The sequence below is a fragment of the Salmo trutta genome, chromosome 9 (assembly GCF_901001165.1).
Source record: "Salmo trutta chromosome 9, fSalTru1.1, whole genome shotgun sequence".
NCBI classification, from domain to species: Eukaryota; Metazoa; Chordata; class Actinopteri; order Salmoniformes; family Salmonidae; genus Salmo; species Salmo trutta.
In genome coordinates this window covers 18346100-18402332 of record NC_042965.1, presented here as the reverse complement: position 1 = coordinate 18402332, position 56233 = coordinate 18346100, and the positions used below count along the sequence as shown (strand labels likewise).

Sequence of the window (56233 nt, the reverse complement as noted above, 5' to 3'; positions counted from 1 at the left end):
CCATACCTGTTTAACTTCTATTTTTTTCTTCTGAAGTGGGCTCTCTAAAAGCAGAGTGCATCAATGCTTCCCGTTGGAGCCAATGTTTCTTAATGTATTAACTTTTTTTTATCCTTTAATTAAACTAGGAAAGTCTGTTAAGAACAAATTCTTATTTACAATGACAGCCCACCCCGGCCAAACCAGGACAACACTGGGCCAATTGTGCGCCGCCCTATCATGGCCAGTTGTGATATAGTGTGGAATCAACCCAGGGTCTGTAGTGACGCCTCTAGCAATGAGAAGCAGTGCCTTAGACCGCTGCGCCACTCGGGAGCTGCATTTCAAAGTCGCGTGTACAGTTTCAGGATAAACAATGCATGTGCTTTGAATTCATGGCGATTTGTATGAGTAAATACTATCGGCTACAACAACGTACACACGATTATTGATCATGCGGATAGCAGAGCAGAGAAGATAGTATGAGACAGATTTAGACATTGCATATCATTTAACAGTTCCATTTAACGTCACACTGTTCCTTACGGCTGGGAATTGCCAGGGACCTCACAATACGATAATATCATGATACTTATGTGCATATATATATATATATATATATATAGCGATTCTCACAATTCTATATGCACTGCGATTTGACGTTCCAAACATATTTCTAACTTTATCTCTGCCGGAGAGAGACGAGGGAGCAAGAGCAAATTAGTTTTGATCAGTCAGGGGGAAAAAAGTGCTGAACACATTTTGGCTCCAACTAGCGTTAGCTAACGCTGCGTTTATTATTTAAATATATTTTTACACTCTTTGTAGTCAAATATAAAATATGTATATATTGTGATATGTAATTGTATAGACTTTCCCCCATCACTTCTGTTCATATATCTCATTTATTTGTTTCTCACAATTGTTTATCCCAGGAAAAGGGGATGGGTTTGGGTGGGAAATCTTGGTAACCTGGTTCCTGCCAAAAGATCCTAGCTGATACAACATTTTATGGGTGCACACTCTATTGGTAAGTCTGTACAGTCCACTGTGTACAGTGCATTCGGAAAGTATTCAGACCCCTTGACTTTTTTCACATTTTGTTATGTAACAGCCTTATTCTAAAATTGATTCAATTGTTTTTTTTCCCTCAATCTACACACAATACCCCATAATGACAAAGCAAAAACAGGTTTTTACAAATTTAGAAAACTTAAATAATACATTTACATGAGTATTCAGACCCTTTACTCAGTACTTTGTTGAAGCATCTTTTGCAGTGATTACAGCCTCGAGTCTCTCCAGAAATGTTTGATCAAGTTCAAGTCTGGGTTCTGGCTGTGCCACTCAAGTACATTCCTGCATTGTTTTGGCTGTGTGCTAAGTCGTTGTCCTCTTGGAAGGTGAACCTTCACCCCAGTCTGAGGTCCTGAGCACTCTGAAGGTTTATCAAGGATCTCTCTGTACTTTGCGCCGTTCATCTTTCCCTCGATCTTGACTAGTCTCCCGGTCCCTGCCGCTGAAAAACATCCCCACAGCATGATGTTGCCACCACTATACTTCACCGTAGGGATGGTGCCAGGTTTCCTCCAGATGTGATGCTTGGAATTCAGGCCAACGAGTTCAAACTTGGTTTCGTCAGACCAGAGAATCTTGTTTATCATGGTTTGAGTCCTTTTAGGTGCCTTTTGGCAAAATCCAAGCGGGATGTCATATGCCTTTTACTGAGGAGCGGCTTCCGTCTGGCCACTCTACCATAAAGGCCTGATTGGTGGAGAACTGCAGAGATGGTTGTCCTTCTGGAAGGTTCTCCCATCTCCACAGAGGAACTCTGGAGCTCTGTCAGAGTGACCATCCGGTTCTTGGTCACCTCCCTGACCAAGGCCCTTCTTCCCCGATTGCTCAGTTTGGCCGGGCGGCCAGCTCTAGGAAGAGTCTTGGTGGTTCCAAACTTCTTCCATTTAAGAATGATGGAGGCCACTGCAGAAATGTTTTGGTACCCTTCCCCAGATGTGTGCCTCGACACAATCCTGTCTCGGTTTTTGCTCTGACATGCATTGCCAACTGTGGGACCTTAGATCGACAGTTGTGTGCCTTTCCAAATCGTGTCCAATCAATTGAATTTACTACAGGTGGACTCCAATCAAGTTGTAGAAACATTTCAAGTATGATCAAGTGAAACCAGATGCACCTGAGCTCAATTTCGATTCTCATAGCAAAGGGTCTGAATACTTATGTAAATAAGGTATTTCTGATTTTATCTACAATAAATTTGCTAAGATGTTAACACTTTTTGCTTTGTCATTTATGGGGTATTGTGTGTAGATTTGTTGAGATTATTATAATTTTTTTGTAAGTACGTTTTAGATTTTAGCATGTAAATCATGGTGGGGCAAACCATTTTTTCTTCTTCGGAAAGCCACTACACAACAGTAAACAATACATTCATTTATAATGGCGACAAACGATGCCAGCAAACTGTTAGGGCCTACATAAAGCTGTCCCAACAGCAGAGCTTTCTTTCCAGCACAATGGAGTGAATCCTTACCACCGCTACACTTGGCTATCAGCGGAGCCTTGTCTGGCAGCGAAACAATTCATTCAGCCTTTACTGCCTTTTTAAAAAACATATGCCTGACCATATCTCCTTGGCATATTACATCATTTATGCAGCAGCATATAAAACATTTTTGGACTCGTTGTGCGCGCTGGTCCTTTGTGGGCAAATTTTGTCATCAAAGAAAAATGTTTATAATTCTGTGTTGGTGACCATTCAAAACATATTTTCCCAGTCTGACTTCCCAATTGCAAGGCTTGCGGATAGCTACTGTCACCGATTCCTTCCAAACAACTCATTGTTGAATTTGCGATTTCCAAATTGTCGTGTAATGTATATCTCCAATGGCCAATGAGCACCGATATGTTTTATCTATATTTTCTCTTCATTATTAAAAAAGATTTGCCAGTAGACTTGATTCATGATGATGACTGCTAGCTAAGATTGTGAAAGTAAGATGTTGACATGATCAGTCCAAACAAAGCTACTGTACACATAACATGATTTGACTACATTTCTGTGGTCAATGACCTTGAGCCTTCTTGGAAGGGCACTTCTAATCTATGGCAGGACACCGGAGGGCTCACGTTCTTGATGTCTCCCCTTACTAAAGGCGGGTGACGTAGTGTGACAGAACACTGAACTCACCTGCCCTGAATGACGGGTCGCCTCTTGCTGTAACATAACAAAATGTGGGAAAAGTCAAGGGGTCTGAATACTTTTAATATCTTGAGTCTGAGGAGGTCAGACACAAGATATGCACAATAGGCTGACTGGTGATCTAATGTGGTTCATTTCAGTGGTTTCAGAGACCTGCAATAAGAGCTATGACGCTAATATTTGTGTAAACTCTTTGGATTTGTAATCTGTGGGTGTCACTGAGTAGGCTGATACCCCATTTCATGGGCGCACACTCCATAGGTAAGGCTGTACAGTGCATACATGTATGCCCCCAATGCAATTATGCAGTATAATACATCCAGAGGGATATTATTTTACTGTTTATTGTAAATGGTATTAATTATTGTATTTATTTGTAAGTTATGTAACACTCCAACCTTGTTTAGCATTGTCTAGTCCAAATATGGTATTATTCCACTATTTGTATCCGTTTGGATGTTTTAATTGCTAAATTATTTTGAAGGCGAACAAAATAGACGACAACAACACAAAATGTCACTATCTCAATACTTGGAGCTCACTGTATGTTTCGACAAGCCTACACCACCACCACCAGATGGCACTGAAATACAATGTGGAATGTTGGACTTTACAATCAGGATAGTCTCTTCCTACAGCTGCTGTGGAGTGCCATACTTTCTTCTGGCGAGCAAGACTACAAATGGGATGTTTCACTTTTCCGACATGCAGATGTATCATTCAGGCCATTATATTGGCAAATAATATAAGCCTACTTTGAGAAATTTAGAGGAGATTATTATTAACTCTAAGAACATTTTTCTTAAACTTGCTATATTAAGAGTCCAAATGGCATGGTTATGCTCTTACAGTCTGACTGACAGATTCAATTTACTTTACATAAGTTATTATTTCTACTCTTCACATTTTGTGTGGACCAATGAACTCAACCTGCTTTTCCTCTCAACCACCACATGTAATGAGATGGATACATGTTTTTCTTTAAGTAGAGGCACTAGAGCAGTTGGTACAGTAGGAGAGAATATCTGTATTCTATAGTGGACACCCTATTACAAATGTGCTAAACAAATCTCAATTAAGTACAGAGCTAATAGTCATGGTCAGAGAAGCAACAAGGAATTGTCACTTTAATAATGTTTACATATTTTTGCTATACTCATTTGTATATACTGTATCTATTTATCCACAATGGCGCCGGGGGAAGAATGTTGACGTTTTGTGTTTCTTTGTGTTGTTTGTAACTTCTTTTTTTACTTATTTCATACATAATGTTGCCGTTACCGTCTCTAATGACTGAAAAGATCTTCTGGACACGATTACTCACCACGAACTGGCAGAATCCTTTTTTTCCTTTAACAAGTCCAACAAGCCCGATGTGAATGACATACTGCTTTCCTGGAAACAGGCCCTGATCCCCGTCATTTGCGTGAAGAGAAGGCGGAGAAAAAAGGGCCAGAGGGGGGGCTGCCTTCTGAGAATTCGTAGGCGATCAAATAAACCCCCACTGCCTTCCATTCTGCTAGCAAACGTGCAATCTTTGGAAAATAAAATCGATGACCTACGCGGAAGATTAAACTACCAAAGGGACATTCAAAACTGTAATATCTTATGCTTCACGGAGTCGTGGCTGAACGACTACATTTTCAGCATACAGCTGTATTGGCAGGATAGAACAGCGGCGTCTGGTAAGACAAGGGGCGGGGACTATGTATTTTTGTAAATACCAACTGGTGCACGATATCTAAGGAAGTCTCGAGCTATTGCTCGCCTGAGGTAGAGTATCTCATGATAAGCTGTATCTTTTAGGTTGTGGCCAAGAGACTTTTACCTAGAGAGTGTATCTGTTTTTTTCGTAGCAGTCTGCATACCATTACAGACTGAAGCTGGCACTTAGACCGCACTCAATGAACTGTATTCCACCATAAGCTGTCACGCTGGTATGAATGATTCGGGAGACAGGCGCAGGAATGCGTAAACTTTTTTTTTTTTTATTATACCAAAATTACGGCGTGCCGTGTAAGGGGACGAAAACCAAACAAACACTACACAAAACACAGGGTTGAAACCCAAACAAAAGAGCGAGGAGTACCTCGAATAAATAACACAAGCGCACAATGAGTAACACACGGGACGAGACCCGTAATCATCCAAAACACACAGCACAGGTACTCACACGCACCAACGGACATGGGAACAATAATCGACTGGACAATGGTAAACCAAGGACACACTTATACAGTTACTAATCACTGGTATAGGGGCCAGGTGTGCGTAATGAAAGTTCGAGGGATCCGTGACAGTATATGATCCGGCATTCCTCCGATGGCATTGAGTACACCACATCAGTCATTGGCTTCGTCAATAAGTGCATCGATGATGTCGTCCCCACAGTCACCGTACGTACATACCCCAACTAGAAGCCATAGATTACAGGCAACATCATCACTGAGCTAAAGGCTAGAGCTGCTGCTTTCAAGGAGCGGGACTCGGGAAGCTGATAAGAAATCCCGCCATGCCCACCGACGAACCATCAAACATGCAAAACGTCAATACAGGACTAAGATCGAATCATACTACACCGGCTCTGATGCCTGTCAGATGTGGCAGGGCTTGCAAACCATTACAGACTACAAAGGAAAGCACAGCCAAGAGCTGCCCAGTGACACGAGCCTACCAGACGAGCTAAACTACTTGTCACGTCCTGACCAGCAGAGGGCATATTGCTTAGTCTAGGTCAGGATGTGGCAGGTGGTTTGTGTTTGTTTAATGTTGGATGATTGGGACTTCCAATTGAAGGCAGGTGTGTATAGTTGCCTTTGATTGGAAGTCCTATATAGGTGTGTGTGTTTGTCTTTGGGGTTGTGGGGGATTGTTGTGAGCACTGCTGTGTTTGGTATAGCCTGCCACACCGGCACATTGTGAGTACCGTTCATTGTTTTGTTTATTGGTTTTCAGTGGATGCTCTACTCCTTTTGTTTTCAACATTAAAAACATGAGTATCCACACTTCCGCTGCGCCTTGGTCCTCTTTCACTGAAGACAACTGTGACAGAATTCCCCACCTACAAAGGACCAAGCAGCGGAAGAAGGCTGGCGAGGTAAGGGAGACCGAGAGGCACCCCCAAGAATTTTTTAGGGGGGGGCACAAGAGGAGTGTTGCGGGGCAAGTATGGAGCCCCAGGCCAGCTCCCCGCACTAGCATGGAGGTGCGTGGTCACAATCGGGTACGCCCAGTACCAGCACCACGCACCAGGCTTCAAGTGCGTGAACCCAGCCTCGTCAGTCAACAGTCGTCAGTGCGGCCCGCCAGTCAACAGTCGACAGAGCTGCCCGCCAGTCAACAGTCGTCAGAGCTGCCCGCCAGTCAACAGTCGTCAGAGCTGCCCGCCAGTCAACCGTCACCAGAGCTGCCCGCCAGTCAACAGTCGTCAGAGCTGCCCGCCAGTCAACAGTCGTCAGAGCTGCCCGCCAGTCAACAGTCGTCAGAGCTGCCCGCCAGTCAACAGTCGTCAGAGCTGCCCGCCAGTCAACAGTCGTCAGAGCTGCCCGCCAGTCAACAGTCGTCAGAGCTGCCCGCCAGTCAACAGTCGTCAGAGCTGCCCGCCAGTCAACAGTCGTCAGAGCTGCCCGTCAGTCAACAGTCGCCAGAGAGGTCAGACTGCGCTGAACTGCCGGAGTGGCCAGACTGCGCTGAACTGCCGGAGTGGCCAGACTGCGCTGAACTGCCGGAGTGGCCAGACTGCGCTGAACTGCCGGAGTGGCCAGACTGCGCTGAACTGCCGGAGTGGCCAGACTGCGCTGAACTGCCGGAGTGGCCAGACTGCCCTGAACTGCCGGAGTGGCCAGACTGCCCTGAACTGCCGGAGTGGCCAGACTGCCCTGAACTGCCGGAGTGGCCAGACTGCCCTGAACTGCCGGAGTGGCCAGACTGCCCTGAACTGCCGGAGTGGCCAGACTGCCCTGACCTGCCGGAGTGGCCAGACTGCCCTGACCTGCCGGAGTGGCCAGACTGCCCTGACCTGCCGGAGTGGCCAGACTGCCCTGACCTGCCGGAGTGGCCAGACTGCCCTGAACTGCCGGAGTGGCCAGACTGCCCTGAACTGCCGGAGTGGCCAGACTGCCCTGAACTGCCGGAGTGGCCAGACTGCCCTGAACTGCCGGAGTGGCCAGACTGCGCTGAACTGCCGGAGTGGCCAGACTGCGCTGAACTGCCGGAGTGGCCAGACTGCCCTGACCTGCCGGAGTGGCCAGACTGCCCTGACCTGCCGGAGTGGCCAGACTGCCCTGACCTGCCGGAGTGGCCAGACTGCCCTGACCTGCCGGAGTGGCCAGACTGCCCTGACCTGCCGGAGTGGCCAGACTGCCCTGACCTGCCGGAGTGGCCAGACTGCCCTGACCTGCCGGAGTGGCCAGACTGCCCTGACCTGCCGGAGTGGCCAGACTGCCCTGACCTGCCGGAGTGGCCAGACTGCCCCGACCTGCCGGAGTGGCCAGACTGCCCCGACCGTCCCGAGCTGCCAGACTGCCCCGACCGTCCCGAGCTGCCAGACTGCCCCGACCGTCCCGAGCTGCCAGACTGCCCCGACCGTCCCGAGCTGCCAGACTGCCCCGACCGTCCCGAGCTGCCAGACTGCCCCGACCGTCCCGAGCTGCCAGACTGCCCCGACCGTCCCGAGCTGCCAGACTGTCCCGAGCTGCCAGACTGCCCCGACTGTCCCGAGCCGCCAGACTGGCCGGACTGCCTGGAACGGCCAGCACCTGAGCCACCTCCAGGATAGGTGGGTTGGGGAGGGAGGGTGTAGCACAGTGCCGTCGGTGACGGCAGCCACCCTCCCTTCCCTCCCTTTTTGTTTAGGGGGTATTGTTTGTTGGTTTTGTTGGGGTATTGGGGATTTTCTTGTGTTTTTCTTTTTTAGGTGCATCCCGGAGTCTGCACCTTGAGAGGGGGGTACTGTCACGTCCTGACCAGCAGAGGGCATATTGCTTAGTCTAGGTCAGGATGTGGCAGGTGGTTTGTGTTTGTTTAATGTTGGATGATTGGGACTTCCAATTGAAGGCAGGTGTGTATAGTTGCCTTTGATTGGAAGTCCTATATAGGTGTGTGTGTTTGTCTTTGGGGTTGTGGGGGATTGTTGTGAGCACTGCTGTGTTTGGTATAGCCTGCCACACCGGCACATTGTGAGTACCGTTCATTGTTTTGTTTATTGGTTTTCAGTGGATGCTCTACTCCTTTTGTTTTCAACATTAAAAACATGAGTATCCACACTTCCGCTGCGCCTTGGTCCTCTTTCACTGAAGACAACTGTGACACTACTTCAATACTCGGTTCGAGACATAACACTGAAACATGCATGAGAGCACCAGCTGTTCCGGACGACTGTGTGATCAGGCTCTCCGCAGACGATGTGAGTAAGACCTTTAAACAGGTCAACATTCACAAGGCCGCAGGGCCAGACGGAATACCAGGACGTGTACTGCGAGCATGCGCTGACCAACTGGCAAGTGTCTTCACTGACATTTTCAACCTCTCCCTGGGAGTCTGTAATGCCAACATGTTTCAAGCAGACCACCATAGTCCCTGTGCCCAAGAACACTAAGGTAACCTGCCTAAATGACTACCGACCCGTAGCACTCACGTCTGTAGCCATGAAGTGCTTTGAACGGCTGGTTATGGCTCACATCAACACCATTATCCCAGAAACCCTAGACCCACTCCAATTTGCATATTGCCCTCACATATCCACAGATGATTCAATCTATTGCACTCCACACTGCCCTTTCCCACCTGGACAAAAGGAACACCTATGTGAGAATGCTATTAATTGACTACAGCTCAGCGTTCAACACCATAGTGCCCTCAAAGCTTATCAATAAGCTAAGGAACCTGGGACTAAACACCTCCCTCTGCAACTGGATCCTGGACTTCCTGACGGGCCGCCCCCAGGTGGTAAGGGTAGGTAACAACACATCCGCCACACTGATCCTCAACACATGGGCCCTTCAGTGGTGCGTGCTCAGTCCCCTCCTGTACTCCCTGTTCACTCATGACTGCACGGCCAGGCACGACTCCAACACCATCAATAAGTTTGCCAATGACAACAGTGGTAGGCCTGATCACCGACAACGACGAGACAGCCCGTAGGGAGGAGGTCAGAAACCTGGCCATCTGGTACCAGGACAACAACCTCTCCCTCAACGTGATCAAAACAAAGGAGATGATTGTGGACTACAGGAAAGAGGACTGAGCATGCCCCCATTCTCATCGACGGGGCTGTAGTGGAGCAGGTTGAGAGCTTCAAGTTTCTTAGTGTCCACATCACCAACAAACTAACATGGTCCAAGCACACCAAGACAGTTATGAAGAGGGCACGACAAAACCTATTCCCCCTCAGGAAACTGAAAAGATTTGGCGTGGGTCCTCAGATCCTCAAGGTTTTACAGCAGCACTATCGAGAGCATCCTGACTGGTTGCATCACTGCCTGGTATGGCAACTGCTCGGCCTCCGACCGCAATACACTACAGAAGGTAGTGCGTACGACCCAGTACATCACTGGGGCCAAGCTTCCTGCCATCCAGGACCCATATACTAGGCGGTGTCAGAGGAAGGCCCTAAAAATGGTCAAAAACTCCAGCCACCCTGGACTGTTCTCTCTGCTACCCCACGGCAAGCGGTACTGGAGCGCCAAGTCTAGGTCCAAGAGGCTTCTAAACAGCTTCTACCTCCAAGCCATAAGACTCCTGAACGTCTAATCAAATGGCTACCGAGACTATTTTCATTGCACCCCCCTCTTTTACACCGCTGCTACTCTCTGTTATCATCTATGCATAGTCACTTTTTAATAACTCTACCTACGTACATGCACAGATTACCTCGACTAACCGGTGCCCCCACACATTGACTCTGTACCGGTACCCCCCTGTATATTGTCTCGCTATTGTTATTTTACTGCTGCTCTTTAATTACTTGTTACTCTTTATTTCATATATATATATATATATATATATATAACTGCATTGTTGTTTAGGGGCTCGTAAGTAAGCATTTCACTGTAAGGTTGTTGTACTGTTGTATTCGGCGCATGTGACTTGTAAGTGTTAGATATTACTGCAGTGTTGGAGCTAGAAACACAAGCATTTCACTACACCCGCAATAACATCTGTTAAACATGTATGTGTATAGTATGTGACCAATACATTTGATTTGATTTGAATTCTACAGCTGTGGAACGTGTGTTAGTTTGCCCATAGCTTCGGGAATTTAAAACAAAGTAAGAGTACATTCAGTTGCATTCATGCAAGACAATTGACAATGAGACAATGCGTGTAATATCCTGTTGACAACTGAATAGGTTGGTCATATTCTTATCTCCAATAAAAAAAAGACATTCAATGTGTCTCTGTCTGGCACCCTGCTCATACTACGCAAACACACAAACCAGATAATCACCCCTATGGGCTATCTTGTTGATGTAATTGAAAGTACCGGCATTGAACATACCCTGCACACTATGTGGAGTATTATCCTTTATGAAATAGATTTGATAAGGTATTAATGGGTACACAAATGTGTAAAACTAATCCACTTCTAAATATAAAACTATTGTATAAGATGAATACTGTTCACTTTCAATTTAACAAGACAATTGATCTCTCAGATTTACACAGATTGAATTCACTCAATCATCTTGACAATGAGCAACTTAATGTGTAAAATATCAAATGAAGATACAGAACAATGGTTTTAATAGATTTTGTAAACATGGGACAACCTTAGTGTGGGATACAGTTACAACACAATTATTATATTTCGGACTAATCTTGGACATTTCAGACTATAGGTTTAGTTGGATAGGGTCTTTCATGGTCTTTTTAGGGGATATGGAAAAGTAGAGCTGGCTGTAGCCAGAACTGACCTGCTCACACCCTCATCTCCAGCGCCTGCATCACTCTCCGCCACATGACCTCAAACTGCACCATTTTGTTTCTCTCCATTGCCCAGACACTTTTAACATGTTGGTGATAAAGCATTTGACCTTTCCATTGTGTTAATAATGGAGGATTGGTTGATTTCCAGTTAAGTACGTGTTTTTTCAAGATGATTGATGAGAAAAGTATCGTACAACAACCTCACTGCACCCTCATATGCCATGTCTTGAAATATGCAGACAGACAGATTAAAAGTAGCTTGTAGAACAGGTTTTCACACAGGCAGAAATGCCCTTGTCTGAGACTTCTCTTCTCAAAGGGCTTTCCTCAGTCTGTAACGTATATTATGCTGTTTTAACACCATCTACAGTGGGAGGATGTAACCTAGTCTAGATGAGACTAGCAACACAGTTTGTAAAATAACCTTGGCCTAGAAATAATGTATAGCTTTGAAACAACCAGACACTGTTAGAGGTGATTTCTGAAGGGACAAATATACCCTGCCTATTCCCCTCCCCAATATCCCAATTTGTGCCACACATGAAAAAGAAACCTACATGCCAAGTGTATATAGCATGTATTGTGTTCCCTACAGATTATAGATAATAGCAGAAGCGCTGAAGACCCCAGTCGTACCTACCTACCTACAGTCATGGCCGAAAATATTGTCACCCTTGACCTTTTTTCAAATAATGCACAATTTCTTTCAGAAAACTGCAAATTAAAAAATTATTTGGTATCCACATATGTATGTCTTTGGTTTGCTGAACAAAACAAAAAAAATCTGAGTAATTTACTAAATCTTAGCTTATTCCACACAGAAATCCTAAAATGGCCTAGACAATATTATCGGCACCTTTCGAAGTAGTTAGAAATAATTAGATTTCAAGCAGCTGATTGTCCTTTACTTTGGAATTGAACTCACGTGTGGTGGTTGCAGGTGCCTGCAATATGAAAATCACTCATTCAACCAGTTTGAATAGAGAAAAGGACTCATTCTCCTGTTTTGTGTACTGCAATGAGCATGGAGAAAAGAAAGAAACCCAGAGTATTATCTGAGGAGGTCAGACACAAGATTGTAGCCAAGCATGGACAATCTAAAGGCTACAAGTCAATCTCCAGAGACCTTGATGTTCTTGTTTCTACCATTCGTAATGTTATCAAGAAGTTTAAGGCCCATGCCACTGTAGCCAACCTCCCTGGATGTGGCCGCAAGAGAACACTTGATAGAAGATTGCAGCGAAGGATTGTTTGAATGGTGGAGAAAGCACCTTGATCATCTACCACACAGATTCAAGCTGACCTTCAGACACAAGGTACGACAGTTTCAACTCACACCATCCGTCGCCAACTCAATAAAAGGGGGTTATATGGTAGGAGACCCAGGAGGACCTCACTGCTGAGAGAGATACATAAGAAAGCCCGATTGCAATTTGCCAAAATACACCTGAACATTCCAAAATCCTTCTGGGAGAATGTCCTGTGGACCGATGAGACCAAATTATAGCTTTTTGGTAAAACACCTGTTTACAGAACTAAATGAAGCCTTCAAAGAAAAGAACACCTTCCCTACAGTCAAACATGGAGGAGGTTCAGTGATATTTTGGGTTGCTTTGCTGCCTCTGGCACTGGGTGCTTTGAACGTGTGCATGGCATCATGAAATCAGGAGAATACCAAGGCTTTTTGGAGCACAATGTCGAACCCAGTGTCAGAAAGCTTCGTCTCTGTCGAAGGTCATGGGTCTTCCAGCAGGACAATGACCCCAAACACACTTCAAAAAGCACACAGGAATGGTTCAAGACAAAACACTGGACTTTACTGAAGTGGCCAGCAATGAGTCCATATCTAAATCCCATTTAAAACTTGTGGAGAGATCTGAAAACCGCAGTTGGGAGAAAGCACCCTTCAAATATGGAAAAAACTGGAGCAGTTTGCACAAGAGGAGTGGGCCAAACTGCCAGTACAGAGGTGCAGGAAGCTCATTGATGGCTATAGGAAGAGCTTGATTGCAGTTATTTTGACCAAAGGCTGTACTACCAAATATTAAGTCTAGGGTGTCAATAATTTTGTCAATAGCATTTCTGTTTATTTACTGATTTTAAATTAATATATTTAAGTTCTGGATCAAAAACAAAGTTTCTAATATTAACAGTGAAATAATATATATATATATACACACACACACACACACACAGTATGTGGACACCCCTTCAAATGATTGGATTTATTATCTATTTCAGCCACACCTGTTTCTGACAGGTGTTTAAAATCGAGCACACAGCCATGCAATGTCCATAAAACATTGTCAGTAGAATGGCCTTACTGAAGAGCTCAGTGACTTTCATCGTGGCACCGTCATAGGATGCCACCTTTCCAACAAGTCAGTTCTTCAAATTTCTGCCCTGCTAGAGCTTCTCCAGTCAACTGTAAGTGCTGTTATTGTGAAGTGGAAATGTCTAGGAGCAACAACGGCTCAGCTGCAAAGTGGTAGGCCACACAAGCTCACAGAACGGGCCTGCCGAGTGCTGAAGCGCATAGCGTGTAAAAATAATCTGTTCTCGGTTGCAACACTCACTACCAAGTTCCAAACAGCCTCTGGAAGCAACGTCAGCACAATAACTGTTCGTCGGGAGCTTCATGAAATGGGTTTCCATGCCCTAGCAGTCGTACACAAGCCTAAGATCACCATGCGAATCTGCATTTTGGTGAATGCCAAGAGAACGCTACCTGCCCCAATGCACAGTGCCTACTGTAAAGTTTGTGGAGGAGGAATGGTAGCAAGTCCCTGCAGCAACGTTCCAACATCTAGTAGAAAGCCTTCCCTGAAGAATTGAGGCTGTTATTGGGGGAACCAACTCCATATTAATTTCCATGATTTTGGAATGAGATGTTCAATGAGCAGGTGTCCAAATACCTTTGGTCATGTAGTGTACTTTGGTCAATTTCAACTTATTTTTTGCGAAAATTGTGAGTTACTTGAAAAATATTTTTGGCCATGACTGTACCTACCTACAGATTTATGGACAATTTTACTCTTGTAGTATTTCTCCAGTAGGTTTCCTCAAGGAGAAAGCCTCCATAAACCATAAACACTATAGTAAATAATACAGGCACGTCTGCAAACCCTACAGTCCACAAAAACACTACTTGAATTACTACAGTATATATTTTTACATTTTAGTTACTCTTATCCAGAGTAACTTTCAGTAGAGAGTGCATACATTTATTTTCAGATTTGTTCATGCTGGTCCCCCATGGGAATCAAACCCACAACCCTGGTGTTGCAAGTGCAATGCTCTACCAACTGAGCCACATATGACTACATTTATTTTACTATAGTTAACTGTAAACACTACTTTACATATTACAGTATTCATTGTAGTGTTAAAAAAAACACACAGTGAATAAATACTACAGTGAATACTATATCTTTTTCATTTTGGGCCAGATCTAACAACTTGCAATTAATCACTTGTAAAACAAGCAATCTTGTAAATGTTCTATCCTAAATTGATAACATTGCGGGAGGATGAGCAGCATGATGCTTCTAGTCCTGATACCTTTTGTCAAGTCTTCAAGCTCAACAGAGAGAGATATGTGGTAGAACAGTGGAGGTACACAGATCACTGTCATCACTGGACTAGCTTTTCTGTCAAAGGGTCCAATGAGAGAGGAGGCAACAAGGCAACCCACTGGAAGCCTTGTGGGAGCAGTAACTAGGCAACCACAGCTACATTCCAAGGTCTATCTCTCAGTCCTACTCTCATGATCAAAGAGAGGGAAAGGTCAGATGGAGAGGCCACAGCTTAAATATAAAGGCAACCATGGACACTGCGCTTTACCAATACGATTAGATCACATTATGATAAGAGTCGTAATTCACCTGTTTCTTTTTATTTACTAGCTTCATGTATTATTTTTCATTATGCTGACTGCAAACTTTTTTTCCCTTGTAGATGGAGACATTATCAGTATACAAATATGTGTGTTGAAAGCACAGGTGGTACCCACTGCTGTTACCAGCAGGTGTTCTAGAGGAGCTGGAAACATCACCAATAGACAGCACCACATAAATTAATCAACAGGGTTGCACGGCACTGATGTTCATTTTAGGACCTCTTGGCAAAAAGCGTGGTAAATAATGCATGGTTTAATCTACCAGTTAAATTAGAAAATAGAATAAAGGTGAGAAAATAGCAGACCTATATAGACATAGTGGTGAGATGCTGTGGCACAGTGGTTGCTGGGTTTGGGGTGGGGATAAATGTCATAAAAAAATGTCATATGAGCCTTGTCACTTGAGCCACTGTGTTGTTTCTTACTTGGTATTCATTAGTAAAATTACAATAATGTACATCGTTATAGACGTGAGAATGTAGGCTGTGAAAATGGCATAAGAGAAAGTTACCACTTTTCTTTCTTTCCATGTTCAGTCTCCTTTTTGCAGGAGGTGGGTGATCATTGGATGGCTCAGTCATTCTTACCTGTGGAGATCCATAAATGAAGGCCAAGACTTGCTTTCACAGTCAAATGCCACCCCTGTGGGGAAATGAGACTCATCAAGTGGCAGCTGCAGCTTTCTAGAACAGCTCATTTCAACTGTCATTACCCCCAACAATACAACAACACAAAGAGACAAGACAATTTTGACTAATAGATTAGGTTTATTAAGATTTTGTGTTTGGGGAGATGTAGATGAGTCTTTCTGCTACCGCAGTCTTGAGATGAGTGTGATCTCAAATGATTTCTGTGGCAGATGGAAGGAAAGCAAAGGTTCTCTTACAAATGTCCCTGTGTTCCACTCATCATAAACTATCTATTGGACACACTCTTTCCCAAGCAACTAAAGCCATCAGAGCAGCCAGGGCATAAGGGCATCAGGAAATGCCTAATAAAAAGATATGGCATTAGGACAATTCAACAGCAAGACAGATTACCTGGTAAATATTGACTGAGCCAATATGCGAGTGTGACCCCAGGTAACTGTTTCCATGTTTCAATGCAGTCACACGTTTTTGCATGTATAATACCACGATTAGAATTCAAGAGGCAGAGCTGCTTTATGACCTCTTCAACTGCCAAAGACAAAGGAGAATACACTTCAAATACAGTACCTCTATTTTTCTTACACAGAAGTTAGGTTACACACAGGCCAATGTGACTTTACTATGTTACCACAGGAGATATTATTGAGAATTCATTAACATTTGAGATTAAGGCCTGTGACTGGAGGATCCCTGCTGTTTCAGACTTAAGGATGGGTGGGCTAGTGCAGGCCTCCTACATCCCATTCCTCGTGCGTTTATGTATTTCTCATGCTGGGTACCTGCTTCAAAAAGGAAAACGGACAGTGTGGTTTTGTTTCATCACTTTACTTGGTTTCAAAATACCCACATAACCTTGTCATTTAACATACACACACTTGCCATAACTATCCTTGACAGTCCATACAAAACGTCTTCACCTCAGCAAACTGTTTACAGGGCAATGCAGATCAGGCTAATTTGGTAAGTATCCATAGTGGCCCCAACAGGATAAGTGATAAGAAAAACAATCCCAAAAATGTATAAAGATTTCTATTTCTGGGACTCTTGAAAAAGAATGTCGAACTGAACTCTGTAATCATATATCACTGAAGAGCACAGAATGTGGCTGCTTTCTCATCTGTGAATTATGAATAACTTATGAATAATCTTAAAAGCATATGTTGTCTCATGAGAATTGTTTAGGTGAAGGATTGACAGTGAAAGAAGTAAGGAGGAGGAACAGAATGCTTGAGAATTTATAAAATAGTATTCTAATATTCTTGACTGTATTTGTGACTGGTGAGTGAGGGAGTGAGTGACAGGGAGAGGAAATAGAATAATAATAAAGGAAGAGGGATAATAAAATGAAAAAAAATTATGCTCCCCCACTTCTAAAATGGCGCCCCTGGCCGTTAGTATTTCGCAGCCGATATTAACTATACAAAACAAACAATGGTGAGAGAGTCCTCTTCTTATCCTCTTTTATATTATAAAAGGCTTGTACTCACATTTGAATGACGCATACTGGTTGTTGTTTGTGACAGTTGTTTCTCGTACTCAACTACTCAGCTCTGTCTGGGTGATGGACTTGTATTGAAAGGAGGCGCCCGCTTCATCTTCTTCTTTAAATTTGTATTAGTGGATCGCAACTAACTGAAAGGTGCGTACAACACCACCTACTGTAGTGGAGTGTGAGGCCGGTGACGGCCTCCCTAGTAATCTATTTCTCTTTTCTAGCCCTGTGTTTCCACCTACTGTTCTGGAGTGTGAATTCATTACACTTTGTGACACAACAAGAGAATGGAAAAAAGAAAGGGGGGAAAAAGGCAGAAGAAATGGCCCTACCAACAAACCCTACACCCATTAAAACCTCACCACTATTCCACTACTTGGCCCTATCTGATCCTACACCAGGCCGGCAGCCTGGGAGGACGGGACACTATCGTTCAACACACCTTGTAACTTCTGCAGTAAAATCTTGTACACCTAAGTACGTCTCTCTGCAGCTGGTACAACAACATCTATTTCTTTGATTTACATTCTATTTCTGCGGTACAGCTGATAACCATGGCTACGAATGCTAAGAAACCAACCTTACTGTAGTACATGTTATTCTTATCACGCTCCATTGGCCTCGGCCTACTCACAGGGATCCTCTTAGGATCCCTCATCCTGTACCCATCTTCTTCTACAACTCTCTTCACTGCCTCAGCATATGACACCTTCTATACTACTCAAATCCTGGCGACATCACACTGCCTCTCTCTCAGCGGACACTTCTGATCTCCAGCACCAGGGGTACCCTTACAGTTTACACACACAGCTTTTTCAACCAACACTACACATTCCTTTGTCTCATGCCCTCCTGCACACTTCTCACATCTAGGAATCTCCCTCCTACACACTGCTGGAACATGACTTTAAGCTTGGCAGGACAAAATCTCTCACGGGATAACTGACACATCCTAACTTGACTTTGTCGGGTAAAGACTGCATCAAAAGTCAGCAGGACAGGCAGTGTCTTCTCTGTTTCACCACTCTCTCTACCGGGTCTGTGTCGCCTGTTTGGAGAGGCTATTCTAGTTTGAGGTCCAAGCAGTTTATTGGCAGCGCCCTCCTCCAATAAGGTGACTGTCTTTAAGTAAAGTCATTTGTATTTCTGGATTTCACAAGACTGGGCAGGGGCGCAGTCATGGGTGGGCCACCCCCTTGGGAGCCAGGCACACCCACTTGGGGAGCCAGGCCCAGCCAATCAGAATTAGCTTTTCCCCCACAAAAGGGCTTTATTGCACACAGAAATACTCCTTAGTTTCATCAGCTGTCCGGGTGGCTGGTCTCACAGGTGAAGAAGCCAGATTTTGAGGTCCTGGGCGGGCGTGGTTACACGTGTTGTGAGGCCAGCTGGATGTACTGCCAAATTCTCTAAAATGACGTTGGAGGCGGCTTATGCCACAGATGTCTCAAAACTTGAGACATCTGTGGCATTGTGTTGTATGACAAAACTGCACCTTTTATTGTCCCCAGCACAAGGTGCACCTGTGTAATGATCGTGGTGTTTAATCAGCTTCTTGATATGCCACACCTGTCAGGTGGATGATTATCTTGGCAAAGGAGAAATGCTCACTAACAGGGATGTAAACAAATTTGTACACAGCAATTGAGCAAAATAAGCTTTTTGTGCATATGGAACATTTCTGGGATATTTTATTTCAGCTCATGAAACATGGGACTAACACTTTAGATGTTGCATTTATATTTATGTAAATGCAGTGGTTAACTGTTTATTTTCTACCATCAGAAGTACAGTATTGTTTGTCACTGTTTTTGGTCATTTTGTGAAATTGGTCAGCTGAATTTCCGTGAAAGCACGTAGAAAGCTATCTAGTGGAAGTAACAGATCTAAGTCATTTTGGTGTACTCTTGTTAATGTGTGTTACTTATCTGTGTCAAACAAGCAACTAATCCTCTAAGCTTTAATAAACGTTGTTTGTTTTGATTTCTGCCTCTGTACTGTTTCCCTTTAAAGCTACAATATGTAACTTTTTGGGTTACCTGACCAAATTCACATAGAAATGTCAGTTATAGATCTTTCATTTCCATTGAAAGCAAGTCTAATAAGCGGTAGAGTGCTATTTCTATGCTTCCCAAGTTTTTAGTTTTTCCATCTTTTCATTTCGGTTTTGTACACCAGCTTTAAACGGCTGAATATACTATATCTTTGGTTATGGAAAATATATCTCACAGCGGTTTAGATGGTACAATGATTCACTACACAATGACTGCTTGTTCTGTAACAAACTGAAATTAGGTGATCTATTAGAATTTTTGCAACCAGGAAAGGTTGCATTGTTTGTTGGCAACCTTGTTATTTACAAAGTTTTTGGAACAGATTCCTGTTGGAACGTTCCACAAATTAAACCCACCCACCAGGAAATGTTGGAGTGTTTCTGCATAGTGCATCTTTAATTAAGGATGAGAGCCTTTATCAATTTTTGCCTAAAATGACATACCCAAATGTAACTCCCTGTAGCTCAGGACCTGTAGCAAGGATATGCATATTTTGATACCATTTGAAAGGAAACACTTTGAAGTTTGTGGAAATGTGAAATTAATTAAATGAATACATTTTTTATTTATTTTTTGTACCATCTTTGAAATGCAAGAGAACGGCCATAATGTACTATTCCAGCCCAGGCACAATTTAGATTCTGGCCACTAGATGGCAGCAGTATATGTGCAAAGTTGTAGACTGATCCAATGAACCATTGCACTTCTGTTAAAAATGTTGTATCAAGACTGCCCAAATGTGCCTAATTGGTTTATTAACAACTTTTCAAGTTCATAACTGTGCACTCTCCTCAAAAAATAGCCTGATATACTCCATAGTAAACTGAAGTATTTTTTTATGTGGGACGTTTAAGCACAACCACTCTCTCTGGGATGTGGATATAATTGACTAAACTGCTGTAAAACCTGAATTTTGTAAAGGAGCTGTATTTTGTAAATGATTCACATTCTAAATCATGATGAAATACCTTGGAAAAATGAGAGTGCTGATAAACATTTTACATTACTTTGTTATATCTAAGAGCACCTGGAGAATAGAAACCTCATGAAATGCAATACAATAACTTTTTTTATTAAATGTTTATTGAACTTTTGTATAGCTACTGTAACATCTATTGGTATTGTAATTTTCATTGTAAAAGATTATCGCTGTAGAAAGGAATACAGAGAATGTAGAACACTTCATCTGGCTTCTAAAAGCTCATTGCTAACTACGCAGTAAACAGAGAATGTTCTTTGCACATTGGATAACATTATACAGAGGCTAAGAGCCATATATTTAAATTGACATTTTTTCATAATAGGAAAACAGAAACGCAGCTATCTTACAAACGTTTAGACAAAATATGGCCTGATATTTGCACTACTTACTGTATTGGCAAACTGGACTTCATTTTACCCTGCAAAACTAGTAATTACTAAATATTGCACACATTCATGAATGAGTTCCAGTTTGATCATTTTGAATAATCATTATTGCAACTGCCAAAGGGTAATGGATGAAAATCCGTTTTACGAGAGTAGATTAGAGGGAGAACGGATGGAAATGGTGAATGATTGATTCCAAATTAATATTATAAACCAATTGTCCCACATGGCAATGCAAGAGACATATCAAGTTCAATGCAGACAATGCATCTAAACATGGCACTAGGTATATTACTGTGCATACAAAGACTCAGTGGACCTCAGTGAGAGAGCAAGGATATACAGTAGGATATTGTTCCATGTGCTGCATTCATAAAGTACAGTGTTAATTTACTGCTCTCTTTCTTTTGTTATATGGTGCTTGATATATGGTTGTTGGATAGCACATTTTATTATCAAAGTCAGCTGCTTAGACAGTAATACATTTAGCAGTAAACCTTGGTGGGTAGAATAAAACATGTCTACGACAGGCACTCTGCTTTAAATCAGTAGTTCTCAATGTCAGTCCTTGTCAAAGTCTTTCCTTGTGGAAATTCTATAACTATGTTCTGTTATATTGGTACGTTTACAAACCAATTCTGAAAACTTTATTGACATGATGTGATCTTAGCCAAATAATTTGCCAGTGTAACGATCACATTATTCATATCTATGAAGGAAATCATTAACAAATTATTTTGGAAAACTATCCCGTTAAACCCTCATCAATTTCACAAATTAACCATTGGAAGTGGTTGGCACTTGGCATCCCTTAACATGCATATTCCATGAGTCTCAGAATGAAGGAAGGAATTACACAAGGAGGGCTGGAAGGATAGTGTGAGCTGGATAATAAAAGCAAATTCTGTAAAAACAGCAGGAGTAAAATGTGAGAAAAAGCACAATCTCAAAATGACACATTATTCAAACATCCTACTGGGCACAAACTGATGGAATCAACATTGTTTCCACATAATTTCAACCCCCAAAAATCTGTGATGACATTGAATCAACGTGGAAAACTTGCTTGGAATTTTAAAAAGTCATCAATGTAAGAGCATTTAGTAAATTATTCAACCAATTTTTTACCTAAATCCAATGACATGGTGAATTTTTTTTGTTGATTTCACATTGAATTCACGTTAGTTGACAACTCAACAAAATGTAAGTCAAAACTAGACATTGAACTGATGTCTGTGCCCAGTGGGATGGCTTTGTGAGTGGACCCCTAGAATTCCTTAAATTATAATGTGCGTGCTGCAATGCAAGTTTAAATACTACAACACATCTGGTTACACTATAGCTGTGGTATTCAAACGTTTTTGCAGGGCACATTTTATTTGCCAAAATGTCTGTAAATTTAGATTTTTTACATCAACAAATCACCTTCAATTCATTACATTTTCCTCTCGCTTATCAAACTTTAGACAACAAATAAAAAAATGTCTTTCTAAATAAAGTTCCATACAATATTCTGTACTTGTATTTTTTTGATGCCAAAACAATCCCCCATGACCCCCTCCCAACTTTACATACTCTATAGAGACCTAAATAATACATTGAAATATTATGTTGGTGTAAATCCACATCTTTTACTCCACAGTGCTTGCACTGGAGAAGACCTTTGCACTGTCATAAACTCATCGACTTCCAGGGTGTCAAACTCATTCAATGGAGGGCCTAGTGTCTGCTGTTTTTTGACTGGAGTTCCTTACTAATTAATGAACTTAATTAATCAATCAAGTACAAGGGAGGAGCGAAAACCTGCAGACACTCAGCCCTCCACGGAATGAGTTTGAAACGTGCTCTAAATTGTATAAACACATACAGTGCCATCAGAAAGTATTCATACCCCTTGACTTACTCCACATTTTGTTGTGTTACAGCCTGAATTCAAAATGGAACAACATTTTTAAAATCTCACCCATCTAAACACAACACCCAATAATGACAAAGTGATTTTATTGAAAATGAAATACAGAACACAGTGTCTTTCTGGGTAAGTCTCTAAGAGCTTTCCACACCTGGATTGTGCAACATTTGCCTGTTATTCTTTTCAAAATTCTTCAAGCTCTGTCAAATTGGTTGATGATCATTGCTAGACAACCATTTGCAGGTCTTACCATAAGTTTTCAAGCAGATTTAGGTCAAAACTGTAACTCGGCCACTCTGGAACATTTACTGTCATCTTGGTAAGCAACTCCAGTGTAGATTTGGCCTTGTGTTTTAGGTTATTGTCCTGCTGAAAGGTGAATTAGCCTCCCAGTGTCTGGTGGAAAGCAGACTGAAGCAGGTTTTCCTCCATGATTTTGCCTGTGCTTAGCTCCATTCAGTTTATTTTTATCCTGAAATACTCCCCAGTCCTTAACGATTACAAGCATACCGATAACATGATGCAGCCACCACTATGCTTACAAATATGGAGAGTGGTACTCAGTAATATGTTTGGGTCAAATCCAAAGCAATACTTTCTATTCAGGACAAAAAGTGAATTGCTTTGCCACAATTTTTGCAGTATTACTTTGGTGCCTTGTTACAAACAGGATGCATGTTTTGGAATATTTTTATTCTGTACAGGCTTCCTTCTTTTCACTCTGTCAGTTAGGTCAGAATTGTGGGGTAACTATAATGTTGTTGATCCAGCCTCAGTTTTCTCCTATCACAGCCATTAAACTCTAACTGTTTTAAAGTCATAATTGGACTCATGGTGAAATCCCTGAGCGGTTTCCTTCCTCTCTGGCAAATGAGTTAGGAAGGACGCCTGTAGGTTTGAAGTCATTAAAAAAACATGTTAAACACTTTATATGACTTGTTAAGCGATTGTTTAGTCTTTTCACTCCTATTTAGGATTGCCAGATCAAAGGGATTGAATACTTATTGACTCAAGACATTTCAGCTTTTCATTTTTAATTAATTTGTAAAATTTTTGAAAAAACATTCTACTTTCATTTTATGGAGTAGGCCAGTGACCAAAAAAATCTACATTTAATCAATTTTAAATTCAGGCTTTAACACCACACTCCCTGACTTTTTAAACATTTTGTTTTGTTTTGTTACAGCCTGAATTTAAAATGGATTAGATTTTTTTGTCACTGGCCATATTTTGTTAATACTTTCTGAATGCACTGTATCTAATTGAGGACACTGTAAACTCTATCTTAGGTTACAGTGTTCTCTTACTTTTCCATTTCTCTCCATGCCCACAGAAGAGACCAACCATTGATTGTTAAGACACAAAACAATCCCCTGTGACTAATTTGAATAAGTCCAGCCATGTCAACCCTTGCTCCAGCATAAAGCTCAACAAGTCAACCTTCAATGGATGGTTAAGACAATGGGGGTTGAAGTTCTATACTTTCTCTCTCCTTTTCTGAATGGGTCAGGACTGTACATTCATGCTCATTGATCCTTTGCTCAAGGTTGACCCCTTCGTGACCTCTGTGCTGACAATAGAAAGAGGGAAGCTCTCATAACTCTCTGGTGACCCCCAGCAGCGGCAGCGGTATAGGGTAGATTTTAGCTCTTTCTGGAAGTTACTGTTGAGAAAGCCGTAGATTATGGGGTTGACACATGTGGAGGCCATGGCTGTGAGGTGACAGGCAGAGAAGATTATGTCATGCTGGCAGGATGGGATGGCCTGGTGGTTCCAGTCGAACAAGGTATTGAAGATGTTGAGCGGGAGCCAGCAGAGGGCAAACACTACCACAATGGAGGCCAACATGGCATTGATCCTCTTTGACCCCTTGGCTTTCTTCTGACAGTTGTCCCTGGCTCGCTCCACCATGTATTTTCTCTGTCGGAGACGCAGGAAGATGCGCAGGTAGCAAACCAGGATGAGGATGAGGGGAAGGCAGTACTGGAAGAGCAGCAGGGAGGTGGTGTAGGCCAGTCGGTTGTGCTCTGAGGGCCATCGCTCCATACAAATGAAGTGGTCAGTGAAGGGATTGAAGGGGAGGCTCATGTTCTGGAAAGGACTGTTGTCGAGGACATTGAAGAAGAGGAAAGGAAGAGAGATGAAGCAGGCCACTAACCAGGTGATGGCTACAGCCAGGTAGGAGTGGCGCACCATGGGCTTCCATCCAGTGGGGTGGATGATGAGTTGATGGCGCTCCATGGCTATGAGGACAAGGGTGAAGATGGAAACCGTGACAGAGATGCACTGGACAAAGGGTGTGACCTTACAGAGTGTCTCCCCCAGGATCCAGCGATCCATCAGGGTGTAGATGATGGTGACAGGCAGGCACACGATGCACATGAGGATGTCAGAGATGGACAGGTTGGCAATGAAGATGTTGGTGACATTCCGCATCTCCTTTTGCCGTGTGATGACAAACACCAGGCAGGTGTTACCGATAAGGCCAACCGCGACCAGTGCGCTGTAGGCAACTATCAGGAAGGTGGTGCCACTCCAGGAGGAGGGGCACTCGTCTGTGTCGCCCCATGGCATCTCTTTCCACCAGGCGTGATGACTGCTATTGTTCACATGGGACACCTCCATGCTAGAAGTCCAAACTTATTCTTTTTAGACTGGGATCCAAATGTATTAGTATGTTTCCCTTCCGCTTCAATATATTATCTGATGTCTTTATTGTATGTTTGAGTTTGCTGGGGTTTTAATCATACCGGTACTCTTAGTAATGACTGGAACATTGATTGCAGTCTTTTTGCCGTCTGAAAGAGAACACAACAATCAAAAGATTAAATCCTTCACTGAGCTGATTTCCCAAATGTGAATGCAGCTATTTAATAACCCTAGGAGAAATAAGGACTTGTCTTTGCAACCATGTTAACTCCTGTTCTGAAAACTGCTGGCTCCAGGAAAAGGATCCACTTTAAGTAAAACAATATTAAAATGTAATATAATCTTTGCTTTCTATAATATCAGGTTCAGTGGTTTCCACTTTGGTGCATACACAATATAAATTGAAATATAAGATAGTGAGTAGATACGCCTATATATTTGAAATTGTTCAAAACTTAGCATTAGCTATCATTGCAGTATTCATTCATGTTTGTTTTGGCTCTTGAGGTGCTTGTGTAAGCAATAAAATCAATTTATTGGAGTAGACTATTGCAAAACAGAGGAGAATGAATGATGTGAGAGGTTCAAGATGAGGTGACTGAAAAACATGCAGATGTACAGTATATCTCTCTCTACTTGAGTACTAGCAATTATACCTAAGGATGCATTAACAGCGTATCATCAAGCAAGCAGCATTGCGGAAAGCTTAAATGTGTTATTATCAAAAGGCCTCATGATATACAGTAAATAATCTCAACCCCCATAGCAAAGACAACACCTTCCACAGGCAGCGCATTTCCATGAGAATAACCGTGTCAATGACTTGCCATCATGGCCTATTTATTGCCTTAACTTACCTCATTTGCACTCACTGTATATAGACTTTTTGTTTTCTTTTGTTCTACTGTATTATTGACTGTATGTTTTGTTTATTCCATGTGTAACTCTGTGTTGTTGTATGTGTAGAATTGCTTTGCTTTATCTTGGCCAGGTCACAGTTGCAAATGAGAACTTGTTCTCAACTAGCCTACCTGGTTAAATAAAGGTGAAATAAATAAATTAAAAATCAGAATAAAACATGAGAAGACATTTAAATGAGAAGATACTTAAAGGATAGAATCCTGCTGGGTAGCGTATACACAATGGATATACAGCATTTCCTCCTCTTTCACAATCCAAGAGATAGACATCTCATGTGTGGAAAATTACTCCCATTCTTGTGTCTGACTATGACCTCAAGTGTACCACAAAGATTAACAGGTGATTCCCAAAAGCTATCACAAAGGGTCAGCTGTCCTAGAGCAATGGAATATGTAAATGTTCCATTGTCCACCGCCCCCAAAAAAGTCTATATAGAGTGTGTGCAAATGGCGGGAGGAGGTAAAGCAATAAATAGGCCATAGTAGCGAAGTAATTACAATTTAGCAAATTAACACTGGAGTGATAGATGAGCAGATGATGATGTGCAAGTAGAAATACTGGTGTGCAAAGAGCAGAAAAGTAAATAAAAACTATGGGGATGAAGTAGGTAGATTGGGTGGGCTATTTACAGATGGGCTATGTACAGCTGCAGCGATCGGTTAGCTGCTCAGATAGCTGATGTTTAAAGTTAGCGAGGGAAATATAAGTTACAGGGTTACAGGGATGTTCAGCCCAAGGCTACAGCATTGCTCCTGAGGGCAATTGGATTTGATTCATTTCACGTCTTGGGAGCTAGCAATTCAGGATAAGATCAGCATTCCATTCCAAAATCAACCCATGTTTTTTTACTGCAATAATATCAATTTCACATTTCAAAGCACAGCAACCTCTTGAGTTTAATTGAAATAAGATATGGTTATTATTATTATGCTCATCCTCATTGACACTCTTATTTACAGAGTGACATTTCCCAAGCATCCATTGTGGATAAATGCACCTTTGATGTTAAAAAGGCTGTTTCAATACCCCTTTTCTAGTAGTTTGTTGCCCAACGTCCCTTATTTTCACCATAGTGGTACCTACAAATCACCCAACTTTCTCAGCCAATCACAGCTTAGCTATTCCAATTCACTGCCCCTCTACGTCAGAGTGAGTGTCCCTAAGTTTTCCTACGGCTTGACTATTTGTGTGTGTGTGTGTGTGCGTTTGTTCAAATGCAAAGCCTTGTCTCATACACTAGACATAACATCAGTGGTGTAAAGTACTTAAGTAAAAATACTTTAAAGTACTACTTAAGTCGTTTTTTTAAGTGTATTTTACTATTAATATTTTTGACAACTTTTACTTTTACTTCACTATATTCCAATTTGTTTTTTTATTATTATCATTTTTTCTCCCCAATTTCATGGTATCCAATTGGTAGTTAGTCTTGTCCCATTGATGCAACTCCTGTACGGACTCGGGAGAGGTGAAAGTCGAGAGCCGTGCGTCCTCCGAAACACAACCCAGCCAATCTGTACTGCTTCTTGACACAACGCCCTCTTAACCCGGAAGCCAGCCTCACCAATGTGTCAGAGGAAACACCGTACACCTGGCGATTGTGTCAGTATGCATTGCACCCGGCCTGCCACAGGAGTCACTAGAGCGCGATGGGACAAGAACATCCCTGCCGGCCAAACCCTCGTCTAACCCGGACGACGCTGGGCCATTTGTGCAGTGCCCCATGGGTCTCCCGGTCGCCACCAGCTGCAACAGAGCCTGGACTCGAACCAGAATCTCTAGTGGCACAGCTGGCACTGCGGTGCAGTGCCTTAGACCACTGCAACACTCGGGAGGTGCCCTACTTCACTACATTCCTAAAGAATGTAATGTTCTATTTACTCCATACATTTTCTCTGACACCCAAAAGTATTCGTTACATTTTGAATGCTTAGCAGGACAGGAAAATGATCAAATTCACACCCTTATCAGGAGAACATCCCTGGTCATCCCTACAGCCTCTGATCTGGCGGACTTACTAAACACATGCGTCATTTGTAAATGACGTCTGATTGTTGGAGTGAGACCCTGGCTATCTGCAAATAAAAGAAAATACAAAAATGGTGCCCATCTGGTCTGCTTAATATAAGGATATTGAAATTATTTATACTTTTACATTTGATACTTAAGTACATTTTAGCAATTAAATTTACTTTTGATACTTAATGAACTATTTATATCTGGAATAAACCTGCTCTAATGACTTCTGGACAGACTTATGGCGGCTGAACTATACCGACTGGCACATTATTCATGGTCCTCCCGGATCAGCCCTTAGATTGAATTGAATTATCTCATGAAAAATACTATCTCAGGTTAATGTATCTGCTTTTATTTGAGCTCAACAGATTGATTGATATTCAGTGAGAAAGTAAGTTATTTATTATTCTAAATGAAGTAGCCTACAGGTACTTAGGATGATAATAATCACTCCAGTCCAATGTCATTATAAGCTAGCAAGAGAAAGGCCGTTCTAATCATACTTGAATAAACCACTTCCACCTGGTGTTTAACCAGGGTTGTTTCTAATGATTATGTTGACAGTCACACTGTAGATTCTGTGATGCTATATAACCCTAATGGAAATTGAAATTGAATTCCCAAATGGATGGTGGTTCGCGTAGGAAGTGTTGGTCCCATGTTTCATGAGCTGAAATAAAAGATCACAGAAATTTCCATATGCACAAAAAGTTTATTTCTCTCAAATTTTGTGCACAAATTTGTTTACATCCCTGTTAGTGACCATTTTGTCCTTTGCCAATATAATCCATCCACCTGACAGGTGTGGCATATCAAGATGCTGATTAAGCATCATGATCATTACACAGGTGCACCTTGTGCCACTCTAAAATGTGCAGTTTTGTCATACAACACAATGCCACAGACGTCTTGAGGGAGCGTGCAATTGGCATGCTGACTGCAGGAATGTCCACCAGAGCTGTTACCAGAGAATTGAATCTTAATTTCTTTACCGTAAGCCACCTACAATGTTGTTTTAGAGAATTTGGCATTACGTCCAACAGGCCTTACACAGACCATGTGTAACCACACTACCTCCACATCTGTCTTTTTCACCTGCGGGATCATCTGAGACCAGCCAACTAGACAGCTGATGAAACTGGGTTTGCACAACCAAAGGATTTCTGCAAAAACTGTCAGAAACCATCTCAGGGAAGCTCATCTGCATGCTCATCGTCCTCACCAGGGTCTTGACCTTACTGCAGTTTGGCGTCGTAACCGACTAAAGTGGGCAAATTCTCACCTTTGATGGCCTCTGGAACGCTGGAAAAGTGTGCTCTTCATGGATGAATCCAGGTTTCAACTGTATTTGGTAGATGGCAGACAATGTGTATGGCGCCGTGTAGGCAAGCAGTTTGTTGATGTCAAGGTTGTGAACAGTGTGCCACATGGTGGCGGTGGGGTTATGGTATGGGCAGGAATAAGCTACAGACAATGAACACAATTGCATTTTATCAATGGCAATATGAATGCACAGAGATATCGTGACGAGATCCTGACGCCCATTGTCGTGCCAGTCATCCCAGTCACCTCATGTTTCAGTATGATAATGCATAGTCCCCATGTCGCAAGGATCTGTACACAATTCCTGGAAATTAAAAATATTCCAGTTCTTCCATGGCCTGCATACTCAGCAGACATGTCACCCATTGAGCCTGCTTGGGATGCTCTAGATCAATGTGTATGACAGCGTGTTCCAGTTCCTGCCAATATCCAGCAACTTCGCACAGCCATTGAAGAGGAGAGGGGCAACATTCCACAGGCCACAATCAACAGCCTGATCAACTCTATGCAAAAGAGATGTGTCGCGCTGCATGAGGCAAATGGTTACACCAAATCCTGACTGATTTTCTGATCCACGCCCCTACCTATTTTTTAAGGGATCTGTGACAAGCAGATGAATATCTGAATTCCCAGTCATGTGAAATCCATAGATTAGGGCCTAATGAATTCATTTCAAATGACAGATTTATTTACATGAACTGTAACTCAGTAAAAATCTTTGAAATTGTTGCATGTTGGGTTTTATATTTTTATTCAGTGTAGTAAGGAGGGGATGGTGTGGGTGACTGACTGGTGTCTGTTGGGGGTGGGTATTGTGTATTGTAGTTAGCATGATCTATTGACACGAGAGGGGTGGGTTGATATAATACCTTGTTTGAGTGTGTATTGGTGGGGACAGTAGTAAAATGACGTACACTGGCTAGTGTATAGCCTACAGACTAATCCTGCTGCTGCTGCCAATGATGACCTTGACAGAAGCTTTAGTAGTACAGATCTTGTAGACTCGACATCATCTGACCCGAAGGAGGAAAAGACTGCACGGGGCTGGCAAGAGCCAATGTGAAGTTCTGCCAGACCAGCTGCCATTGTCGAACACAAGATGAGGTTCACTAGCTGAAGAGGACCTGCCTTGAACTTTCAGCCAACACAACACCCATTGTGAGTTAGACTGATGTTGTAGTATAATATAGAATGCCTAGTATGTTTACAACTGCATTGTGGTATATACGTACATATACACACTTTTTTTTAGAATATACCTTTATTATTCCCGCAAACCCTACCACCCCTCCCACAATTGGAGTAACTAATAAACAATAACACTTAGGCTTCTACCTTCAGTGTATACATATTATACACATTTTACAGACACAAACTCATTTACAATAGTTATATTTTGTTTGTTTTTAGTCCTTCCTCTATTTCTGATGTCCATCCAGTTTGATTTTTATTTGTAACTGTGCTATTTAACAACATTTCTGAACCTATATACATTTTACAGACCCTGTACGTTTTGCATTGGTTATCTTGTTGTTATTAGTCCCACCCTTCAGCTCGATTCAACCCCTCCCATCTATCTCTTAACACCATCCATTTTGGATTTCTATTTGCCATATATTTTTCAACTGTGCTGTGATGCTTCACAAAAGTACTGAACCTTTCTATTCTCATAGATTCTACAGATTGTGAATTAAAGATAAACATTTTAGCTAAAATAATTATTATATTATTGATTGATTGACTATGACTTTTCAAATCACCCAGTATTGCTATCTGCAGCGTTAGTTTTAGATAAATGTTGCAATTCTTCAGCCATTCCTGGACCTGTGACCAAAAACAAGCTACATATGGACAGTACCAATATAAATGATCTAATGACTCTGCCTCCTCGCAGGAAAATCTGCAGAGCTGGGAAGATTGTATCCACCATATTTATAACATTCTACCGGTTGCAAGAATTTTGTATAATAATTTAAATTGAAATATTTGAAGTTTTGAATCTGGCATTGTTTTGCATGTCAATTCATAAAGCATGTGCCATGGAATCGGTACATCAAAAATCTCTTCCCAACTATTTTGCAATTTATATGGCACAGCTGTCAACTTATTGGTCCTTAAATTAAATTGGTATATGTTTTTATTTATCACAATTTTCTTCAACCATTAATGGTCTTAAATGCAGGGCTGACAGACAAGTTCCTTACTTTTTCCCCCCTTCTACTTGCCTCTTCCATTTCTGTGGTGATGCTGCAATTAGTTGGTTGTAATTTTGGTAGAGCAGACATTTAAACTGAAATTGCAACCAGCAACCAATTTATTTTCAATGACGGCCTAGGAACAGTGTAACTGCCTTGTTCATGGGCAGAATGACAGATTTTTAACTTGTCAGCTCGGGGATTTAATCTTGCAACCTTCCGGTTACTAGTCCAACACTCTAACTACTAGGCTACCTGCCACCCCATAGTACACTTATCATAATTTGGTTTTAATCTAGCCTCTATGGGGCTGTGGAGGGATTCTAATTGTGGTTTTCAAAGAAAACATGAATCATCAGCGTACAATAACACCTTTGTTTATAAGCCACGGATTTCTAATCCCTTAATATTATTGTTGGATCTAATTTTAACAGCTAACATTTTGATGGCAATAATAAATAGATATGCCGATAGTAGACAACCTTGTTTTACTCCTCTTGACAGTTTAAAACTTTCTGAGATGTAGCCATTATTTACTATTTTACACCTAGGGTTACTATACATAACTTTAACCCATTTTATAAGAGATTCTCCAAAATTGAAATATTCTAGGCATTTACATATAAACTCCAGTTGTACTTTATCAAAAGTCTTTTCAAAATCAGCTATGAAAACCAGGCCTGGTTTCCCCGATATTTCATAGTACTCTATTGTTTCCAGTACTTGTCTGATATTATCTCCAATGTATCTTCCAGGTAAAAAACCTGTCTGACTAGGATGAATAATATCTGACAATACCTTTTTAATTCTATGCGCCAAGCATTTAGCTAGAATTTTTGCATCACAACACTGAAGTGTAAGAGGCCTCCAATTGTTTTAATGGACTGGATCTTTATATATACCACTTGGATCCTTGTCAGTATGCAGCGGTAGGATGGAGTCAGGCGCAGGACATAGAACTGAGTAAAAGACGTACTTTACTCGAAAAGAAACAACAATTTCCACGCAGGGAAAAACACACCAGCGCACAGAAGTCTAGAACACTAAACAAAGAACAAAGATGCACAAAACCATGTGGGAACGAGAGGGTTAAATAGGGAATAAATTATAACATAATGGGAAACAGGTGTGTACAATCAAGACAAAACAAATGGAAAAAGAAACGTAGATCGGTGGTAGCTAGAAAGTCGGGGACGTCGACCGCTGAACGCCGCCCGAACAAGGAAAGGCACCAACTTCGGCGGAAGTCGTGACAGTACCCCCTCCTTGACGCACGGCTCCAGCAGTGCGCCGACACCGGCCTCGGGGATGACCCGCAGGACGAGGCACAGGGCAATCCGGGTGGAGACGGTGAAATTCCTGCAGTAAGGAAGGGCCCAGGATGTCCTCCACCGGCACCCAGCATCTCTCCTCCGGACCGTACCCCTCCACAAGGTACTGAAGGCCCTTCACCTGACGCCTTGAGTCCATGATGGCTCACACAGTATATGCCGGGGCCCCCTCGATGTCCAGAGGGGGCGGAGGAACCTCCCGCACCTCAGACTGCTGGAGCGGACCAGCCACCACCAGCCTGAGGAGAGACACATGGAACGAGGGGTTAAGACGGTAATCAGAGGGAAGCTGTAACCTATAACATACCTCGTTCAGTCTCCTCACGACTTTAAATGGCCCCACAAACCGCGGACCCAGCTTCAAGCAGGGCAGGCGAAGGGGCAGGTTTCGGGTCGAGAGCCAGACCCGGTCCCCTGGTGCACACACCGGGGCCTCACTGTGGTGATGGTTGGCGCTCACCTTCTGTTGTCTGATGGCCCGTTGCAGGCGTACATGGTCAGCGTCCCAGGTCTCCTCCGAGCGCCGAAACCATTCATCCACCGCAGGTGCCTCGATCTGGCTCTGATGCCACGGTGCCAGGACCGGCTGATAACCTAGTACACACTGAAACGGAGACAGGTTAGTGGAGGAGTGGCGGAGGGAGTTTTAGGCCATCTCTGCCCAGGGGATGAAAGCAGCCCACTCCCCTGGCCGGTCCTGGCAATAGGACCGCAGAAACCTCTCTCCACCTGCCCATTATTCTCGGGGTGAAACCATGAACACCCTCCAGATCCTCGATGTGAACTGGGGACCCTGATCAGACACTATATCCTCAGGCACCCCGTAGTGCCGGAAGACGTGTGTAAACAAGGCCTCCGCAGTCTGTAGGGCCGTAGGGAGACCGGGCAAAGGAAGGAAACGGCAGGACTTAGAAAACCAATCCACAACGACCAGGATCGTGGTGTTTCCTTGTGACAGAGGAAGATCCGTCACGAAATCCACCGATAGGTGTGACCACGGCCGTTGTGGAACATGTAGGGGTTGTAATTTCCCTCTGGGCAGGTGTCTAGGTGCCTTGCACACCGAGCAGGAGGAAACATAAACCCTCACATCCTTAGCTAAAGTGGGCCAACAGTACTTCCCACTAAGACAGTGCACTGTCCGAATGATGCCAGGATAACCAGAGGAGGTTGACGTGTGGGCCCAACAGGTCAATCAATCGCGGACATCAGACGGAATGTACAGACGCCGAACTGGACACTGGGTGGGAGTGGGCTTCGTACGTAACGCCCATTCGATGTCCGCATCAACCTCCCTTTCCACCGGTGCCACCAGGCAAGAAGCCGGAAGTATGGGAGTGGGATCCGTGGACCGCTCCTCTTTGTCATACATCCGGGACAGTGCATCTGCCTTAACGTTCTGGGAACCTGGTCTGTAGGATAGGGTGAAAACAAAACAGGTGAAAAACATGGCCCACCTTGCCTGGCGAGGGTTCAGTCTCCTCGCCGCCCGGATGTACTCCAGATTGTGGTGGTCAGTCCAAATGAGGAAAGGGTGTTTAGCCCCCTCAAGCCAATGCCTCCACGCCTTCAGAGCCTTGACAACAGCCAACACCTCCCGGTCCCCCACATCATAGTTTCGCTCCGCCGGGCTGAGCTTCTTTGAAAAGAAAGCACAGGGGCGGAGCTTTGGTGGCGTACCCGAATGCTGAGACAGCACAGCTCCTATCTCAGCCTCGGACGCGTCCACCTCTACTATGAATGCCAAGGAGGGATTCGGATGAGCCAGCACGGGAGCCGGGGTAAACAGAGCCTTCAGGTGACCAAAAGCCCTGTCCGCCCCAGCTGATCACTGCAGTCGCACCGGTCCCCCCTTAAGCAAGGAGATAATGGGAGCCGCTACCTGACCAAAGCCCCGGATAAACATACAGGAGTAGTTGGCAAACCCTAAAAACCCCTGCACCTCCTTAACCGTGGTTGGAGTCGGCCAATTACGCACGGCTGAAATGCGGTCACTCTCCATCTCCACCCCTGACCCGGACAAGCGGTACCCTAGGAAGGAGACGGACTGTTGTAAGAACGACATTTCTCAGCCTTGATGTACAGGTCATGCTCCAACAGTCGAACAAGCACCTTGCGCACCAGGGACACATGCTCGGCGCGTGTAGCGGAGTATATTAGAATGTCATCTATATACACCACTACACCCTGCCCATGCATGTCCCTGAAAATCTCGTCTACAAAGGATTGGAAGACTGATGGAGCATTCATCAACCCTTATGGCATGACGTGGTACTCATAGTGCCCAGAGGTGGTACTCAATGCCGTCTTCCACTCATCCCCCTCCCGGATACGCACCAGGTTGTAAGCGCTCCTGAGATCCAATTTGGTGAAAAAGCGCACCCGTGCAATGACTCTGTCACACTGGCTATGAGCGGCAGCAGATAACTGTACTTCACCGTGATCTGATTTATACCTCGATAGTCAATGCATGGGCGTAAACCTCCATCCTTCTTCTTCACAAAAAATAAACTTGAGGAGGCAGGTGAAGTCGAAGGCTGAATGTATCCCTGTCCCAGAGATTCGGAGACATATGTTTCCATAGCTGCCGTCTCTTCCTGTGACAGAGGATACACGTGACTCCTGGGAAGTGCTGCGTCTACCAGGAGATTTATCGCACAATCCCCCCGTCGATGGGGTGGTAGTTGAGTTGCCTTCTTTTTTACTGAAGGCGAGAGCCAAATCGGCATATTTGGGGGGGATGTGCATGGTGGAAACCTGGTTTGGACTCTCCACCCTAGTTACAGCTATGGAAACACCTACACACCTCCCTGAGCACTGACGTGACCATCCCTTAAGAGCCACGAAACCATCCCTGTTGCCACAAAATAGTGGGGTCATGATAGGCCAACCAGGGAAGCTCCAACACCACAGGAAACGCAGGAGAATCGATCAGGAAGAGACTAATTCTCTCCTCGTGACCCTCCTGCGTTATCATACATAGTGGAGCTGTGACCTCCCTAATCAGGCCCGACCCTAAAGGACGACTATCTAAGGCATGTACAGGGAAGGGCACATCAACAGGAACAATAGGGATCCCTAATCTAAGTGCAAATGAACGGTCAATAAAGTTCCCAGCTGCGCCTGAATCTACTAGCGCCTTATTCTGGGAATGCAGGGAAAACTCTATACATACACACATGTGTGCAACAGGGAGCTATGGGTGAGTCGGGTGCCTACTCACCTGGGATGATCCACCAGGTCACCTGGGAACCTCCCCAGCACCGACCAGCAGTGTGCCCTCTGCGGCCACTGGTGGTGCAGGATACGGCCCCCCTCCGGTCACCCTTAGAGCAGCACCTCCGAGCTTCATAGGTGTAGGATCAGAGGTGCTGGGGGATGGAATGGACGGACCCCGATCCGGACGTCCGCGAGTTATCCAGCATGATGGATAAATCCACCAGCTGGTCGAGGGTAAGGGTGGTGTCCCTGCATGCCACCTCCCGATGAATGTCTTCACGTAGACTACACCGGTAATGGTCGATCAGGGCCCTCTCATTCCATCCCGCGCTGGCAGCCAGGGTCCTGAAGTCCAGTGCGCTCCTCATCCCCTGTCTGAGATGGAACAAGCGTTCCCCCGCCGCTCTTCCCTCAGGTGGACGATCGAAGACCGCCTGGAATTGGCGGGTGAAATCCTCATAGCGGACCAATGCTGCGTCTATTCCTCCCCATTTGGCGTTGGCCCACTCAAGTGCTTTCCCCGACAAACAGGAGATGAGGGCGGACACACTCTAGTGTCCCGAGGAAGCCAGGTGGACAGTCGCCAGGTAGCGCTCCAACTGGAGCAGGAACCCCTGGCACCCGGCAGCCGTCCCATCATATGCCCTTGGGAGCGAGAGCTGAATCCCACCGAGTCCAGCTGACAGAGGGGTGGACAGTGGTGTGGGTTGGGGTGAAGTTGATAGGGGTGTGGGAAAACCCCCTCTCTCCCATCGCTCCATGGTGTGCAGCACGCGATCCATGGCTGTGCCAAGATTTTGGAGCATCGTCGCGTGCTGCTGGACGCGCTCCTCCACTGGTAACAGAGGACTGGGTGCACCTGCTGACTTCATATGAGGTGCGTGTTTCTGTCAGGCGTCAGTGTGCAGCGGTAGGACGGAGTCAGGCACAGGACACAGAACTGAGTAAAAGACGTACTTTACTTGAAAAGAAACAACAACAATTTCCACGCAGGGAAAAACACACCAGCGCACAGAAGTCTAGAACACTAAATAAAGAACAAACACGCACAAAACCATGTGGGAACCAGAGGGTTAAATAGGGAATAAATTATAATGTAATGGGAACCAGGTGTGTACAATCAAGACAAAACAAATGGGAAAAGAAACGTAGATTGGTAGTAGCTAGAAAGCCGGTGACGTCGACCGCCGAACGCCGCCGAACAAGGAGAGGCACCAACTTCGGCAGACGTTGTGACAATCCTGTTTCAGTAATAGTGAAATCAGACCTTCTTGTTGCGTGTCCGATAATCTACCGTTTATATAGGAGTGGTTTAAACGTGTTAATAATGATCCTCCTGAGTATATACTTTTTTTTATACTTCTACTGGTACGCCAACCAGCCCTGGAGTTTTCCCAGCCTTAAAGGCTTTAATTGCATCAAGAAGTTCCTCCTCTGTAATTTGACATGAGTCTTTCTGAACAGATGTTAATTTTACATTATTAATAGGAAATAAATCCATACAATTAGCTTCGGTTAGTGGAGATGGAGGAGACTGAAACGGAAACATATTCTTAAAGTACTTTACTTCCTCTTTCAAAATATAATTTGGTGAACCATGCGTGATTCCATCATTTGTAACATGTTTCAATACATTTTATTTGGTAGCATTTCTATGTTGAAGATCAAAAAAGAATTTGGTACATTCTTCCCCATATTCCATCCAGTTCAATTTATTTTTTATAATATGTTACCCTGGATCTTTCTTGAATAATTTAATCAATTTCTTTTTGTTTTTCCTGTAACTTATTCTGTGCCTCTATGGTACAGTTTTTATTTCTATCTAACTGTACTGTTAGTCCTTCAATTTCCTTTGTTAATATGGATTATTTTGATCTAAATTGGTTTGTTTTATAGATGAGTACTGAATTGCATGGCCTCTAAAGGCACATTTAAAAGTGTCCCATACAATAAGGGGATCTGCTGTACCGATGTTATGTCGGAAAAAGTCAGTTATAAATTTTTCTGTCCTAGTTATAAACAAGTTATCATCCAGTAGGCTTTGATTAAATTTCCAATATCCTCGCCCACGTGGAAATTCTGTAAGAGTAATATAAACTCAGCAAAAAAAGAAAGGTCCCTTTTCGGGACCATGTCTTTCAAAGGTAATTCGTAAAAATCAAAATAACTTCACAGATTTTCATTGTAAAGGGTTTAAACACTGTTTCCCATGTTTCAATGAACAATAAACAATTGATGAACATGCACCTGTGGAACGGTCGTTAAGACACCAACAACTTACAGATGGTAGGCAATTAAGGTCACAGTTATGAATACTTAGGACACTAAAGAGGCCTTTCTACTGACTCTGAAAAACACCAAAAGAAAGATGCCCAGGGTCCCTGCTCATCTGCGCGAACGTGCCTTAGGCATGCTGCAATGAGGCATGAGGACTGCAGATTTGGCCAGGGCAATAAATTGCAATGTCTGTACTGTGAGATGCCTAAGACAGCGCTACAGGGAGACAGGACGGACAGCTGATCATCCTCGCAGTGGCAGACCACATGTAACAACACCTGCACAGGATCAGTACATCCGAACATCGCACCTGCGGGACAGGTACAGGATGGCAACAACAACTGCCCGAGTTACACCAGGAACGCACAATCCCTCCATCAGTGCTCAGATTGTCGTAATAGGCTGAGAGAGGCTAGACTGAGGGCTTGTAGGCCTGTTGTAAGGCAGGTCCTCACCAGATATCACCAGCAACAACGTCGCCTATGGGCACAAACCCACCGTCGCTGGACCAGACAGGACTGGCAAAAAGTGCACTTCACTGACGAGTCGCAGTTTTGTCTCACCAGGGCTGATGGTCGGATTCGCGTTTATCGTTGAAGGAATGAGTGTTTTACACCAAGGCCTGCACTCTGGAGCGTGATCGATTTGGAGGTGGAGGGTCCGTCATGGTCTGGGGCGGTGTGTCACAGCATCATCAGACTCAGCTTGTTGTCATTGCAGGCAATCTCAACGCTGTGCGTTACAGGGAAGACATCCTCCTCCCTCACGTGGTACCCTTCCTACAGGCTCATCCTGACATGACCCTCCAGCATGACAATGCCACCAGCCATACTGCTCATTCTGTGCGTGATTTCCTGCAAGACAGGAATGTCAGTGTTCTGCCATGGCCAGCGAAGAGCACGGATCTCAATCCCATTGAGAACGTTTGGGACCTGTTGGATCGGAGGGTGAGGGCTAGGGCCATTCCCCCCAGAAATGTAGAGAACTTGCAGGTGTCTTGGTGGAAGAGTGGCGTAACATCTCACAGCAAGAACTAGCAAATCTGGTGCAGTTCATGAGGAGGAGATGCACTGCAGTACTTAATGCAGCTGGTGGCCACACCAGATACTGACTGTTACCTTTGATTTTGCCCCCCCCCCCCCCCCCCTTTGTTCAGGGGCACATCATTCAATTTCTGTTAGTCACATGTCTGTGGAACTTGTTCAGTTTATGTCTCAGTTGTTGAATCTTGTTATGTTCATACAAATATTTACACATGTTAAGTTTGCTGAAAATAAACACAGTTGACAGTGAGAGGACGGTTCTTTTTTTTGCTGAGTTTATATGCCAATTACGTGATGATCCGACCGCATTCTGTCCCCTATCAACACTTTTTTTTAAACTTTTGGTGCCAGTGAGTATGACATAAGAAAGTAATCAAGACGACTAGCTTGATTAAGCTAATGTATATGTTTATATCTCACTAGGTCATGGTATTTAAGCCTCCATATATCCACTAATTCCAATATATCTATAACATTCATGATTTCCCTAAGTGCCTGAGGGTGATAATTTGCAGTGTGATTTCCTTTACGGTTCATAGAGGTTTTTAAAACCATATTAAAATCCCCCACCATGATAATAGAGTCTAGTGTTGCTTGTAGAGTTGATACATTCTTATATATATTTTCAAAGAAGCTTGGATCATCATTATTTGGACCGTATAGGTTAATAAGCCTTATCTGTTTATTGTTCAATAACATATTTAAAATTATCCATCTACATCTACCATATCTGTTAGGACATTTTGCACATTGGGATCAAAATTACTGTTAATTAATATCATCACCCCTTTTGAATTTCTTTGCCCATGGGAGAAATATAATTCGCCCCCCAGTCCTTTTTCCACAAAACTTCATCTAAAATTGTTGAATGATTTTCCTGTGAACAATAGATTTTAAATTCTTTCTCTTATAGCCAGGTAAATACTGATCGTCTTTTCATGTTATCTGCTAAGCCATTACAATTATAACTGGCTATACTTATTTCATCACTTATCATACATAATAAGACACAAGTTTCAATTATATTTATCAAAATATAAGTTTGTAAACGTACCATTAAAAGGTAACATGATGATTGTCTATATAGCTGTACCATGATATTTGCATTGCTACTAAGTAAACCTCCAATTGGTCCCCACTATTCCACCCGCTAAAACCCCTCCTCATCCCGAGTTGGGTTGTCATCCCAATGCCCGGCAGACCACCCCCGACCCTCCCGGATCCCATAGCCCCGGGACCCATCCTTCGAAAAGAGCACAGAGTGCCACCCACAGAACAGAAGGAGATCAACCACCAAATGCATTTCCATCGCCCTCACCTCAATTTGTATTATATATAGCCATAAAAAAAATATATATATATGTGTGTATATATATATATATATATATATATATATATATATATATATATATAAAAATCCTCTATCTTATTTTCCATAATTAGCTATTAATATTTGTAGTAATGTAGGCAATTTATGCAAAGGATTTTTACCTCTCACCAGTCTCCCCATTACCAAAATGACATTATGGCAAGCAATTATTATATTAGCAAACAATTATTGTGAATCATCCTGTATTGTCCCTAACATCTTTAACTCCCTCGCAACAGTTGTGGGACACACACACACACACACACACACACACACACACACACACACACACACACACACACACACACACACACACACACACACACACACACACACACTCAACCCCTTTCTCCAACAACAACCATAGACTCAGATTCTCAACAGTTGCACCACTTTGCAGTTCTGGAACTAGCTAGCCAACTATACAACTAACACAATCACTTCAGACTGAAGCTGGAAAGACAGCAAGCTAGTTTTTCTATTGACATGTCATTGTATAGTGTGTATATATATCCATAGAAATTATGCTGATTCATGATTTCGACTGGCTGAGAAAAGATGGCTGTCTGTCTTATCTCGACTCCCGACTCGTTCATTACTTTGGGACACAGTGGGGATCAAATTTCAATATTGCAACATTGTTGCAAACGTTGAAGATAATGCTTTAGATGCTTTTCTCAGTGGAGATTAAGTTTCTAAATTGAATAGCTGGGCAGTGGATCTTTAAAAGTAGTATTAGTAAATGTATTTTTAGATAAAGGCATAAACAATGGAATATTTGTATTAATGTACTGGTAATGTGTATGTTGTCTAGTATGTCATGGGCTGGATAGGCTCTAACAATGGAAGTTCCAAACCCCCCGTTGTATAAAAAAGTGACTTTACTATGTACATATTCAGCCACTTCCTGCAACATTGTATTGCATTTGCCACCACATGATGCCATACAGTCCCATAAATGTGTGTTGAATCTTGAAATTGGCATTATCTCAACTCTATTTTATTATAGCCTGACTATAGATACCGAAAGAGCGGATATCTCATTGAACTAAAGCAAATACAGACAGGGGGTAATGAGGAGTGTCATGATGCAGATTAAGTTATTGGAACTGTTTAGCTTAGACACACAGAGTGAGTTCATACTCAATACAGAGTTGAACATCAATAGGGAATATTATTGTTTTCGAGGCATTAGTTAACGCATTAGTTCAGTAATTCCCTTTTTCACTGTTTCCTAATGTAATATAGCCCAACAAATATAACAATAGCCTATTATGTAGGTCCTCAAAGCAATTGTTTTAGCCAATCTGTATAGGCTAAGCATAGCCAATAGTTTATTGTTAGAACTAATATGAGAATAAAAGTAGGAAAGTCTGATTCTTACCCGCTTTGCTGAACGTTTCTCTACATCTCACTGAGATTTTCCTTGGCCCCCATTGTAAGCTATAGTAAGCTCTAGTCTACGGTTCCGTCTCATCTGCCAAATGATGCAGATGCACAAGGAACGTCCCCTTTTGAACATTGAAGGCACAAACAGTGTGACAGTATAATAAATCATCACCCCACTCCAAGTGTAATCTAAATAGAGGGGGGAAGAAATCGGCTATTGTCTAATTTAGCGACCTATTAACTGTAGTTCAATAAAGGGCTTCAACATCTTCTGAGGCTATAACAAATAGCTTATCCCGACCATGATAAATGCGCTTAGTCCCTTTGACTACACATCTGCCCACAGCTGGAGAAAACCATCTGAAGACCTAACTTCGGTCTCTTTACTTTGCCATTCACAATCCATGGTTAAATAAATCATTCATGCCGTAATTACAATGCTATGAAAATAATAATGCATTGCCAGTAGGATATTCTAAGCTTACCTTGATTGAATCCCCCTTTCCCAAACTTCACACTCAAGGTCCGGTTTGCAGGAGGAATGAATATTGAGAATCTCCACAGTAGAGATTTTATCAAGCATCCACAGGAAGGTAGGAGGTGGCTTGTCGATATCAAACATAACATGGAGATCTCTCGTAAAGCGTTAAAGCGTCCATACAGTGAGAAGTAAACAAAGGATCTGATTTCTAGGGAAATAATTTGCCCATCTGATAGGCTGATGTTGAAGTTTATTCTCTGTGATAATGTGACACTTTTATGTTTTTTTACATAAAACTGACACACCATGGTCAGGATCATTTGTGAGCAGAATGGTCTGTGTCTGTTTTTTAAGTGGATACTGTATACACAGCTAAATGAAAGCATCTATAGCAACATCATGTCATGAAAGTTGAGTCTCCTCTCCTCATTCAAAGCTAAGCAATAGCATGGATATATCGTGAATGAGTTAGAGGCGAGGAAAAAAGTCTAGGAAAAAAGTGTAGGCTATCTATCACACACTCTCAACTGGTGAAAGTCATCACATCCCAGAAAGTTTTCTAAGAAGGTGAGTGACGAAAAGAGTCCCTTTGTGGCCATTCCATAAGGAATTCTGACCTCTGTTCAAATCAAATGTTATTTGTCACATGCTTGTACACAACAGGTGTAGACTAACAGTGAAATGCTTACTTACAGGCCATTCCCAACAATACAGAGAGAGAAAGATATAAAAAAAACAGAAAAATAATAACACAAGTAATATACACTAAGTAATCATAACTTGGCTATATACATGGGGTACCAGTACCAAGTTGATGTGCAGGGGTATGAGGTAATTGAGGTAGATAGTAGTGGTAAAGTGACTAGGCAACAGGATAGATAATAAACAGTAGCAGCATTGAGTCAAATGAGTGCAAAAAGGGTCAATGCAGATAGTCAGGGTAGCTATTTGGTTAACTATTTAGTCGTTTTATGGCTTGAGGGTAGAAGCTGTTGGTTCCAGACTTGGTGCATCGGTACCGCTTGCCATGTGGAGGCAGGGAAAAGAGGCATTTTCACACCTTATTCATGACTTTGTTGGTGTGTGTGGAACATATTAATTCCTTAGTGATGTGTTGACCAAGGAAGTTGGAGCTCTCGACCCGCTCCACTACAGCCCTGTCAATGTGGATGGGGAATTCGTTACCTGTCATCCACAATCAACTCCTTTGTCTTGCTGACGTTCAGGGAGAGGTTGTTGTACCGGCACCACACTGCCAGGTCACTGACCTCCTCCCTATAGGCTGTCTTATCGTCGTTGGTGATCAGGCCTTCCACCGTTGTGTTGTCAGTGTGGAGTGTTGGAGAGGGCAGTGTGGAGTGCAATAGATTGCATCATTCTGTGGATCTGTTGGGGCGGTATGCGAATTGGAGTGGGTCCATGGTGTCTGGGATGATGGTGTTGATGTGAGCCATGACCAGCCTTTCAAAGCATTTCATGGGTACAGATTTGAGTGCTGCTGGGTGATAGACATTTAGACAGGTTACCTTGGTATTCTTGGGCACAAGGACTGTGGAGGTCTGCTTGAAACAAGTACACTATATAATACATTTGAAGGCGGAAGTTTAGATTGGAGTCATTAAAACTCGTTTTCCAACCACTCCACAAATTTCTTGTTAACAAACTATAGTTTTGGCAAGTCGGTTAAGACATCTACTTTGTGCATGACACAAGTAATTTTTCCAAGAATTGTTTACAGAGAGATTATTTCACTTATAATTCACTGTATCACAAATCCAGTGGGTCAGAAGTTTACATACAGTGAGGGAAAAAAGTATTTGATCCCCTGCTGATTTTGTACGTTTTGCCCACTGACAAATAAATGATCAGTCTATAATTTTAATGGTAGGTTTATTTGAACAGTGAGAGACAGAATAACAACAAAAAAATCCAGAAAAACACATGTCAAAAATTGTATAAATTGATTTGCATTTTAATGAGGGAAATAAGTATTTGACCCCCTCTCAATCAGAAAGATTTCTGGCTCCCAGGTGTCTTTTATACAGGTAACGAGCTGAGATTAGGAGCACACTCTTAAAGGGAGTGCTCCTAATCTCAGTTTGTTACCTGTATAAAAGACACCTGTCCACAGAAGCAATCAATCAGATTCCAAACTCTCCACCATGGCCAAGACCAAAGAGCTCTCCGAGGATGTCAGGGACAAGATTGTAGACCTAAACAAGGCTGGAATGGACTACAAGACCATCGCCAAGCAGCTTGGTGAGAAGGTGACAACAGTTGGTGCGATTATTCGCAAATGGAAGAAACACAAAAGAACTGTCAATCTCCCTCGGCCTGGGGCTCCATGCAAGATCTCACCTCGTGGAGTTGTAATGATCATGAGAACGGTGAGGAATCAGCCCAGAACTACACGGGAGGATCTTGTCAATGATCTCAAGGCAGCTGGGACCATAGTCACCAAGAAAACAATTGGTAACACACTACGCCGTGACGGACTGAAATCCTGCAGCGCCCGCAAGGTCCCCCTGGTCAAGAAAGCACATATACATGCCCGTCTGAAGTTTGCCAATGAACATCTGAATGATTTAGAGGACAACTGAGTGAAAGTGTTGTGGTCAGATGAGACCAAAATGGAGCTCTTTGGCATCAACTCAACTCGCCGTGTTTGGAGGAGGAGGAATGCTGCCTATGACCCCAAGAACACCATCCTCACCATCAAACATGGAGGTGGACACATTATGCTTTGGGGGTGTTTTTCTGCTAAGGGGACAGGACAACTACACCGCATCAAAGGGACGATGGACAGGGCCATGTACCGTCAAATCTTGGGTGAGAACCTCCTTCCCTCAGCCAGGCCATTGAAAATGGGTCGTGGATGGGTATTCCAGCATGACAATGACCCAAAACACACGGCCAAGGCAACAAAGGAGTGGCTCAAGAAAAGCACATTAAGGTCCTGGAGTGGCCTAGCCAGTCTCCAGACCTTAATCCCATAGAAAATCTGTGGAGGGAGCTGAAGGTTTGAGTTGCCAAATGTCAGCCTCGAAACCTTAATGACTTGGAGAAGATCTGCAAAGAGGAGTGGGACAAAATCCCTCCTGAGATGTGTGCAAACCTGGTGGCCAACTACAAGAAACGTCTGACCTCTGTGATTGCCAACAAGGGTTTTGCCACCAAGTACTAAGTCATGTTTTGCAGAGGGGTCAAATACTTATTTCCCTCATTAAAATGCAAATCAATTTATAACATTTTTGACATTCGTTTTTCTGGATTTTTGTTGTTGTTATTCTGTCTCTCACTGTTCAAATAAACCTACCATTAAAATTATAGACTGATCATTTCTTTGTCAGTGGGCAAACGAACAAAATCAGCAGGGGATCAAATACTTTTTTCCCTCACTCTACATCCTCCCGAGTTATGACATGGGCCAGTATTGAAATCTAACATGTATGATAGATGTTTTCGTGATCTAAAAGTCGTATTCTTATTAACTTCCAGTGTAGTGAGAGAGACTTTATCATGGTGCTACATCCTACCAGATGGATTTCTGCCTGCTTGAACGTCAATAACTCAAATACATGAAAACATGAAATTACCCAGGGAATCGATAGAACATCACTCTGAGATGCACAAAAACAATATAACATTCAAAATGGGTGATCCTCCCATTAATAAATGGATTGATGAGGTAAACTCCTCAATGTTATCGTCTGAATCCCGGAACGTATTCCAGTCTGCTAGCAAAACAGTCCTGTAGCTTAACATCTGCTTCATCGCACCACTTATGCATTGAGCACGTCACTGGTACTTCCTGTTTTGAGTTTTTGCTTATAAGCAGGAATCAGGATGATAGAGTTATGGTCATATTTTCCAAAGGGAGAGCGAGTGAGAGCCTTGTATGCGTTTCTGTGTGTGCAGTAAAGGTGATCTAGAGTTTTGTTGCCTCTAGTTGCACAGGTGACATGCTGGTAAAAATTTGGTAAAACTGATTTCAGTTTCCCTGCATTCAAATTACAGACCTCGATAAGGGAAGCTTCTGTATCTGCCTTTTCTTGTTCACTTATGGCCCTATATAGCTTATTGAGTGGGGTCTTAGTGCCAGCATCAGTTTGTGGTGGTAAATAGACAGCTACGAAATATATAGATGAAAACTCACTTTGTAAATATATAGTATGGTCTGCAGCTTATCATGAGGTATTCTAACTCAGGCGAGCAAAAACTTGAGAAGTCCTTAAAAGCTTTTACTGCAATGGGCTAAATCAGGGGCACACAGATATTTTCTTGGTAGTCTTCAACAAATCTACTTTGAAACACAAGTATAAACCTCACATACATGGTTATGGGCTTATCAAAAAGAAGACACCTGTACTATATCAGATATAGAGTTGAAATCTATTCAATTTTGTTCTCTAGTGACTCTAGTTCCCATAGCATAGCATACTATATCCATCCCCCCAATCCCACTAGTTTCCCCGTGTTTTCCCAAAGGTCAATTAAACTAGTAAGAAAATATTGCAGATTGTCAATCCTCCTCAATGCTAAAATGGTAGGAGGCTAGGTTTGGATTTGAGGATCACAGCTACCATGCCCACCTATATAGTCTACTGGTGTCAAACTATGTGTCTCACATCCTTCAAAATTAAAACAGCATCACAAGACATGTTGACAGATCTTACAGGCCTTCACAAAGAAAACAATTTAATAAGTATTTTGTACTCCGTAAGCCAGAAGATGACATGTTCACACTCTCCCCACGCACTTCCCCCTATAGAGAGATGTGAAGAGAAGGAGGGACCTCCTGAATGAGTCAGACTGAGTGTGCCTGAAAACCAGACAGACAGAACATCCAAAGAGCCCTCTATGGATATTAACACACAGCATGGTGTTCACATAGAGCGTAGACGCAGGTGTCATCTCCCTGAACAATTAAGTAATACCCGCACATCTCTCACATTTAGGTTCCTGTTTAAGAACTGCATTAAAATACAAGAACAAGGCTGTTTTCACTTGTGCAAAGTAAAACATTGACAATATTTTCAATATTTAGTGTACAACAAATTTGAAATGAGATATCAAAAATGTAATAGTGTCCCAAACGGAACTAATTATTTTCTTTGAACATTGGGAAGAGAGAGACTGTGCATGCTCCTTTGCTGATAGAAAGCAGACATACTTGGGGAGTTGTCAATGTTGTCCCAATGAGCAAGCACTAATACTCTCCAGTAATGAACTGCAGAGGTGTGCACTGTGCAGGACTACGGCTTTTCTCCCCTGCACAATCTCTAAACCTGTCACTCATATGGCCATCCCTCTATCCACACAATTTTTAAATGACCTTTCTATGAGGAAAGACAGACATGAAGGAGCATTATTTTAGAATAAATTAAATCCATGTTTTTCTGGGTGAAGATTATAGTCTGAAACAGTGACTGTATGTATCGTTCTCTAAAATTGACTGGAGCTTGATTGTAAAAGGTAATGGAAGGATGTAATTACAGGGTAAGAGAACATTGACACATTGAAGATTCATGTTCAATGTGATTTCAGGACATGATCCACTTCTAATCCACAAAGATGGATGTGGCAGGGTTTGCAAACTATCACAGATTACAAAGGGAAACCCAGCCGCAAGCGGCCAAGCAACACGGGCCTACCAGATGAGCAAAAATGCCTTTACGCTCACTTCGAGGCATGCAACACTGAACTGCACATGAGAGAGCACCAGCTGTTCCGGATGACTGTGTGATCTCATTCTCCATAGGCGATGTGAGTAAGACCTTTACAGGTTAACATTCGTAAGGCCGCGGGGCCAGACGGAATACCAGGATGCATACTCAGAGCATGCGCTGACCAGCTGGCAAGTGTCTTCTCTGACGTTTTACATGTACATCTTAGTCATTTAGCAGACGCTCTTATCCAGAGTGACTTAAAGGAGCAATTAGTATTAAGTGGCTTGCCAAGGGCACATCAACAGATTTTCCCCCGGCTCGGGGATTCACATTTTCAACCTATCCCTGACCTGATCTGTAATACCATCTGTAATACCAATTGTGCCCAAGGACACCAAGGTAACCTGCCTAAATTATGATTGCCCTGTCCTTTGAAAGGCTGGTTAGGGCTCGTGTCAACACCATCATCCCAGACACCCTGGACCCACTGCAATTTGTATACCGCCCCAACAGATCAACAGATGAGGCAATCTCTTTTACACTCCACACTGCCCTCACCCACCAGGACAAAAGGAATACCTTCAGTGCCTTCAGAAAATATTCATATCCCTTGATTTATTCCACATTTTATTGTGTTACAGCCTGAATTCAAAATTGATTAAATTGAGGGTTTTTCTCACCCATCTACACACAATACCCCATAATGACAAAGTGAAAGCATGTTTTTAGTCATTTTAGAAAATGTATTGAAAATGAATTACAGAAATATCCAATTTACATAAGTATTCACCCAACAGGAGGTTGGTGGTGCCTTAATTGGGGAGACCGGGCTCGTGGTAATGACTGGAGCGGAATAGGTGGAATGTTATAAAATACATCAAACACATGGTTTCCATCCTCAGTTTTCTTCTATCACAGCCATTAAACTCTGTAACATTTTTAAAGTCACCATTGGCCTCATGGTGAAATATCTGAGCGGTTTCCTTCCTCTCCGGCAACTGAGTTAGGAAGGACGCCTATGTCTTTGTAATGACTAGGTATATTGATACATCATCCAAAGTGGAATTAATAACTTCACCATGCTCAAAGGGATATTCAATGTCTGCTTTAAAAAATATATAAAAATAACTCTACTACTCGGTGGCGTTTTTGCGGGAAAAACCTTTGTAGTTAAATCTGTGTTTGAAATTCACTGCTCGACAGAGATGAAGTAATCATTCTGTAATCATGTTAAACACTATTTGATAACCACATTTATACTCCTGAACTTATTTAAGCTTTCCATAACAAAGGGGTTGAATACTTACTGACTCAAGACATTTCATATTTTCTTTTTTTATTAATTTGTAAACACATCTTCCACGCTGACCATCAAAACAGGACCCCCTCAGGGGTTTGTTCTTAGTCCCCTCCTGTACTCCCTGTTCATCCACAACTGTGGGGCCGTGCACGACTTCAACACCATCATCAAGTTTGCTGACGACACGGCGATGGTAGGACTAATCACCGACGACGAGGAGGCAGCCTATAGGGAGGAGTTCAGAGACGCCAGGACAAAAACCTCTCTCTCAACGTGAGCAAGACCGAGCACACATCAGTGGGGCTTTAGTGAAGCGAGTCGAGAGTTTCATGTTCACCCACACAGTTGTGAAGAGGGCACGACAGAGCCTCTTCCCCCTCAAGAGGCTGAAGAGATTTGACATAGGCCCTCAGATCCTCAAAAAGTTATACAGCTGCACCACGGAGAGCATCTTGACTGGCTGCATCACCTCTTGGTATGGCAATAGCAAAGCACCTGAGGGTGGTGAGTGCGGCCAACTACATCACTGGGGCCTAGCTCCCTTCCATCTAGGACCTCTATACCAGGCGGTGTCAGAGGAAGGCCCAGAACATTTTCAGACTCCAGCCACCCAAGCCATAGACTGTTCTCTCTGCTAATGCAAGGCAAACGGTACCAGTGCACCAAGTCTGGAACCAACAGGACCCTGAACAATTTCTACTCCCAAGCCGTAAGACTGTTAAAGAAGACTTATAAATAGCTAGTCAAATGGCTACCCGGGCCACATGCTACCTTCTTAAATTGACACTGCATCAAACACACACACACACACACTTTCACACTCACCACATACGCTGCTGCTATTGTGTATTATCTATCCTGTTGCCTAGTCACTTTACCCCTAACTATATGTACATAGCTACCTCAATTACCCCGTAGCCCTGCACATTGCCTCGGTACTGGTACTTCCTGTATATAGCCATGTTATTTTTACTAATTATTGTTATTTGTTATTCACTGTGTATTTATTCCTCGTGTCACTATTTATACATATTTTTTATCTTTAACTCTGCATTGTTGGAAAAGGACCTGTAAGGTTCACGGTTAGTCTACTTCTTTTTTTTACTCTTGACAAACTAATGTGGATCTGGAATATATCATACAGAAGTGAACAAAGAAAGGACAGTCTGTTTTCAACACAGTTATCATCTCATCTGTAATGAAAGGGGGAATGGTATCATTCATGAAAGAGGCCATTTGTATTCACATATTACAACCTCAGCCTCGGTATCAGCATGTCCTTGTAGCGAATAATACTGACAATTAGATAAGAAGAAGGGTATTCTGTCTTATGTCATGGTAGAAACTGAGAAGGACAGGAGAAGGGTGGATATCCTTTGTAAAGCATGAAAGCATGAAATGATGAAATACTGCAAGTAGGTGTTTGTACAGAGAAACTTTCAGATATCTATGAAAAAGACAAGGTTATGTTAGATTTGATGAGCAGAAGTATACACACTTGATAACAGTCTGCCCAGTTGATCATCTATGTTTATCATCATTGATAATATATTGAAAGTGGTACTAAATGTGCTCAGAAATGTACTCCACAAAATGGGCAATATTCACTGCTTTAATAATGTCAGCATCAACAACCAACTGTTTTGGAACAAATCACCTCTCCAGAGATGAGGTAATATTTGGGGGAGACACCTATTACATAAATAAATCAATGGACATAAGTTTGTTGAAAAATGTTATGTGTCGCTGGCAGTGTAAATGAATAAGTATCTCTGCCCCATGGACAGTAAATTGCATCCCAGCTGTACCCCAAGATACCCATAATTCACACCGCTTGCTGAGAGATCACAGCACTGTAATCTCACAGTATGCTTTTTTATCCTTGAAGGTCAGCTCTGCTGTTTACAGTTGAAGTCGGAAGTTTACATACACCTTAGCCAAATACATTTAAACTCAGTTTTTCACAATTCCTGACATTTAATCCTAGTAAAAATCCCCTGTCTTAGGTTAGTTAGGATCACCACTTTATATTAAGAATGTGAAATGACAGAAAGTAGTAGAGAGTATGATTTATTTCAGCTTTTATTTCTTTCAGCACATTCCCAGTGGGTCAGAAGTTCACATACACTCAATTAGTATTAGGTAGCATTGCCTTTAAATTGTTTAACTTGGGTCAAACGTTTTGGGTAGCTTACCACAACCTTCCCACAATAAGTTGGGTGAATTTTGGCCCATTCCTTCTGACTGAGCTGGTGTAACTGAGTCAGGTTTGTAGGCCTCATTGCTCGCACATGCTTTTTCAGTTCTGCCCACACATTTTCTATGGAAAATTATTGAGGTCAGGGCTTTGTGATGGCCACTCCAATACCTTGACTTTGTTGTCCTTAAGCCATTTTGCCACAACTTTGGAAGTATGCTTGGTGTCATTGTCCAATTGGATGACCCCATTTGTGACCAAGCTTTAACTTCCTGACTGATGTCTTGAGATGTTGCTTCAATATATCCACATGATTTTCCTCCCTCATGATGCAATCTATTTTGTGAAGCACCCCCACAACATGATGCTGCCACCTCCGTGCTTCACGGTTGGGATGGTGTTCTTCGGCTTGCAAGCCTCCCCCCTTTTCCTCCCAAAATAACGATGGTCATTATGGCCAAACAGTTCTATCAGACCAGAGGACATTTCTCCAAAAAGTACAATCTTTGTCCCCATGTGCAGTTGCAAACCGTAGTCTGGCTTTTTTATGGTGGTTTTGGAGTAGTGGCTTCTTCCTTGCTGAGCGGCCTTTCAGGTTATGTCGATATAGGACTCGTTTTACTGTGGATATAGATGCTTTTGTACCTGTTTCCTCCAGCATCTTCACAAGGTCCTTTGATTTTGTTCTGGGATTGATTTGCACTTTTCGCACCAAAGTACGTTCATCTCTAGGAAACAGAATACGTCTCCTTCCTGAGCGGTATGATGGCTGCGTGGTCCCATGGTGTTAATACTTGCGTACTATTGTTTGTACAGATGAACGTGGTACCTTCAGATGTTTGGAAATTGCTCCCAAGGCTGAACCAGACTTGTGGAGGTCTACAATATTTTTTCTGAGATCTTGGCTGTTTTCCCATGATGTCAAGCAAAGAGGCACTGAGTTTGAAGGTAGGCCTTGAAATACATCTACAGGTACACCTCCAATAGGCTAATTTACATAATTTGAGTCAATCAGAAGCTTCTAAAGCCATGACATCATTTTCTGGAACTTTCCAAGCTGTTTAAAAGCATAGTTAATTTAGTGTATGCAAACTTCTGACCCACTGGAATTGTGATACAGTGAATTATAAGTGAAATAATCTGTCTGTAAACAATTGTTGGAAAAATTACTTGTGTCATGCACAAAGTAGATGTCCTAACCGACTTGCCAAAACTATAGTTTGTTAACAAGAAATTTGTGGAGTGGTTGAAAAACGAGTTTTAATGACTCCAACCTAATTGTATGTAAACTTCCAACTTCAACTGTATCTTCAAGACCTTTCATTGTCTTTACTTGCTGAATTATTCTGTTATCATGAGATGCTTCATTACTGGTATTGTTTGTTTAATAATACTGTAGAGCTCCTCGCTATGTGAGACACATTACAGTTCCCACCAAATGGGTTATCCTTATTGGCGCGATGTGCCGGGTGTTTGCCTTTTACCGCAGTAACCCAGGTTCGCTTCCTTTCCCTGCCGTTTGCTACATTAGTGTCAGAAGTGGGATTGTAGCCGTGAGGCCGTTGGATGTATGCCCTGGACGTGTGAAGGGACTGAGTAGTTAAAGCATGGGGACGTGCAGTCCTTTTCGGAGGGGGCAGTGTAGTGATCTTCGCTGTATGAGCCACGTTACATCTCTAACCCATATATTACATTTACATTACATTATTCATTTAGCTTATCTCATCCAGAGCGTCTTAGAGTTAGTCCCGAGTGACCCAGCGGTCTAAGGCACAGCATCTCAGTGCTAGAGGTGTCACTACAGACACCCTGGTTTGAATCCAGGCTGTATCACAACCGGCTGTGATTGGGAGTCCCATAGGGTGGCGCACAATTGGCCCAGTGTCGTCTGGGTTTGGCCGGTGTAGGCCGTCATTGTAAATAAGAATTTGTTCTTAATTGACTTGCCTGGTTAAACAAATAAATAGCCCATTCATTGTAGGATAGCTAATGGAGATTGCTGTAGTAAGTACAAGTTTTACAAATATGTACAGTTCATTTGGAAAGTATACAGACCACTTTACTTTTTCCACATTTTGTTAGCCTTACTCTAAAATTGATTCAATTGTTCCTACATCAATCTAAACAAAATACCCCATGATGACAAAGCAAAAACAGATTTTTAGAAATGTTAGCAAATTTTTTCCAAATAACAAACTGAAATATCATGTTTACATAAGTATTCAGACCCTTTACTCAGTACTTTGTTGAAACACCTTTGGCAGCAATTACAGGACAACCTGAGTCTTCTTTGGTATGACACTACAAGCTTGACACATCTGTATTTGGGGAGTTTCTCCCATTCTTCTCTGCAGATCCTCTCAAGCTCTGTCAGGTTGGATGGGGAGCGTTGCTGCACAGCTATTTTCAGGTCTCTCCAGAGATATTAGATCCGGTTCAAGTTTGGGCTCTGGCTGGGCCACTCAAGGACATTCAGATCCTTCTCCCAAAGCCACTCCTGCATTGTCTTGGCTGTGTACTTAGGGTTGTTGTCCTATTGGAAGGTGAACTTTCGCCCCAGTCTGAGGTCCTAAGTGCTCTGGAGCAGGTTTTCATCAAGGATCTCTCTGTACTTTGCTCCATTCATCTTTCCCTCGATCCTGACTAGTCTCCCAGTCCCTGCCTTTGAAAAACATCTCCACAGCATGATGCTGCCACCAGCATGCTTCACCGTAGGGATGGTGCCAGGTTTCCGCCAAACGTGATGCTTGGCCTTCAGGCCAAAGAGTTCAATCTTGGTTTCATCAGACCAGACAATCTTGTTTCTCATTGTCTGAGAGTCTTTAGGTACCTTTTGGCAAGTGGGCTTTCATGTGCCTTTTACTGAGGAGTGCTCTACCATAAAGGCATGCTTGGTGGAGTGCTGCAGAGATGGTTGTCCTTCTGGAAGGTTCTCCCACCTCCACAGAGGAACTCTGGAGCTCTGACAGAGTGACCATTGGGTTCTTGGTCACCTCCCTGACTAAGGCCCTTCTCACCCAACTGTAAGACCTTATATTGACGGGTGTGTGCCTTTCCAAATCATGTCCAATCAATTGAATTTACCACAGGTGGACTCCAATTAAGTTGTAGAAACATCTCATGGATGATCAATGGAAACAGGTTGCACCTGAGCAATTTCGAGCCTCATAGCAAAGGGTCTGAATACTTATGTAATTAAGTTGTTTTTTTATTCTGTTTTTTATTTGTAATAAATTTGCTAAAAAAATCTATATATCTGATTTCACTTTGTCATTATGGAGTATTGTGTGTAAATTGATGAGGAACATTTTTTGTTTAATCCGTTTTAGAATAAGACTGTAACATAACAAAATGTGGGGTTTGGGGTTTGAATACTTTCCAAATGCATTGTATATACAAAAAAATAAATAAGACTGACTGAGATGTCTTATTTAATGCCAATTATGTACCAAAACTATTTATTTCGAGGAAAGATCAGCACAATATGTAATATCCCCCTGAAACAGCAGCACATGAATCCTCAGTTGAAGTGATCCTTGACACCAGCGTTGTGGCGCAATCCTATAACTCCCATGAGGCTGTAAATTACCCTGGCCTAGAACGGAGGCCACAATATCTCCGGCTCTCAAGGATGACAAATAGCCCCCTCCGTCCAACAGATCACGCCTGACATTGAGCTCACCCTGATGCTCCTTTGTTCTAATGGGCCTTTTTGGAACCCATGAGATGTATTTCTCCAACTGCTTCTGATGATAAGGATGAAATAAAACAATAATAAATGTATTGTAGCATTGGAGGGCCCACTATGTCTAACTAACTGTATTGGCTAGAAAAATAAGGAGACAGTCAAGCCTGCCAGGGCTCGACATCCAGTGTCTCATACCAAGTTAAAACCCTTCTGTCCGCTCACTCACTGAAAGCCATGTCCAAGTGGATTAGAACAGGGCAACTCAACCCCCCATGATCTTCCTGAAGCAGCTGGACAGCCCTTCATTAACTCCTCATGATCCCTGAATCGTTCCAATATATAACCTGGAGAGTTACTTAGGCTAGTGGTTAAGAGTGTGGGCCAGTAACCGAAAGGGAGCTGGTTCGACTCCCCAACGTGGAAAAATCTGCTGTTGTGCCCCTGAGAAAGGCATTTAATTGCCAACAACTGCTCCCTGGGCACAGATGATGTCAGTTAGGTGTGGCAGCCCCTGCATCTCTTTAATTCAGAGGGGTTGGGTTAAATGTGGAAGATACATTTCAGTTGAATGCATTCGGTTGCGCAACTGAATAGGAATGTATCCCCTTTCCCTAAACTATCATTGTAATGGAGCAGTGACCGTTTGATCACAACACAAATGTTGTAA

At 42.9% G+C, this 56233-nt stretch overlaps 1 protein-coding gene and 1 non-coding gene across 3 annotated transcripts; one reads left to right on the top strand and one right to left on the bottom strand.

The window, feature by feature from the left end:
- Window positions 1-14147: 14147 nt before the first annotated feature.
- LOC115200699 (U7 small nuclear RNA) lies at window positions 14148-14201 on the top strand. Its single transcript, XR_003879593.1, has one exon. It is a non-coding gene; the product is annotated as a U7 small nuclear RNA (small nuclear RNA).
- A 9788-nt stretch (window positions 14202-23989) lies between these two features.
- Window positions 23990-42808, bottom strand: npy8br (neuropeptide Y receptor Y8b). Of its 2 annotated transcripts, none has more exons than XM_029762807.1 (2): window positions 42717-42808; window positions 23990-25294 (listed from the first exon to the last, which is right to left on the bottom strand). In XM_029762807.1, the coding sequence occupies exon 2, from the start codon at window positions 25119-25121 to the stop codon at window positions 24003-24005; it is 1119 nt and encodes a 372-aa protein (XP_029618667.1). In that variant the 5' UTR covers window positions 25122-25294; window positions 42717-42808; the 3' UTR covers window positions 23990-24002. The 2 variants fall into 2 exon arrangements, with proteins under 2 accessions (XP_029618667.1, XP_029618665.1); XM_029762805.1 differs by lacking the exon at window positions 42717-42808 and adding an exon at window positions 42227-42354.
- Window positions 42809-56233: the final 13425 nt, after the last annotated feature.

Bases quoted from the DNA above. Each gene is read 5' to 3' on its own strand.
- npy8br (XM_029762807.1), bottom strand. From the start codon at position 25,121: ATGGAGGTGTCCCATGTGAACAATAGCAGTCATCACGCCTGGTGGAAA.